This window comes from Cavia porcellus, unplaced genomic scaffold (genome assembly GCF_034190915.1).
Source record: "Cavia porcellus strain 051 isolate PalLab524CR breed Dunkin Hartley unplaced genomic scaffold, mCavPor4.1 scaffold_1, whole genome shotgun sequence".
In the NCBI taxonomy this organism is placed as follows: Eukaryota; Metazoa; Chordata; class Mammalia; order Rodentia; family Caviidae; genus Cavia; species Cavia porcellus.
This window is the reverse complement of record NW_026947484.1, coordinates 49,243,410-49,301,237: the sequence shown is the minus strand read 5'-3', so window position 1 is coordinate 49,301,237 and position 57,828 is coordinate 49,243,410. Positions and strand designations below refer to the sequence as shown.

At 46.9% G+C, this 57,828-nt stretch overlaps 1 protein-coding gene across 1 annotated transcript; it reads left to right on the top strand.

The window, feature by feature from the left end:
* The first annotated feature begins 9,440 nt into the window (after nt 1–9,440).
* Nucleotides 9,441–53,497, top strand: Gch1 (GTP cyclohydrolase 1). Its single transcript, XM_003471837.3, has 6 exons — nt 9,441–9,865; nt 39,106–39,215; nt 43,472–43,527; nt 49,837–49,868; nt 50,629–50,713; nt 51,434–53,497. Exons 1-6 carry the CDS (start codon nt 9,580–9,582, stop codon nt 51,558–51,560), a joined length of 696 nt encoding a protein of 231 aa, XP_003471885.1. The 5' UTR covers nt 9,441–9,579; the 3' UTR covers nt 51,561–53,497.
* The last annotated feature ends 4,331 nt before the right edge of the window (nt 53,498–57,828 follow it).

Below are 57,828 nucleotides of genomic sequence, written 5' to 3'. Positions count from 1 at the left end.
AGGGCTGGGGATTTAGCTCAGCGGCCTAAGCACCTGCCTTGCATGCTGGTGGTCGTGAGTTCAATCGCCAGTACCAATAAAAAGAAAAAAGAAAAAAAAAGTGTTTAAAAAAAAAAAAAAAAGAAATATTATAGGCAGTCAGACAGGGCTGGGCCCTCAAAGGAGCCAGAGCAGAAGTTCAGATACCTGGTAGCCTTGGAAGAGACAGTCACCTCCTGCTGTAGGCCAAATCTCAAGACAAAAGGCAAAGCAAACACACCCATGCCCTAAGGATCCACAGTCCAGATAGTTCTCTATTACCCTAAGGAAGTCTGGAGGCAGCGTCCCACCCTGGACAGGAAGTCAGTGCTGCTAAGAGGCCCACTTATTATGTGACTCCTCCCCCATTGGCTCCTAATTTAATCAGTTTTACTTGAGCAATAAGTCTTATTGGTTGACCACAGTTCTGTCCCGCCTTAAGCCCACCTTGCAAATGCCCATTTTTCCCCATCTGTGACCCATTTAACCTCATGATTTTACTCTATGTAAGTCCCTAAAAACAGAGTCCTTGGGAACCCCCTGGGGACCCCTAATGTATCTCTCTCTCTGTCAGACAGAAGCTTTCTTTCTCTCAATAAATATATTTCACTCTTAACCTCCGTTGCTCCTAAAATTCAATTTTAGAAAACACAAACTCAAACCTGATATATAGTAGGTCAGGAGTTTCATTCCCCTGTATCATTTGAAGTTTCCACCAAGATCACTGGATGGAAGAGTTTGCTTTTGTTTCATTGACTCTGGGCTAGTATGCATTTAGATAACAAATTTTTATGCTTCAAATTTTGCTTTGTCTTTTCCAGTTGCTTATAATTACTTGTGATAATTGCTTGCTATTTGCCCATTGTTTTTAATTGCTTTATCTCATATAGTTTTATTAAAATAATGTAAATCTAAGTTAAAACATGAGAACATTATAAGGTCATGATATTTTTTAATGATATATTTTTATTATTTTGGTTTTTGTACATGTTAAATTTAAATTAGTTGCTAAAGTTACTGGTACTCCTTCCTTGACTGTATTGAAACCATAGCACTAGCGAAAAAATATTAGAACACCACTGACAGGCTTTAATATAAACTTTTGTAAAATGGTTCTTAAATAAAATCTAGCTCAGTCTTAAAAAAATACATGCCTACAGTAAAACCGGGATTCCTTCCACTGTTTAAGCAGCACTAGGCTGGTCTTCAAGACTTGGAGGACAGGTTTCACTGAGACTCTGGCTCTGACCCTCCTCTATACTCTAGAGGAAATGTCAGGCCTGTTCTGCCTCAGTTTCCTTTCTTTGACTTCACCTCTACTCATTTACCGCTTTGTACTTTCCTTATAGAAGCATGTGAAGTCAGACGATTAAAGCCTTTTCCTTCTTACTTAAGCCCATGGAAAAAGGTTTGCTCAAACCAAAGACAGAGAAGGCATCTTAGATAAGGGACACATACCCTGTCTCTGGGTCAGATGAGACATCAGAATTGTGCCTGTCCAGGAAAACATGCATGAGAGCCATGTCCCAGCTCAGTGTTCTGGGCCACATCTCTTTTAGAGATGGAACCTGAGACAAGTGGGGAAAACTGGCTTCCACATAGAAACCAAAGAAGCTATCCCCCAAAGCAGCACACATAGGGACCTAAACACCTTTAGAATAAGGAGGCTCTCCAACCTTTCAAGTTGTGGACTTTAAAACCTTCATTGTAAACTCATAGAGCAGTAGGTCATGATCTTGCTCAGGCTTTTAGCTGTTCCTTATAGAACTTTGACAAACAGTGGTTACTCTGCCAGCTAATTAATCGCTCTTATAGCAGCTGCCACCCTCAGAAGCAGAGGACAGGTTCCCCAGCATCTGTTGGTGAATCCCCATTGAAGCCAGTAGCCAATGGAGTCAATGGAATATTGACCAGATGACAGCTGGATTCCTTTCTAGAGACTGATCTATGGTTATCGGAGCCAACAGAAACTGAGAACTGAGGGTTCCTGGCCAGGGCAACTCTCTGGTTGACACCCAAAGGTTCCTCAGTGGACATTTGCTCACGATCACTGAAAATCTCCAATTTTCTATCATTTTTATTTCTCTGCTAGTAGACTAAGAACTCTCCGCTAAACTTTTCAGTAGATCTTCAGATCCCTTAGACTATCCCTCCCTTCAGAGATTAAACTGAGATAGTTTACAACAATTGCTTACATTCCTCAGCAGCTACTAGGAAAATGATTTCCCTATGTTAATTAAAAGTAAATAGGCTTTTCTGTGTGACTAAGAGACTGATGTGCCTTTTACTAACTTAAAATGTAATCGCTAATTTATAAATTTAACCTGTGAACTCCAAAGATACAGAAATTTAAATAAAGTATAACCTTGTCCTGTTACTAGGAAAGCTTACCTAGATAATCAAATGGGAGACAAGCATCTGGAGACTCCTTTGCCCAGTGCACGGGACAAAGATCCTCCCTTCTTCCCCATCTTTAGTGGTGAGTTACTCTCATTCCTGCCACAATAACGTATAAATGTGATATGGAAACAAAGTTCACAAGTTATCAAGGAAGGTAAGATTCATGCTAACATTTTTTTGTTTTTTTTCATTTTTTATCGGTACCGGGGATCAAACTCACAACCACATACTTGCAAGGCAGGCGCTTATGCCACTGAGCTAAATCCCCAGCCCCAAGGGAAGGTAAGATTGCTCACCAGGCCAAGTGTGGTAGGCTGGACAGATTTATCCTCTATGCTCTCCAGGTGGCATCCTCTTGCCCTGGAACACAGTCAACCTAAGAGACGCCTTGAGGACATTTATCAAATAAAAATAGTAAGGGACGCCTTAGGTATCTCCTTTTTGCATAGTTGGACAGCTCTATATCGTCTCTTGCACTACAGTGAAAGCTCCTGAGTTCAATTCCTGGTAGAAAAGGTTTCCTAGCCTTACACATTACTTTTTACATTACAGACATGGGCAGCTCAATGCCAAAGCCCCTTACGCCCTTGGAATTCAACCCTTTTGTGTTGAAAATTGCCATTTGCTATTTCTCTGCACATGTGTGTGGCCTGTCTACCCCCTAGAGCCAAAATGGGATGAAGAGGGAAGTATTAATTATGATGCCATTTACAATGAGAGGCATACTGTAAAAAGGAGAAAACATGGTCAGAACTGCCTTATGCTTAGACGTGCTTTACTCGAGGACAAAACAACCTTAATCAAGTCTACACCCGTTACTGAACCTGAGGTTCCTCCTACTTGCCCTTCCAGTCTTAAGGAGAGGCTTCCAGACCACCATCACCCAGGCCTCTACTGGGCTGTTTGTGCCCATTCTTGGCTGAGTTCAGGCACGCTCCTCAAGGGCAGCATGCTTTACAGGAAGCACATGGACAGTCTGGGACTTCCGGAGTTCATGGACCTTTTCCTCTCAGGGACTTAAACAGATTAAGTCAGACCTTAAAACATTTTCAGATGACCCTGATATGTATATTGAGGTCCTTAGAAGACCTACTCAGAGCTAGGAGCTAAATTAAAAAGATATAGCCTTACTCTTAAATCAGACATTGACTTCTAGTGAGAGACAATCAGGATGACAAACTGCCATTGCATTTGGAGATAAATACCATACTGTTAATTTTAAAAGGCCAAAACATAGACAGCCAGGAAAACTGCCAGTTCCCACCCAAGACCCCAAGTGGCTGCCAACAATAATACAGGAGATTAAAACGAGACATTTTCAAGTGTGTATTCTTAAGGTCTAAAAAAGACAAAACCCAAGCCTTCTAGTTGTTTTAAATTGTCAGCTATTTTTCAGGAGAAAGGTTAAAAACCCCTCTGGCTTCTTAGATTACCCATCAGAGGCACTAACAAAACATGTCCATAAATCCTGAGTCAATAGAGGGGCAAATTTTATTAAAGACATGTTTATTATCCAGTCAACTTCGGACTTTAGAAAAGAGCTACAAAAGACAGCTTTCGCTCCAGATAGCTCACTGGATTCTTTAGTAGAAGCTGCTTCCTTAGTATTTTATAATCAGGACTGGGAGAAAACCCAAGAGGGAAAACAGAGACCAAAAAGTGGCTGCCTTTCTGTGGCCTTAAAAACACAGACCTTAAGTCTGATTCTTGGGGCTCCAGGAAGAGCTCATGGAAGACTACGGTGACCTCCTGAGTGCTGCCACAAGCCAGGCCACTTTAAGAGGGCCTGCCTGAAGAGGGCCCCCGAGCCAGGCCCTGACTGCAAAGGTGACCACTGGAGGTCAGACTGCCTCTGAGCCCAAGTCCTCAGGGTTCAGACCCATCCCATCAGCTGGGCCAGCAGCCTAAAGGGCCTGGGGGCCCTCACCTCCTCCCCTGGCTGTCATCTCTGAGGAGGAGCCAGGGTCATCATGACAAGAGGTAAAAACCAGCCACTTGCTGGACATAGACACGTGTCTCTTTGTCCTTCTCAACTCTGGTCTCCCTTCCAGGCACTGTATCACAGTCATGAAAATATATATGCTTAAACAATAATCCAGATAATTTTCTCTCCACTCATTCTTTTGGTTATAAAAACCCAACTCCAATCCTGGAGAGATGTTATCCTAAGTGCTATAATATTGTTGCCAACTAATCAAAATGATGCTGAGACTGATTTTTTTCAAATATAGTCCGTATTGTTGTTCATAAAGACTTAAGGGAGTTTTTCATTTGTCAAAATAATGTATTAATCTGGTTCACATAAAGTTATCAAATTTAGAGATAATTACAACTGAAGCTAGGAAGATTTATGACAAAATGTCAGACTCCATCAATAAAAGGACCTAAATGCCAATGAGTTACAATTACTATAACTTAGGGACAGTTTCTAAACTTACCTGTTGTATTTTTTGATTGTATACATTCTTTGATTAAAGTTTATTGTTGCCTAAAAGGTGCCAAACCCAAGGCATCATACAGATGAAATCAATAATACATTAGATTCTTTTTAGATTCTTTTTAATGGAATCCATCAGACCTTGTTCAGAGAGAGTTATATGATATATATTGAGGCCTTAACTATACTCAGTGAGCTTTAAATGACATTGCAGCTGATCTGTCTCCTAAATAAAAAATAAAAATAAAAAATAAAATTAATGAGACAGGACGTCCTCCAAAATTGGATGGCATTAGACATTCTAACAGCAGCAAGGGGGGTACCTATGTGATTATAAAAACTAAATACTGTGTGTACATTTCTGATTGTTCTGCTAATATCTCAATAGCTATTCAAGATATTAGATAACGAGGGTCTGGGGATTTAGCTCAGCGGCATACAAAAAGGAAAAAGACAAAAGAAAAGGATATTAGACAACAAATTAATAACATATCTGACTCTAAAATTCCCTGGACCTTATCTTTTTCTTCATTGTGGAAAGCCATTACTGGCTCCTCTTGGTGAAAATCTTTGTTAACTATCCTCATAATTATCTTGTTGGTTCTATTATTTGGCCCATGCATACTTAATTGTTTCTTTGGCTTTGTCTCCTCTAGACTTAAAGCTGTACGCACACGCAAGATAAAAATGCCTGGTGTCTGCAGAATTATCTCTGACTGCTGTTCAACCACTATGACCCACTTCAGTCTAAAGAAGCAGCCTAAAGAAGCCAATCATCACCCATTTTCCTTCAAGTTCGGATTACTTCTTCAGAGGGGAGAATGTTACAGGCAGCTGAATTAGTTAAAAATACTATAGGCAGTCAGACAGGGCTGGGCCCTCTATGGAGCCGGAGCAGAAGTTCAGATACCTTGCGGCCTTGGAAGAGACAATCATCTCCTGCTGTGGGCCAGATCTCAAGACAAAAGGCAAAGCAAATACACCCATGCCCTAAGGATCCACAGTCCAAATAGTTCTCTATCACCCTGAGTAAGTCAGGAGTCAGCATCCCACCCCCAAAAGGAAGTCACTGCTGTTAAGCCTGCCTGCTTACTACATGACTTGCTCCCCCATTGGCTCCTAATTTAATCAATTTTACCTGAGCTATAAGTCTTATTGGTTGACCACACTTCTGTCCTGCTTTGCAAATTCTCATTTTTCCCCATCTTTGACCCATTTAACCTCATGATTTTTATAGAAGTCCTTGAAAAAGACAGTCCCTGGCAACCCACTCGGAACCCCTCTGTCTTTCAGACAGAAGCTTTCTTTCTCTCAATAAATATATTCTACTCTTAACCTCCGTTGTTCCTAAAATGCAATTTTAGTAAACACAAAGAAGTTACACCAGGTATATAAGTAGGTCAGGAATTTCATTCCCTTATTTCTTTTTTTTTTTTTTACCTTTTTCATCGGTACCGGGGATCAAACTCATGACCGCCTGCTTACAAGGCAGGTGCTTATGCCACTGAGCTAAACCCCCAGCCCCTATTCCCATATTTCAAAAGCAAACAAATGGTGGCCCGAGGCCTAGGGAAAGGTGATGGAGGTAAGGAAACTCCATAGTCAGAACACAGGAAACCTTAGTGCTCTCAGGGTAGAAGTTTTGGCCACCATCAAAGGTCACCCATTAGACAGTATGCAGGCCCAACGGGAGGGTCCATGTTCCAGCCACTTGGAGCTGCCTTCCTGACCCTGAAAAACAATGCAGGCAGCCGTGGGCATCATGACCTGTGTTTCAGGATTGTCATCTATGGCAAAGCCCATGGCGGTGTGCTACTTAGCTACCAGGCCTCTAAAATTGGTGATGAATGCAATCAAATACAAGCAAGTGAAGCTAGAGGGTTCACTGAGTTTTTCCTTGGTCTCCATTTCATAGCTCAGTGCGGGGTGAATCCAGAGACTCCTGTCCTAGGAATGGGCAACAAGTGTTGATTTCTTCAGGGCAATGTTCAAAGAAAATGTTAATTTTCAAAACTTCTTTGGAAGTCATTTTCAGGGGATATGATATTTGTTAATGTTTACAAATGTTTTAAAAGAAGGCTGCGGATTGGTAAAAGCACAGTTCTTAGGGAAAACGTCTCCATCTAATTCCTCCACATAGGAGGCGGCTCCCTTTGTATCTGTGTTTTCACTTGCAAAATGCAAGGCTGATCTTTGAATGTTGTCTCTAACTAGGTTTCAAGAAGCTTGAGAGCCTGAGGGTGATCCTGACCAGGAGGCTAGCTGTAGACAGTGGGCAGGACTGGGGGGGGGGGGCAGTTATTGCAGAATCTTGCCAGTGGGGAAAAACTTAAAATAAATATCCGGAAAGTGTCAAAGAAGCTTTCTGAGGAATGTTCCTATTTCTTTGTGTGTGTGTGCTGGGGATTAAACTCACGACCTTGTGCTTGCCAGGCAGGCACTTGTACCTCTGAGCTAAACCCTCAGCCCTTCTTTAAAAAATCTTGACACAAACATTTCTTCTATTTTTTTTTTTTTTTTTATTTATTGTGCTGGGAATCAAACCAAGGGGCTAGTATACGCTAATCAAAGCTTCATATTTAAAAAAAATTGGGGTTTTTTTTTCTCTTTTTTTTTTCCTTTCCTTTTCCTTTTCCTTTCTTTCTTTCTTTCTTTCTTTCTTTCTTTCTTTCTTTCTTTCTTTCTCTTCTCTTCTCTTCTCTTCTCTTCTCTTCTCTTTCTCCTCCTCCTTCCTCCTCCCCCTCCTCCTTCCCTTCCTCCTCCTCCTCCCCCTCCTCCTCCGCCTTCCTGGCAAGGTCTTGCTGTGTAGTTCAGGCTGTTCTTGAACTTTCTATGTAGCCTAGGCTGGCTTCCATTCTCAGAGCTCCTCCTGCCTCAGCTTCCTGAGTGCTGAGATTACAGGTGTGCACCACCACACTTGGCTAAATTTTTTCTTTTTTTTTTTTTAGACTGAAGGTGACTCTGAAGCATATTTCTTCACGTAGAGCAGGGCTATGGCTGGAGCAGACCTACCTACTAATTACAAGAGAGCTACTTTATTAATATGGAATAATTCCTGGGGCTTCTATCCTGGTTTGTCTGATCCTCACCCTATTAGTTGTTTATTTAGCAAACACTCATCATTCAAAATTCTCTGAATATCTTAATCTGATAGTTTGAAGTTCATCTTTGCATGATGACATAATCCCTCAAGAGAGCAAAAAGGTCCAGGTCTTTAATCTCAAAAGAAAACAATAAGGGGCTGGGGATTTAGCTCAGCAGCATAAGCGCCTGCCTTGCAAGCAGGCAGTCGTGAGTTCGATCCCTAGTACCAATGAAAACGAAAAAGACAAAAACAAACAAACAAACAAACAATAAAAGCAGATGTCATTGGTTAAGAGTCCAGTGGATCATAGCATTTCACAGTGTGTACCAGTATCAGGGGAAAGGAGCTTTGTGTGTCACTGTAAACTGATTAAACTCTAAATTTCCATAATTAAACCTCTCCCAAATACAAATGGGTCTAAATGAAAGTCTTTTTTATTTTCTATTTTTTACTTGAGAATCAGTTTCTCTAAGGTCAAAGTTCTGGCCACCACACAAGTTAGAAGACCAAAAAGGCTGTCATTTTGCTCATGGTTGGAAGGCAGCATTACAGAGCCAAGGAGGTGGTAGAGAAAGAACTTTATTGACAATACGGTTCTGGCCCGAAAGTGTCTCCCTCCCCCCAGACAGGGTTTTACTCTGCAGTTTGGGCTGGAGGCGAACTCACAGAGATCTCTCTGCCTCAGCCTCATAGGCCCTTGCCACCACACCGGGCAGGGTCTCCTCTTATGGAACTCTGAGCTAGGGGTGGTTTTGATAAAGGAGAATTTTTTTTGTAAAGGGTGTTGGTGAGTGGCCAGCTGGAGATTTGCATCCAAATGACACATTTTCGTGGCCACATTCTTCAGATCTGGAGAACAAAGATTATTTCCTCGGGCTGCTGTCACTAATCAAGAGCAAGCATCTTTGTTTTCTCCAGCGACCCTCTCACTGTTTCCTCGCAGCTCCGGCAAATCACACAGGACACAGGGTGACCTGTCCCCAGGCCATCAAACTCCTGGTGTGTGGAAGACTTCACCCAGTGATTGTGCAAGCCAGGGTGTCAAAAGTTAAACAGGGACTGGCAGGCGACCGGTGCCATCACAGAACCCGTCCTGCGGGACCCACAGAGGACGGCTGTCCTCTTGGGAACAGCAGGGACTTTCCTTTAGACACACTGTTCGCTGTCGGTTTTAGACGACAGTCCTCTAGTCTTCACCAGAAAGCACGCGGGGGAGCTGTCTCTTCTCGGGCGCACCTCGGTCTCCTTCCCGGCGAGGTCACCAGTTCGCTCATCTTTCCTGGGAGGAGGGGTCCAGCCTGAGTGAGGAGCTGCACCGGGCTGCTCGGTGCCCGGACGCCTGCGGCTTGCAGACTCGGGTCTGGCGCTGCACCTGGGCTCTCAGAGCTTCGGGAAGGCGAGGGGGCGGAGCTAACACATGACGTCAAGCGGTTGTGGCCAATGGGAGCGCCCGGAGGCGCCGCCGCCGAGCCTTCGGCTTATAAAAGGGCGGCACTGCCAATCTCTCCAGCCACTGTCACCCTGGCTTCCTAGCGCGCCACCTGCGGGCGGCTCCTTTCTTCAGGTGCCTCGGACCACAGGTCGCTGCCCGCGACCGTGCGGCGCCCCTGGGTCTCTCCCGAGAAGAACTCGCGGGTCCATGGAGCAGGGCCCGGGCCCGGCCCCGGCCGAGAAGCCGCAGGGGGCGCGGTGCAGTAACGGGTTCCCCGAGGCGCGGGGCGCGCCGGCCGCCGACGGCTGGAAGGGCGAGCGGCCGCGCAGCCTGGAGGACGAGGCGCTGAGCCTGCCGGCGCTGGCCGCCGCCTACGCGTCCATCCTGCGCGCGCTGGGCGAGGACCCGCAGCGCCAGGGGCTGCTCAAGACGCCCTGGCGCGCGGCCACGGCCATGCAGTTCTTCACCAAGGGCTACCAGGAGACCATCTCAGGTTGGTGCGAGGACTCACGCGGGGACGCGCGGGGCACTCGGGGACACGCGGGAGGTGGCTGCGGGGACTTCCCGGAGTTGCCCCACGATGGGCGGAGGTGGCCGTGCGCTGCTGTCACCTTCCCACCCCGCCCTCGGCGCTGGCCCGCGGCCCGGAACTGGGGGGGCAGTGACCTCTGCACCCTGCCCCGCCCCCCTCTGCACCCGGGCGGATCGCTGTCCCTGGACGCCCCAGCCTGGGGGACCCTAACCTTCAGGAGAACTGGGAGAGATGTCCCGACCTCGTGTGCTCTCGGCACCCCGGGGATCCCACACCTGCACCCGGCTCCCTTGCCTGGGGACTGGGGTCTTCCGAGAGGGTAGTTCTTTTTTTATCCTAAACTTAAAAGGAAAACTTTTAAGTTTTCCTCCAGCTCGGGACTTCTCCGAAATTTGGCAGACTTAAGGGCGCGGGCTTCCCCAGAGCTGGAGGTGTGCGGTTGCTTGGGATCGGTTACGGCTAGGAGCCTCCTCCTCCTTCTGACTCTAAAGAAAGCCAGCGCCGTTTGCTGCTGCTCCACGGCGCGCTCCCCAGGTCCGAGGGGCGGTGGCGGCGGGGGGTGCAGAGGCCCGGTGAAGGCGGTGGAAGGACTGAGTCTTGCTGCCCGCGTGTGGGGCGATCAAGGTTGCCCTTCTTATTCTTGGTATTGGAGATCACAGCCAGGGCCTGGCCCTGGACCTCTGACCTTCATCTCCAGCCCAGCTCCTTATTTTTAAAAACGTGGCTTCTCCGGCTGGGATTGCAGTCACTGCCTCAAGTCCCCACCTTCTGGGCGTCTTGGCGCCCCGGATTTCTTTGGCTGGAGAAGCCTTCTGCCTTCCCCGCGTGCCCTAGACAAACAGTGCCGCCCCTCAGACAAGCCTCCCTGTCATTTCCCTGAAAGCAGCGAGCAGCTCGGGAAACTCCTGCTGGGAGGAACTGAGTTATTTCTGCCCACTTCCGCACCCCAAAGGAAGGGTGGGAAGAGGAAATGACACTCTGAAAACCAAGAAATAGAGTTCATTTTTTAAAACTTCTTGACAGCACAAGTTTGTAGTCTCAAAAACAGAATTTCAGAATGCAAAACTAGAAAATAATCACTCCATTTCGTTTGTTTGTTTGACACAGGGTCTCCCTATGTAGTTCAAGCTGATCTTGAACTTGAGGCGACCCCTCCTGCCTCAGCCTCCTGAGTGCTGGGTTTGCAGGTGTGCACCACCACACCAGAGCAGTCGCTCGGTTTTCTGCATTCACTTATTAGGAGGGTTGGCTGGTTTAATGATGTTCCCGGATGTAACAGAGAGGGATCTTACTGGCCTTACACATTCTGCTTCTTGTGGGTATCCAAGGTGGATGCCTCTTCATTGAGAGTGATCTCTAACCTAGCAGTGACTCCAGGAAAGAGGGAATTCTTGCCTCGGGCAGGTTACAAAATAAACTTAAGTGGTCACAGGTTTGCTGGAGAAAAATCACCAATGTCTCTTAGGCCTGGAAGTTTAGCTACGAGGTCTAAGCTTCATTCCCTGCTAGAAAAGCCTTCTGAGCAGCCACAAGTATTATTTTAAAGTTCATGGCCCTAGAGACAGAAAGCAGATTCGTGTATGTCAGCTAGGAAAGAGGGGAGCCCAGGGAGGGACTGCTGAGTGGATGCGGGGTTTTCTTTTAGGGTGATGAAAGTGTTGGTAACAGTTGCCTGGCACTGTGTCAATGATTTGGACTTCCGATAGCCAAGATAAGGAGCTTTATATTTTACCACTGTAAAAAGTACGGGGACCGTTGAAGATTAGAAGCAGCTCAGAATCGGGCTTTGTGCTGGGCTCAGTGCGTTACGTGGATGCTCCTGCTTACTCCTCATCTTCATGGTGGGGAAACTGAGGCAGTGGTTTGCAGTGCACACAGGTGGTAGCTGGGCGGCCTGCCTGCTGCTCTTAGTTGCTTGTTCATGTGCAGCACCTCCACGGAGGATGCCTTTAAAAAATACACCATTAAAAAAGACAAGGAACAGAATGGCTAAGACCAGTTTGTCACGTGTAATGAGATGGAGCAGTAAGTCTGTTTTGTTGGTTTGCCATCCTGGAGATTAAACTCGGACAAACTATCACTGAGCTACATTTCCCCAGCCTGTTTTATCTTGCTTATTTATTTATTTGGTTTTTTGATACAGGGATTCTATGTAGCTCAGACTGGCCTGAAATTTGTAGTCATCTCCATTCCTCCTCCTATCTTTTGTTTTGCTCTTTACTTAATATTAGGATCTCCAGTTGTATCCATTTCCCTACAAATGACTCATGTTTATCCTTCTTTGGGGCAGAGTAGTACTCCACTGTGTGTAAATGCTGCATTTTCTTTATCCATGCATCTGTGGATAGATACCTGGGCCACTTTGAAGAGTTAGCTGTTGTGAATTGTGCTGCTATAAACACGTGCATGTGTGGATCTCTCAATACGATGTCTTTAATTCTTTGGGGAAGATACCTAGAAGGGGAATAACTGGGTCAAATGGAATTTCTAGTTTTAGTTTTTTGCTTTTTTTTTGTCTTTTTCGTTTTTATTGGTACCAGGGATCAAACTCATGACCACACACTTGCAAGGAAGGCGCGTATGCCGCTGAGCTAAATCCCCAGCCCCCTAGTTTTAGTTTTTTGAGGAGACTTCAGGGCTGATTTCCATAGTGATTTTACTCCCAGCAACAATGTAGAAGTATCTTTCCCTACAGCCTGGCTAGCATTTGTTACTAATTTTTTTGACGATGGCCATTCTTCCTGGAGTCAGATGAAATCTTAGGGTTGTTTTAATTTTTTTTTTTTTTTGAGACAAGGTCTTGCTATGTTGCGCAGGGTGGCCTTAAACATGTAGTGATCCTCCTGCCTCAGCCTCCCAAGTGCTAAGATTATTGGTATATACCACCAGCTTAATTTGTATTTTTCGAATAGCCAGCAGCATGGAGCATTTTTTCATGTACTTCTTGATCATTTTTACTTCTGAGAAGTGTTTATTCATTTCAGTTGCCATTTTTTGATTGGGCCTTTTATTTTTGGGGGAAGGGGTCTAAGCTTTTTAGGTCTTTATATATTCTTGGTAATAGTCTTCTGTCTGAGGCATTTTCTTACTTTTTAAATTTTATTTTATGCAGTGTGGGGGAGTAAGCCACAGGCCTTTGCACTGAAGTACGTCCCCAGCCCCTTTTTACTTTCTGTTTCATTTCATTTTGTGACAAGTCTTGCTCAATCACTAAGTTGCCCATGCTGGGCTCGAACTTGTAACCCTCTTGCCTTCTTTTCCTAGGGTGCATTGCCACACCTGGCTTATGTGTTGAGAGAGGGTCTTGTTAAGTGGCCCAGGCCGCCCTTGAACTTGGCGATCTTCCTGCCTCAGGCTTCCCAGTAGCTGAGTTCCCAGGGCTGTGGAGCTGTGGCTGGCTAGGATGAGTGTGCCAGGGAACTGCTCTGCAGGTTTTACAGGTACAGTGTACATGTGTGCATGTGCGCGCGCGTGTGTGTGTGTGTGTGTGTGTGTGTGTGTGCGCGTGCACACATTTCTCACCATGGATAGTGGAAAGTTTGCAGGCCTACATGTAAGGGCTCACTCATACGCAAGGATTCACTGTTGAGGGTCCTTCTTTTAAGAGCTCTAACTAGTGGGACAATAGCAGAGGGTACGGCTCGGGTGGCCCCGATCGTGAAGGAATGAGCCTGATATGGTGGCACCTGTGTCATGAGCTCGCCTGGGTGGAGGAGAGAGGGGAGCCTACGGGGGCCTCTTTAGTATTGTAGTAGAGAAAGCATCCTGTCCCCCCCCATTCCTTTTTGGGTAATAGATGGGAACCTATTCTGAAACTTACTTTTCTAAGCCAGTGACCAAGCTCCAGGACTGCCTGCCTTTTGGTTGCTGTGTATTAATCTGGTCACTGGTGTTGGCTTCGGTGGTTGGAAAGCTGTGCTCAAGGTTGGGGTGGTTTTGCTGCTCCCCTTGTGTGGACGGGTGCCACCTGGTGCTCTGAGCTGTTCTTCCCCCTGTGACCTTGGCCTGCCATCCTGTCCCCTGGTGCTGCACCTTACCCTGGAAGCACCACAGTCACAGTGGTCAGGTGTCGTCAGCTGGCCATCCTCCCATTGCTGTTCACAGCTAGCCATAGACAGTGGGCCAGGCGGAAGGTTGCAGCCTTACGCTGGCGCGCTTTCCTCCCTGTTCGGGCTCCTCCTGGGTGCCCTTGGCCATTCTCTGCTTAATTGGGTGTCTAGCGCTGCGGGAGGGCCTTGGTCCTAGTGTGACTGACCCTCCTCATTTCCTGTTCTCTCCCAGGTGTGTGGGGAACAGTCTTGCAGATAGTGTCACTCGCTGCAGGCTGAAGGGTGTAGCATGTCCCATCCATCGATGGTCCTTTAGTGAATTTAGGGGAGCACGCAAGTTTGGGTACTTGTGTTGCATTTCTAGTAGACTAGGTTTCAGCTGGTCTTATCCACGAGGCCAAGACAGTTTTCATAATCCTGGTGACAATGTCTCCAATTTCAGAAGTGCTGTGTACTCCACCTGGTGGGAGGCGACCACACCTGGGGTGACTCAGAAAGCCACACACCCTGGACTTAGCCCCTCTCAGGACAAGATTGTATCTGTTTTCTGCGGTGAATTAGAAACACTGTCAAAAATGGATCTCAGCTGCTTTATACTGAAATGTGCTAGTAGTTACAAAAGGTTTCTCTTTTTGAATCACAAATCGATTTGTTAACTCAGGCTGCGTGGGGACTAAAAGCCTGTCAAATCATTTACTGTCACCTGTCACCGTGTTTTAGGTGAAAGGTGAGTGTGTGTCCCAAGCGCTAAGATAGTTTGTAGAGGAAAGTGTCATCTGAGTAAGAGGTGCTATTAGGGTGTGTGTACCTCACTTAAATCCTGACTCATTAATAATTGCCTTAATTTTGCTAAGACTTTTTCTTGAAAGTTGTCAAAAAGAACAGGGAAAAATAAAGCCATGATTTACGATTGGAATTTGGAAGTGGTCTAAGTGGATTAAAATTTGAGAAGTGAATGAGGATGAGAGAGAAAAGCCAGTCCTCTAGTTCCTTTAAAGATATATTATCTGCGGGCTGGGGATAGAACTCAGGGGTACAGCACCTGCCTGGCAGGTGTGAAGTCGTGTGTTTGATTACCAGTACCAAACAAAACAAAACAAATATCTTTGAGGAGTAATGGCACATGCCTGTTATCCCAGCACTTGGGAGGCTGAAGCAGGAGGATTTTCATGAGTTTGAGGCCAGCCTGGACTTAATAGTGAGGTCAAGGTCCACTTGGACTATGTCTTGAGATCCTATCTTAAAAAACTCCAGTTATCCATAAGCGTCTTTTGTGCTTCGTAAGATGCAGCCACACAGACTTTTTTTTTTCCCTCGGTTGGCTTCTCAGGCTACCGGAACAAAGTGCCACAGCAGATGGTCTAAACTACAGAAATTCCTGGCCGGAAGTCCTAGAGGATCAAAGTCTGAAATCAGGGTGTCAGCAGACTCACCATACCTGTGAACCCAGCAGCTGGGGAACCTTCCTCGCTTCTCCTTGGTGTGTAGTGGTGGCCACCTTCTTTTTCTTTGGTTTGCAACTTTTTCAGCTTCTGCCCGGGTCTGGATTCCCCTCTTAGGAGGGCAGGAGTCACAGGGGATATAGGAGCAGCTCTGCATCCAGATACCTCCTCTCAGCCAGCGTCTTTTGCAGCTACAGCACCATTTCCCATAAGGTCATGCTCTAAGGTCCCAGGGATTTGCAACTTCAACCCATTCCTGAGGTCAGGAGCTGCCACCATCCCACCCTAGCCGAACTTATGAGCCCGTTATCTGTAAGACCAAGTGGGAATTTTACTGTGGTTTCACCTAAAGTCACTGAGGATGGCACAGCACCAAGGAGGGGACACAGCGAGAGCAAGGCAGGCTACAGTTCCTGCCCTCGAGAATCCTGCAGCTTCTGCGAGAACACAGCCCTGAGCTGGAGCCCAGGCCGGTGACAGCGCGGAACAGGCCTGTTCTGGGCTAGGAGAAGGAGCGCAGAGGGGAGGCGGAGCCAGCAGCCTGGTGTCTCAGGCCTGTCCAGGCCTTCACCTGTGCTGCCCGGCGCTCACTGGAACTGGAGGGCACAGTGTCACTCCCCTGGGCACATGGAAAGTAGCAGAGCCGGGAATCACTGCAACCTCTGACACTGCCTCTAATTTAATCTTAATGTTTTGCTAATGAATTTGAAAATCCACTTTGCATTTTTCTATTTTTTTCCTCCATGCCTGTGCTGCCCCTCCGAGACTCCAGGGCTGCCTGCTCCAGTTTGCAGTGTTCAGTTAATGAGATTGCAGTACTAAAAGTAGCCAGGAGAGGCCGCTGTCCAATCCCGCCATCCTGGACGTGACCGGGATTACTGAATAGGAGCGGTTCCTAAATCCAGCTCCTGCAAGTGAATGTGTTCCCTGCAGTCCTAAATTCCCAGCCGAGTCTATGGTAATTAGATGGGGGGATTGGAAATGAGTCAAAGGTCTGAGCTGAGGCAAATCATTTCTTAGTTTCAAGGCTGGGGAACCCACTTGCTAGGGTTTCGTGTTATTGTAGTCTTATTGGCAGTATTTTTAGGCTTATTTAGAGATGAGGGGATTGTCCCTTTTCATCTTTTGATCCCTTGCAAATTGCGTGGCACACTGATGAACACTTGCATTGATTTTTTTGTGTGTGTGTGCTGGGAATCAGATTCGGGACCTTGGGCTTGCTAGGCAGGTGCTGTGCCGCTGAGCTAGATCCCGGCTTAAGCTGAATTCTTAAGGATAGACGACATGTTAACTCTTTGCCTTGTTAGGGTTGCAGCTTTTAAGCTCAGTTTATAGAATCGATCCAAATGCACACATGATCATAACGAGCCATGTGTAGCCCATGTAGTATCAACATGCACACAGATCTGTCTTGATTTTTCCCTCGAGTTTTCACAAGCTCCTTGACTTCACAATCCTCTGCCTGAATTATCTCAAGCAAATCCTAGACATGTCATTTCATTGATAAACATTTCACTATACCTCTAAAATAGGACTTCAAAAAGCCTTATGTGATCAGGTGTGAAAATGACAGTAATTCCCTACTGTCAGGTATCTAGCAAATGTTTATACTTCTCTGATTGTCACACAAGCATCTCTTTATAAGTTGATTTATTTGAATCAGGACTTGAACAGAATTCACATCTTGTATGGGACAAGCCTCTTTAAGGTTCCTTTAGCTGGGTACAGTTTGCACTGGCTCCATGGTTCTGGGCTATGGTGTGGGGGAAGGGCATGGTGGCACAGAGCTGCTCACTTTATCTCCTAGGTGACCAGGAAGTGGAGAGGGGAGAGGAGGGCTGGAGAGGTCAAAAGAAACTCTTCGCCCCCAGTGACCTCTTTCTTTCATCTGGGCTCCACCTCCCAGTTCTCCATCAGCTCCGGGAAGTGCCACCAGATGGGGACTGAGGCTTCAACACATTGAGATTCAAACTGTTGCATCTCACTCTTTGCCCCTAAAGACTTAACATCTATCTTGTGATGCAAAATACATTCTCCATCTCAAAGTTTCCATTGCCTTAGAAATTTCAGCCTTGCTCAGAAGTCTTAAGTTCAAAATCTGCCCTGAGATGCAAGGCAAACTATTAGCTATGAACCCTTTAAAAAAATCCAAAACAAAACAAATCAAAACAAAAAACCCCTGAAGGTTTCGCACACTTCCAGTCTGCATTGGTAGGGCAGGCACATGGTAAGCAGTCTTTGTTGGAGTCTGTACCTAGATCCCCAGTCCTCCAAATGGGTGCATGGCGAAGGCCCAAAGGAATGAGACAAGTGGCATGATCTTTAGGACTCCAGGAGGACTAAAGTCCTCTGCAGAGTTCATAACTCTGCTAGCCGGCTGACCAACTGACCCTGGAAAAAGCAGGAAACATGAACAGGATCTTGGGAGGGGTTCAAGGATCCCTCAGAGAAACTGAAAATGCTAATTAAGGAAAACTATCCCGAAAGTCTCCAAGTGGCCTCAACTGTGGCCTATCTTGTCTCCTGAGGCATCTCCTCATTCTCAGTTCAGCCACACCTGGGCCATGCGACAATCCTGCAGTGTATCAACTTAGCAGCTCCAACAATTCTCATTCCAAAATGCAGGGTAGGAATACCAGGGAACAGTCAGACCAAAGTAAGACTGAAACCTGAAAGGGGAATTTTAAATCCTATAGCTCTATATATGACAACCAGGATGCATGGTGCATGGTGCATGGTGCAAGTTCTAGAGGGTTTGGAAGCTGCCAAGGCAGAGTTTGCACATTTCTGACTTTATGGGTTCTCTACTGAAGCTTTGGCTTCCCACCTTAAAGCATCACCCTCTTGGGGGCTGCCTGCAGGATTCCACTTCTGCCACATACTGCCTGATCTCCCAGACTGCCTCTGAAGTCTGGGAGGAGGTGCCCATGACCTCACAACTCTTACATTGTGCATGCCTGCAAACCTAGCACCACATGGATGATGCTAAGGTTTGCTACCAGCACAAAAAGTAACCAGGCCCACTTGGGCCACCTTGCAGTGGGCAGGTCACCTGAGTGCCTGGATGGCTGGTGGATGAAGGGAATTCCAGAGAAATAGTTTCCTAGCTAGCTGTGTGTGAGCAGAGCCTTCTGACACTCTGTCCTCAAAGTACCTTTACACTTTCACATTCTTAAAGCCTTTGATGACTGGGTCTGACCAATTCCTGAGATGTGCTCAAGACATCCTTTATATTCTGGGGGTGGGGGTGGTGGAGAACTTGGTTTCTTGTTAATGGTGCTAATCTTTTCAGCAGCCATATCTTCCTTGGCTTTGATTTGACTTGGGTTTCTTTTCTGGCAAAACAAGTTTTTCAAATCTTTCTGCTCTGTGTCACTATAATTCTGACTAAAAGCCAGCAATATCCATGCCACATACTCTGAAGGCTGCGCTGCTTTGAAATCTCTTTCTCCAAATTCTCTAGCCTTTCACTGTTAGCATGGAGGCCCCGGGGTGGCTAATGTGTGAATTATGTCCTGTTGTGAGCATGTTAATCCCAGCCTCACAGTGTCTTGGGGCATGCACAAAATGCATACTTGTTCTTTGGATGTAATCAGTGGAGTCTCATCCTCACAGCAGTCCTCAGTCCTTTTCCAGCTTCCTGAGCAGTGTTTGCTGTCTGTGTTCCAATCAGCACTCTGGTCTTCCCAGATCTCTCCCAGAATCACCATTCTAGTGCCTCCCTAGCAGGCGTCTCCACGCCTTTCCAAACTCCTGCAAACCAGTTCCAAACACTTCTAAACCATGTGTTGGATATCATCTTGGAAACTTCCTGGCTCCAATTTTCTGCGTTAGTTTTTCTTCATCGTGACAAAATGACTGAGATGAACAACTTGGCAAGGGGAATACTTCATTTGACTGCTTCAGGGGTATCAGCCCATGGCCAGATGAATCTATTTTTTCTTAGGCCTGTGGTGAGGAGGACAGGATGGAATGAAACTACTTCACTCACAGTAGCCATGAAGCAGGGGAAGGGGGAAGGGAGGGGGAGGGGAGGAGGAAGAAAGGGAGGGGAAGAGCGGGGAGAGGGAAGGGGAGGGAGGGAGGGAGGAAGAGAGAGAGAGAGAGAGAGAGAGAGAGAGAGAGAGAGAGAGAGAGAGAGATGGGGACAGAATAAACCCTTCCCAGCACACCCTAGTGATCTACTTCCTCTAGGCAGGCCTAACCTCCAGAAGGCTCCATGAGCTGTGTGGTCCAATCCTTTAATGGGGGAGCGGTGGGGCCAGGGAGACATTATGGGCTTTCCTGTTACTGGGACCTAACACTCAGCACCCACAATTTGAAAGTGAGGCTTAAGTCGGCTTACCATTTCAGGAGGCTCAGTTCATATGGGTTGGTTCCAAGCCAGAAGGATGTGGTGGGACAAGGCTTAGTTCATGGCAGGCAGGAAGCAGAGCACAGAAGCAGCCCCACAAAGGGCAGGACCTCGATGACCCATCTGGACACACTCAGAAGTGTGCCCCTCAAGCCCCTGGGTGACTCCCAAGCCGATACAATTGACAGGATGGCGCTTAACCCCCCCCCCCTCCAAGGGTGATTTAGCCACAGCTGTATGTGTCCTACTTGGAAATCCGGCCTCTGACAATTTATTTTACACATGTCCTTGTATATGTGAAATGATTTATATACTAGAGTTCACTTCCTATAGCTCTGAACAGACGTGACCTATATGTCCTGTGTCTTAGAGTAGCTGAATGTGGCAGAACAGTTATATTTTGTAGGAAAGAGGGAAAATCAGAGAATGCACCATTACATATTAATCAGGGATACAAACTATGTGGATGGAGACGGGCAGAAAAAGGCTTTTCACTGTACATTTACCCCTTTGACAACTCTGAGATTAAAGTCACTGAACCCCAGGGAGCTGAAAATCCACGTATAACTTTCTTTTTAAACTTTTTTTGTTTTTCTTGGTCTTTTGAGACACAGTCTTGCTATTAGTTCAGGCTGGCCTTGAACTCAATGATCCTGCTTCAGCCTCCTGAGTATAACTGGGATTACAGGCATGTGCTACCACACCCCGCCATGTGTAACTTTTTTTTCCCTACGATTTTACTAATTGCCTGCTGTTGACTGGAAGCCTTACCAATAACGTGAATGGTTGAGTAGCACATGTGTTGTGTGTTGTATCATTTATACATGGTGAAAATATTTTTAAAAAACTCCAAGATCTCACTGTTTACTGTGAGATGCAATTTACCAGACAGAGAAACTGCGCATGAAAAGAGAATAGAAGATACCCCAGCACCTGAGCTCACTGCACGGGCAGTGGGAGGTGGCTGTGAAATTCCGGTAGTATAGGAAATACTGCGGGAAACCTTTACACCCTGACATCAGAGAACACTGGACGTCTGTGCTGTCCTGTGTCTCGTGGTGATGTGTCCGTCAGCCTGGATCTGCGATGTGACCTCATAAGTTTCTACTGGAGCTGAAAAATTCCCATTGCTTAGTGACCTGGCAGCCCTGAGCCATCGTGGTGCAGTGCACTACTTGCACACGCACGTGTGTATGTGTGTTGCTGGTGTAAGCAAACCTTTGTTACCAGTAGTATAAAAGTATAGCACAGACAGTTATGGATGGTATGTTAATACTTATGATAATAAGCCAGTGTGTTACTGATTTATGTACTTAGTATAATAAGATTTTTAGTATTTAATTTATATTTTTTTTTGGTACCAGGATTGAACTCATGACCTTGTGCTTGCCAGGCAGGTGCTTCTGCTGCTGAGCTAAATCCCCAGCCCTGTATTACTTAAGAGTATACTCCTACTTATTAAAAATATTTATCATAAAATATACTGGGTTGAGCCAACAGCAGACTTATCCATCTTGTGTTTTCTCTCTGTCTTTTTTTTTTTTTTTTTGGTACCGGGGATTGAAATCAAAACCCTGTGCTTGCCAAACAAGTGCTTGTGCTACTGAGCTAAATCCTTGGCTCCCACTGTGTCTCTTGACTGCACCATTTTTTTTCTGTATTTGGATTTCATATTGCATTTTTGTTCATTGCAGTCCTGAAGCAATGGGCTGCACGGGTCCCATCTAATGTAGGTGTGTAGTAAGGTTAGCAGGTTTTACCATCTAGGTTCTTGAGAGCTGCGCTCTGCTGATCATGCAAAGACAACTGCTGAATCACTCATTTCTCAGGACATATCTGCATTGTTGAGCAATCCATGGCCATGTTTACAAGTTAGGTCTTGTTCGAATGTGAAAGACCTTGAGTTCACATGTGACCTTGTTCCCTTCTTAGCCAAACAATTATGAGCATATGTCCTAGTTTAATTGTCAGCTTGTCTTTTTAGTAATTAGTGGTAGGTTATAGCCACTGTTATGAGCTTGTAGCTTGATGGCCCCCCAAAGCCTCATGTGCTCACAGGTGGGACTCTTCAGAGGTGGCTGGATCTAGAGTGTGTGAATATGAATTAAGGGTGTGATAGCTAAATCAGCCACTGATTGGTTTAGCGTAGTTCTGGGTGTGGGTAATAGGAAGGCCCAGCATGGATGTGAGTGGCACCACCCAATAGGCTCGTAGCCTGGATGGGATAAAAGGGAAAGGAAAGCTCAATACTTCCTGCCTCCTGCATGTCATACCAGGACCTGTTTCTCCTCTGTCGTGCTGTTCTGCTGTGCCTTAGAGCCAGCTGACTGGATTGAAACCCTTACAAACTGTGAGGTGAAATAAACCTTCCCTTCTTTAACTTGTGGGTGCTGGGTACAGGGGTCCCTTGGTTTGCCAACTTAATTGTTTCCATGATTCTGGTCCCAAACTGAACTGAATGAGAACCGAATCAAATTTCCCTATAAGGTCAACCTTGAACCTATCTACAGAATTTGATTTGGTTCTTGTCCGATTTGGTTTGTAGCCAGAATCATGAATCAAAGTACCACTGAATTTTGTCCTAGCAATGAAGAAAGACCCGGCTATTTTGCCCAGGCTCTTATAAGAATTAGGAAAGTGTGAAAGAAACACCTCATACAATGTATTCCCTTTTATAGAGGGGGGGAAGTTTACCAGGAATTGAACTCATGACTTTGCATTTGCTAGGCAGGCACTTAATGTTGTTGAGCCGTATCCCTGGCCCCATTTCCTCCTTTCTGGTGAGGAAAAACTGTGAGACTGAGTCCACAGGCAAGTGTTTGAAGGATGTTAGACACTTTGGTTTTTTGTTTTGTTTTGTTTTGTTTTGTTTGATTTTTGATTCTTGAGACATGGTTTCACTATGCAGTTCAGACTGGCATTGAACTCAGACTGGTCATTGTAGCCCAGACTGGTCTTGAACTTGTGACAGTCCTGTCTTAGCCTCCAGAGTGCTGGGATTACAGGCATGTGCCACCACATTTGGCTTTAATTGATTAATTAATTAATTTTTGGTACTGGGGATCAAACTCACAACCTCATGCTTGCCAGGCAGGCGCTTATGCCACTGAGCTAAATCCCAGGCCCTAAGTGAGACACTTTGAAGCGCTGCATCACCTCAGAAGTTCAGCTATCCCTGAGACTCATTCTTTGAAGAAGTCATGGTTGCCCGGAGGGAACTGACACTGGTGTTAGGGTCCTGGCTGGGGTTTCACCCAACAGCCAGCACAGAACACTAGACACCTCAGCAAAACCCAGGTAATCGCAGCCCCCACCTGACTTGGCACCCTGCCGGGGACCCTGAAACGTAGGCCATGGGCCAGCCATTGGCTCTGTACCCCATCTGAACCTCTGACCTCCAGGACCCATGACCATAATAAACTGTATCCCAGCTGGATTCTAGGGTGTTCTGTTATGCAGCAAAAGCAGCCAGAACACATTCTGAGACAAGGATGTTGAACATTTGCATTCATATGGAGGAAAAAGGAGAGATGTACATGGGCTCAAGGTGAGTGATTTAAATTTGTGAGTTACCAAAGACAGGTGAAGTTAGAAAAGTGCCTGAGCTCCTCAGAGGAATGGGAGGAGGCCATGAACAGTGTAAGAAGAGGGAGAAAAGAACTCAGCAGTGGGAAGGAGACCCCAGAGGCAGGTAGAGGAGCGCGGAGGTGGGAAGTTGGGGTGAGCAGCGGAGAAAGCGCCTCTCTGAGATGTGTCCAGACACTGGAATTAGCAGTTGGGGAAGAGAAGGAAGGCAGTGGGTCCCCACAACCCAGGAAGGGTCCGAACAGAAGCCCATGGGGAGAGCCATGAGAGAGACATCAGTAAAGAGGAGGGAGGCAGCAGGTGAGCTTCCTCCCTGAGCTCTGGTCCACTGCATGGGATGGCTGATTCAAGCCTGCAGACCCACAGTGACTACTGGTGACCCCAGAGTTCTCCACTGAGAAGCACATGGGTAGAGTGAGGCAGTGGACACAGTTAACCTCAGTGGCTGGTGAGTTACCCCCAGGAGAGGCCAATTCACCTGTAGCCATCCTGGAGAGGGGCCAGCTGAGCTCAGGACTCAGAACAGCAGCAGCAGCAGCAGCTGGCTCCACCTAGTGGCTCACAGTAACAGCATCAGGAAGCCAAGTTCAAGCTGGCAGGAGGCACAGGGACTGCTGCAGGCTGACCAGGTGAAGTTCCAGCCTGGCAGCCAGAAACCTCCTGAACATCTGTGGAACTAAAGGTGCAGGCTTCTTGGGGTTATCTATTATCCCGATATAAAGCTACGGCTGCTAGCTGGGATTTGTGAGCTCAGATGTGGACCTGTCTGTGCACATTGTCTACCACGGACAGCAGAGATACATCTTGAAGTGGACTCACTTAGTTTCTTTTTTCTTTTTGCCTTTCTTTCTTTGCTTTTTTTGTTTGCTCTTGTTTTTTGTGAGTGCATACATGGTTTCTAGTTTTCTTTCATTGTTGATCTGTTCTGTTTTTGTCTTTATTTCCTTCTCTTTTCTTTCCCTCCTGTGTTCTTGATCGGTTCCCCAGAGTTGGTGTGATCTGCACTTACACTCCAGCTTTGCTTCTAACTTCACCTTCTTTTTCTATTTCTCTATTTTCCCCCTAACTACTTGTAAATTCCCCCTCTCTAGGGTAAAATAGCCATATTGAGGGTTTGTTTACTGCACACAATTTTCAGGTTCATTTTAGATCTGGTTCTATAGCCATAAATCTAGTTCATAAGGTTAAAGGTGGCAAATTAATCATTGCTTCAGTTTGTTGTTTTCTAGGCTGTTTTTGAGGCAGTTGTTGTGGGTTGTTCTAGTTTAGCCAAGGTGACATAACTGTTCTAGTCACTTGTTCTTCCTGCGGTGCCAAGACTGAGATTGCCTAAGGATCATAAACAATACTGTATGCCAGTGCCAAAAAACCAGGGGGCCTGGGCCAAGTAGGCAGCAGCTACTCATCCCCAATAAAATGAAGCAGCAGAATCTTACAACAGACTCAGAACCCAAAAGCAGCTGCACCTGGAAGACACCTCTGAAAAATAGTCATTTCCTACGGGTTTTAAATACCGGCAGTAGAACTACTAGCCATAGGCAGTTTACAAGCATTGATATAAGAATTAAACTCAAAAACTGAAAGTGAGAAGACACTTAAACAGGATGTAAGCTCAGACTTCCAGCCTGCTAAAGGCAAACCTAGGGGCGATGAAGTGGAACAATCCACTGAGTCCAGTACCACCTGGACATTGAAGTGGTACCAGTGGAAATAACAAAGAAGATGAACAAGGCTCTAGGAAAAAAAAATCTAATCAGAGATGGTGGCCATAATGATGGACTTGCTTGGTGACTGTAGAGTAGATACATATTTAAAAAAATAGAGGAGCTTAGGAAACACCCAACATAGGAATGAAATGGAATCCATGAAACAGATTCAAACAGAATCCAGGAGATAAAAATTCCATTGAAAGTATATGCAATAGAATGAGCCAAAGTGAGGACAGAATTTCAGATACAGAAGACAGGACTGTGGTTAGCAAGCATGGAAAAAATATTTCTTAAAAATAGCAAGAACCAAATGAAATGAATCCAGCAGTTGCTGCATGATGCCAAGAAAAGTAACATAAGACTGACTGGAGTCAATCCAAAAAGAGGAACCAGTGTAGATGATGTAAAAATCATGTTCACAGAAGTAATAGCAGAAAACTTCCCAAGCATGGAAAAAAATTTGGCATACAGATAAATGAAGCATATAGAACTCCAATTAGCCATGATAAAAGAAAATTACACCAAGGCATACAATAGTCCAGATCATGGAAATTCAACACAAGAATGGAATATTAAGAGCTATTAAAAGAAACAAGTCACCTATAAAGGAAAGCCCATTAGAATTACAGCAGACTTCTCAACACAAATGGTCAAGTCAAGGGGAGCTTGAAATATTTCAAGCCCAAAAAAGAAAACAACCTCCATCCTAGAGTGATGTACCCTGAAAAACTAAGTTTCAAAAATGATGGGCAAATAAGACATTTCCATGACAAAGAACACCTGAGGAAATTTATGACCACCAAATCAATGCTCTAAAATGTTCTGAAGGACATTGTAGAAAGAGGTAACAAGGATTACGTCTCCACAAACCCCAACGGAATGAATCCATCAGGCAAGGCAAGCAATTAAATGGGGAAAAATGGGAGCCAACAACAGGAAAATACCACGACAAGGATAAGTCAGTACATATGAGTTATAACCATCAATATTAATGGTCTCAGTTCATCAATCAAAAGAAACAGACTGGAAGAATAGATCGAACGACAGGATCCAACAATATGCTGACTGCAAGAAACACATTTAATCCAAAAAAGAAATTCACAGACTGAAAGTTGAAGAATGGAAAACAATACTCTTCCATCCAACAGGACTTGCGAGGGTGCCAAGGTGACAGGGGACAGTTTCAAAAGGAGTATAGGGAAGGACCAAGGGGCTAAGACATGGTGGCCTTGAGCTTCGGGTTAGGATTCCAAATCCTGTTCCTACCACCTGTGCCCCATTCAGATGCCACATGCGCACATGGGGGCTGTTAATGCCCACCCACTCCACAGGCCACGGTGAGGATGAAACGGGCTCATCTACACAAAGGGCTGAGAAAAATGCCTGGTTCAGCCAGTGCTTATTTCACCTCACATAATGACTTCAAAGTTCACTCTTATTGAAGGAGCTGGGCGTTGTTTGAGCCAGTAATTCATTCAGTGGGATTTTATATGTTCTTCACTATGTAGGTATTGGGCCTTGTTTCCTTATGCTAAGAAGTCTGTAGGGCTAATGTGTGTGTTTATCAAACACCGTCTGTGCCAGCTATCCAAGAGGCGGAAGGATGGTTGGCTTGGGCTGGCCCTCAGAAAACCTGTGGTCAGGAAATCATTGTATTCCTTGTTTGTTTGTATTTGGGGTTTTTTTTTTTTTGTTGTTGTTGTTCATTTTGTCTTGTTTTTTGAGACAATGTCTTGCTATGCCATTCAGGCTGGCCTTGAATGTACTATGTAGCCCCAGGCTGGCCTCAAACTTGCAGCGGTCCTCCTGCCTCAGCTTCCCCAGTGCTGAGATTACAGGAATACACCATTATAAACTGTTAGTTTGTAACAGAATTAGTCCATGCAGGTTTAGAGAAGAGTATGGTCTAAGTGTTTTGGACTAAAAAGAATACAGTAACATTCACAGCTGTCTGTACTATACAGTTAACATGTTTAAAAGCAACTGAGTTTGTTTGTTTGTAGTGCTGGGTATTGAATCCAGTACCTTGCGCATGCCAGATAAGCCATGTCCAAACCCCTTCCTGGTCTTGCTCATGTTTTCCAGGGTCTTAAGGGTTCATGCTGCCCATCATTAACCTTGCTGGTGGACATGACCTGAGCACGTAGCTGCTTGGTCTGGTCTTTATAACGTGCTCTTCAATTTTACCTGCCTGTCTTCCTTCTCGGTAACCTCTTGGTAACTATGCTCACACAGCCTGGCCCTGGACTCATCAGCCTGTCTTCAGCATCTGGGGATCACTGCTTCCAGCATGGCCCTGCTCCAGCCTGTTGATGCCACAGTGATTTTTCTAAAATCCAACAGGCTTCCTCCTTGCTCTGAGCATTCACTGATCCTCTGTTGTCTCTCTCCTCATGGTGGCTGTAAGATTTGCTGCATTTCAGCCCTCTGGCTACATTACATGTTTTCTTATCTCCTCAAATAAGGAAGTTTAATATTTTAGTTCAGTGTATGGACAATTCTAAAACTCCATTGCGTCTCAGTCCCTCACTGGGTGTGGGGCCCGCAGCTTAGTCCTTTGCAATATTTGGCCCTTCTTATCTGTTCTCCTCTCTATTGATTTTCTTTCTGTGTTTGATGGCTGACTCTGGAAGGCTGCCTGGCAGGCTCTGATAATCAATGACTTACTTATCTAGGATTCTGTGGTTATGCACCCAGTTTAGATGAAGAAATTGGTTCTTGCTGATGTTGGGTTCAGTTCCTTTGAGGTCTGCTTGGTCCAAATAGCGTAGCTTTCCCAAGAGCACCTGCTGCGGTCGTGCAATGTGGCGTGTTTTGTGGAACATGGATTCCTTTTTATTTGTTCTCAGTAGAACCAGGCAGAGCACAGCTCAACTTAAGCCACCGGAAAACATTCCACACAAGCAATCTCTCTCTAAAAAAAAGATGGGGTGGGATTTTCCTTAGCAATTGGAAGGGCTCTCCCTGCTGGAGTTCAGGAGGGACACAGGCATTGACTTGGCAGGATCTCAACTGTCCCCTTCCTGTTTTAAGGGCTGTGTGACCGCAAGGGCAGAGTGGGCCCCTCTGCCCCTCTGCAGCCAAAGGCCCCCGCCTCAGGACCTTTAGGGTTTGCTGACCCCATGGCAGATTTTCTTTCCTGTTGAAATGTCTCTTCCCTTCCACCCTCCTCCACCCTACGAAACTGACATTTTTGGAGAGCAGGGGCCCTTGTCATTGAAGCCATTTGGAAACAAAACAAAGAAGTAACTTTTTTTTGTTTTTTAATCGGTACCGGGGATTGAACTCACGACCGCCTGCTTGCAAGGCAGGTACTTATGCCGCTGAGCTAAATCCCCAGCCCAGAAGTGACTTAATTTTTAATTGTTGGAAATTCAGTTCACCAGAATCCAGTCCTAACATTTTTGGGGTATTTCTGAATCTTGTAGGGCATTGAAGATATTCCTCCCAGCGGGATGGAAGCACAGCTAGTCTGAGGGTGCCGTGGCAGATCTGCCAACACGCCTGTGGTCCTCGACAGCGCGTTCTTGTCCCTGTGTTCCTGGGGGCAGCACGAGGACTGCTGGGCGTCACCTCCTGCAGCTGGCGGGGACCCAGCACGTGCCTGCAGGTCCTCGCGGTATTGGAGGTGCCGTTCTCCTTAGAAACAGTCACGTCACGCATGTGCACACGGTTGCTGTGGTAACAGGACTCCTAGTGACGCAGACCTTTCCAAAACGCTCCTCATCTGTGCGCGCTTCCGGGCCTGCGCCCCGATGACCCGGAGCCCTGGGACTGACGCAGCCTTTATTTACGGGCGAGCCAGCCCTCACCGAGGAGGGTCAGGGTCACTCTTGGCAGAGCAGAGCCAGGGGCTCCAGGAAAAAGTGGTTCTGCAATTAGCTGGCAGAACAGTCATGCCCAGGAAACTAATGTTTAGCATCATGGCCTGACCTGTTTTTATTCTTAATTTTTTTCTTATGTAAAATTTCCAAAACAAAAATAAAATTGTATAATGGACCCTTGTATACCTATGACCTCTATTCAAAATTAGCCTTCTGCCCTACTCACATTATCTGTTCTTTTACTGATAATACATCAGAGCCATGATTTAGAGGTCAAATGTCACCCTGAGAAGAATTTCCCTTCTTAGCCACTTACTCCATCCTTTGGGGAAAAAATAACTATTTTTTAATTTCATCTGATTTGTCGTCTATATTCTTACTTTTCCAGCTGTCTCAAATATCTTCTATTAGTGATTTAAAAAAATAAACCAAGGCCCATTTGAGGTTCATACAATTTTTCTTTTCTTTTCTTTTTTTTGGTACTGGGAATCAGACTCACAATCTTGTACTTGTCAGACAGGCACTGTGCCCCTGAGCTACCCCTGGCCCACAATATTCCTTTTATTATTATTATTTTGGTTTTTAAAGAGAGGGTCAGTGTTACTGTGTAATTCAGGCTGGTGTTTAACTCATTACGTTACCTAAGCTGGCCTCAAACTTGCAGTGATCCTCTTGCCTCAGCCTTCTGGCAAGCTGGGATTATAGGCATGCATCCCTGTGCCTGGCATCTTTGATTATTTTTGTATTGATTATCCTGAAACATGCCCCGCCTTTTTTTTTTTTTTTTTTGGTACTAGGTATTGAACCCAGACTCTTCACACTGAACTACAAACCCTGGCGCTTTTAACATTTTAAAAATTTTAATACAGGAAAACTGCTAAATCACCTAGGTTGCACTTGAACTTGAGGTCCTCCTGCCTGAGCCACCCAGAGTGCTGGTATTGCGGGTGTGTGTCATTCCATCCCACTTGTCTAATTGCTTTTCTTATTTTCATTTTTTCTGTTCTCAGGAGATGGGGTTCAGGGGTATGGACTTACATGGCATGGGCAGGTGTCTTTAGTGGGAAGACTGTGTGGCTGGCACAGCTTCACAGCTGCAGGCACCAATCGTCTTGCTTGCTGACTGACCGAGTCTGATTTCTGCCACTGAATGTTGAACCAGGGCTGTCTGCATGCAGGGTGCGCATTGCCCAGCTGTGCTCTGCCCAGCCTTGAGATGATTCTTTGGGGGTTTGCTAGGACAAACTTCTACGGCCATTCATTTCTTCTTTAAAGCCTTTTTTTATTAGTTTGAAGATTTAATGGAATTCTCCTTTCCCCTGAAACTGTTCCAGTTTGATTTCAAAAAGTAAAGGTCAAAGTGGTATTAAATTACCACATTTCCCTCACAGAAACTAAATAAAGAGTTGATAAAACTGGACTTTGCCTGTGCTGCACACCAGGCCTGTGCCCTGCTGGTCTCTGGCGATTGGTTGCTCTCTGATATGCCCCCATGGGTGACAGGGAGCCAGATATTATTCTCTCCTTCAATGCTCATAACTGATTTTTCCTTCCTGCTTTCCTTCCTTCCTTTCTCTCATTTGGTCATTCTTCCCTTTATCTAGAGACAGGGTCATGCTATGTAACAGCCCAGGCTGTCCTTGAACTCATGGTGATCCTCCTGCCTCAGCGTCATGATTACAGGCACGCATCACCACATCTGGTGTTCTTTTCTTTCTACAAGTTGGGTTTGCACCGTTTCCTTTGCTCTCATTGGTCTTGGCCGTGTCACGTGACGGCAGACTTTGAATGGCAGTACCACCGACTTGTGGCCGTCTTGTTTCTGGGTCCCCTCTTTGTCTGCATTTCTGGTCAGCTGGGTTCAGACTATGGTGGCTCAGGCTGAGAACTCAGGTATGGAGTCAGAAGACAGAGGTCCGAATCCAGCCGTTGCTGGTGACCTGGTGGGCTTTTCTTCAGGTGCTCAAGGTTTCCAGACACCAGGGTCAGGTTTCTCATCTACACCATGGGCCCATGTGTGGCGAGGCTTGACAGAAGGTATGAATGAAACGCAAATTGCTCTAAAATAGGAACTGTTTCAGCCTCACATAGGCACAGTGAGCAGAGTACCTTCCCCCTCTGCCTTCCATTATATACTTCTCCTCCTCCTCCCTTCTTGGGGAACCATCTCCCTCCCCTTCTGCCCAGCCTTAGGATCTGGGCTGAATCTCCCCTCATTTATTTTGAAGCCATGGGGCCTCACTGGGATGTCCACATGGATACTGTACCCCTGTGCTCCAGCAGTCCTCCTGCCTTAGCTTCATGAAATCTTGTTTTGGAGTAGGCTCTTGCTATGTTTCCTGGCTCAAGTGATCCTCCTGCTTCAGCCTCCTGAGGACCTGGGACTATAGATATAAGTGATTTAGCCCAGCAGCCTCCCCACATCTTAATCTTTAATGCAGTCATATTTCTTTCCCTGTCGGCCCTCAAGCTTTCCTTCATGTGAACCATTGCTTTTGCAGGTTAGTTAGTCACACTCTGAATATTTTGATAGCGAGGGCTCTTCTTTCCCCCGATCGTGGTTAGACAGTTTGTGTCTAGCACAGGAACGAGACCTGGCCGCATGATCCCTGTAACTGACATCGAGTGAGTCAGCTGGCATCCAGCTGGCCACTCTGTCTGGTGCGGTCCTCCCTTGCCCTTGGATGACCCGAGTCTCTTGCTTGATCGATTGGTGGGGACTGAGCTCCAGCCCAAGCCCCTCACTTGGCTCCTCTGAAGGACACAGTCCTGGGGTCACAGCCAAGCCCCTGGCTGAGGTTTTCTCGAGGTGACTTGGGGGATTGCATTCCCCCAAGCTCCCTGGCACTTGTCGTATTTGGGAACTGCTATCCTTAACCCCTTATCGTTTGTCACCAGTGGTGGTGGCTTCCCCAACCTGCCGGTCCTATCTTGGTTGCGGAGGGTTTCATGGCATTGTAGGGAATCTCTGGGGGAAGTGGATGCAGGATGATACAGGATGAGCCGTCTGTGCCTTCTGGAGCCAATGGCGGCTTATCTGATCCCGCTGTGCACCAGGCCTTGTTGTTTTGTAAATTCTGGTTTTAGTTTGATGGCTGGATTGCGAAAGATGGACAGAATTATACAATTCAAAGACTAACTTTGGAGCCTGCTGGGGATGGCACATACAGTACTTGTAATCATGGCCTTCAGGAGGCTGAGGCAGGAAGATTGTTGAGGTCAGCCTGGGCTATATAGTGAGACCCTGTCTCCAAAACAAAACTAAAGAAAGCAAAACAAAATAGCAAGCAAACAAAAACTCAGTGTGGCAAATGTGTGCTTTTATTTTTTAAAAATGACTCCTTAACTGTACTTTTTATTCTCTTACCCTCCAACAGTTTATTTCAGGTCTCTCTGAAATATTCAGAGTAATAAACTGAGGCCAGAGTGACATTACGATTGCTCGATAACCTCAGGTTTCTGCCATGAGAGCTGGAATAGTTTAACTTGGGTGCCTTCCCTTCCTTTGGTACAGAAAACCCCTGGTCCCCAGTGCCCCACAAGCAGGCCTCAGAACAGCTGTCGTGGTTGGTGCTGATTTCTGGTACCCCAGAGCTGTGCAGGACAGGGACACAGGGTCCGTCCAGGTGGCTCCTCCAAGCCTGATCTCTGTCCCACAAGGCCACTGCAGCCCAGGACATGTCCTCTGCACAGCTCCTGCCCAACAGCCTGGCTCCCCGGACCTCTCCTTTGCTTGCTGCCCTGTGCATCCCGCATCTTGAGTCACTTATGTCAGGCAGTTGTGTAGCTGTGGGGAGATGGGGTGGGCTTTCCCTTACCCTGCCAGGATTTCTAGGTCTTCCAAACAACCTACAAGGGCCGGAGTAGTTGTAGACAGAGCAGGGTGTAATCAGCTAAGGTTTGTGAGGCTAAGATGAATGCAGTCGTGATCCCATGCCAGCAGAAGGAGGGCTGGTGACTGGGGGGGGGACAGAAGAGCTCACTGAGTACCAGCTGTGAGGCTGGGGTGGGGGTGGGGTCTCAGGGCAGCCCTGAGCGCGTAGCTCATAAGCTTGGGCTGTCTTGTAATCATGCAAGGCAAATGCAGGTATCTGCCAAAGGTGACAGGAATGAAAATTGTGCCTGTCTCCAGACTTTCCCTTTCTGTGCAGTAGCTAGCGTCCTGCCTCCCTAGTGACCACCGTTCCACAGCCTGGACAGCATGGGGCTCGGTGTCACATGCCAGCTCTGTATGGTTGAGTGCGGAGCCATGTCCCCAGAGTCCTCAGGCCAGGTGTGCCTAGTTGATGGAGAAGCGCCTTGCTTCCTGTGTGTGTGTTCTCCTGTATCCTGTGTGTGTCCACCACTGCATGCAGCACTGTCCCTCCACTGCTAGCGAGGTGACTCACGTTCCCCCTCCCTCCAGGCCTGGCTTGGCCGGTTTGGCGTGAGTTCAGGGATTTATGAGCACAGCTCAGATTCGCTCACTTTTACCGCTGGGTCTTATTTCTGTGTGACTCAGCCCGAATCGTGTAACCATTCTTCCCTTTTACACTTGTTTCGATTTCTGCTAGAACCAGTAGGCTGCAGGTTCCCTTGGCCACAAGAGTTTCTTTGAGGATCCTTTTTTTAATCTTTTATTTTTATTTTTTTGAGGTGCTGGGGAGCGAACCCAGGGCCTTGTGCATGCTGCCACTGAGCTATGTCCCCACCCTTCTTATTTTATTTTGGGACAGGGTCTCACTTACTTGTAACAAAATGGCCTTGAACTTGTGATCCTCCTGCCTCAGCCTGCTGACTAACTGCGATTACAGTCCTACGCGGTCGTGCTAGGCTGAGTCCTTTCATTATAGGTCTATTTTAAGGAAGAGAATCACAGGGTGGAGAGAGATGGACATATTAATTGGATACACAGGGAAGGTCGGTGTTTAGCTCCGGCTTTGTGCATGGTGTTACAGGCCATAGTGGAGATTCCACAGCCATAAGATGCAACACTTCGGCTTGGCAGCTTCTGACCCAGTAGGGCTGGGTGCCACAGTACCATGGTACTGAGAGGCACGTATCTTCCTTTGTGTTTTGTGCAATAGCAGTCCCTGTTATTTCTTTCCTATTCATTAGGGTGAAAGCCAGTCTATAATTTAAGTCATCTGTCATCTTCTGCACGCATCAGGTGTCAAATTCTGGCCTCCTTAAAAATATATAAGTCCAGGCTGATCTTGAACTCACTGTGTAGCCCAGGCGGGCCTCAAACTTGAGGCAATCCTCCTGCCTCAGTCTCCTGAATGCTGAGTTTACGCACATGTGCCACCATACCTGCCTAACATTAATTCCTGTACCTTTAGTGAAAATAAAAATGAAAGAGAAAAATCCCTCAAAATGTCCATTGGAGGAAATTTCCTTTGGGGAGATTTTCCCTGGAGTTCTCTTATCCGTTCCTAACCCCTTGGTGGCTTCCTAGCTGTGCCCTTTGCTGTCATTGCCCCGTCGTTCATGGCACGAGCAAGGGGCCCTGTGACGGGGGTGCAGACGATCCTGGGACCCGTGAGGGCTGCGCTGTGGCTGCTGTGACCAGCACCGCAGCAGCCAACAGAACGCCGGCAATCCACGTTTCCAGGGTTACCTTCTTGCTGCTGATAACAGGCAGGAAATTAAAACAATCTGTGATAGGGTTTGGTTCTTATGATCCACAGATGGTCGCTTGCAGATCCTTTGGAGCAAAACAGAAGTAAATACGGCCAGGAAACTTCATTATTGAAGAAAAATGATTCGGCTAGGTCAAGTTTACAGCCTGTATTCATTTCAGTGAGACAAACCACAGATCGTGTCTTAGTGTCCCACGACTCACAGGGCACTAAGCCCTGTGACGGCGAATGTTCTTTTTTTTTCTTTTCAGTTTAATTTTGAGTATGTAAACATTACGTATTCAAAGTCAAATGCTAAATTATATTCACGGATGTCTTATTTCCATCAGTCTCTTCTCTGTTAGTCCTTTATAGAGTGTCATTTGTATTAGCTTTTGATTGATCCTTCCAGTGTTTCTGCAGATAAAAATTTTTTCTGCTGCTTTTCTTCACAAAAGAATCACATTTGGTACTACAATTTTAAAGACATTTTTAAAGGTTGGCTCTTTCAGGGTCTGACGAGCATTCGGTGGCATTCATGAGCCCTACCTGCACCACGTGAGATTTGGTAGATGTGAGCCATCGTGCAGCTGGCACGTAGTGGAGACGGATGCCTTTTCTGTCACCTAACAAAGTTTCTTGGGTCAGGGATTTAGCTCAGTAGCACAAGCGCTTGTCTGGTAAGTGCAAGGTGATGAGTTCAATCGCTGGTGCCAAAAAAAACACATTTCTTGCCTCTCCTTCCTCTTTCACTGTTCTCTGGCCCCTGATAAACCACCTGCACACTGTCATTATAGTGTTCTCTTCCCTAGAACCTCACACTAGGTGCAGTCGCTAGGGAATTTCATCCTGCACCCATAACAGACCACACACGAGCCAAGACGGTGACGGTGTTACCAGGAGACACAGTGCTAGGGGACCCGCTGGCGTCTCTGCAGCCTGTCTTTCCACGCCTGCTGTGGTTTCCCTCACTGAGAATGGCGCGTGGGACCTGCAGTTGGGTTCTCATGTGTGATTCACGCTGTTTTAATCACGGAGAAGCAAGCACCACATTGTGCCGCCTTCCGCTGAGGGACACTGTCCATTTTGTATTTTTATTTTGAGAGCCTGTCCAGAGGTTCTATCAGGGGAGCACAGCTTTTGTCCTCTCTGATCAAATGTGCAGCTTCGGGAGAGAGGCTTGGGGGTGCCCACCAGCGAGCCAGAGCAGCCGAATCAACCCCAGCCAACGGTGGGGTGATGGATGTCACAGCCGCACCACCCTCACATTCTGTGTTTTTATTTTGAAATAATTTTAAACCTGAAACATAACTACAAGAGCACCGCAGCTGTCCGATGCAGTACCTTTCCGAGGGTCCTCCTAACACCTCCTATAGACGTGGTTACAATCATTGAGGTTTAGCAGTTAATACTGGTGCCGTAGCATGAGCTGCCGTATTCGTTTAGATTGGATTCTTCCATTGCATTTAGTTTTATTTACTGTATCGTCTTCAGTCTGATGGTTCCTCAGTATTTCCAAGTCTTTTATCCTCTTGATCCTTTTATGGTTTGTTTTGTTTTGGCTTGGTTGCACTGGGTGTGAGCCTAGAGACTTCACATTAAGTGATATCTCAGCCCTTTTTAAATTTTGAGACAGGTTCTTGCTACATTTCCCTGGCTAGGCTTGACTTTGTGATCCTCCTGCTTCAGCCTCCCACAGCGCTGGGATTACAGGTGTGTGCCACCACATCCGGCTTCTTGGTGCTTTTGAAACAGTACTTATTGAGGTCTTTTGTAGAACTTCCCTCCCACGGTGCCCTGTGAGGCTGGCATTTCACTCCTCTGCTCATTCCACAGCCAGGATGGTCGAGGCACAGAAGGTCTTGCCTGGGGTCCCAGAGCTGGTAAATGACAGTATTTCTGCTTGAGAGATGGCACATGGCATGTGGCTGTCACCAGAGCTTAGAACGGATTCTATTTTTTCCTTTCTTGCCGTGGAAAATGACGTCTGACGGCACTCTTGTTCTTCAGGAAATTTCTATTTGTTGTTACTTCCAGGACTGTTTCTCATGTGATTGAAGACTTTTAGTCCCTTTGATAGGAAGTGACATTACATTAACATCTTGGAGGAATCTAGGAACTCGTGGCCAAAGGAGGACCTGTGTTTGGACCTCTTGAAAAGATGATGGAAGTTTGGGGCAGAATATTCAGAACAGAAAATCCTTTTGGAGAAGGAGTGGCAGGGAGCTTTTCCCTCCCTGGGTTTTACCAGTGAGCCCACAGGGATCAGTTCCATCGCCTGCGTTGGGTTCACACTGCACACACCCACTTTCCCTGGTCGCAGTCACGTGTGTCTGGGACCGGCCTGGGACCGGCCTGACTCAGGTGGTGGCTGCTCTTCATGGTGGCTCAGGGTCCAAAAGCCCTGATTCTGGGGCACTGAGGTGCTGTAGGTCAGGGCTGTTGGGTGGATGTCTGCGTGTCACACAGTGACTCATGCAGCCTGCTTCCCAAATCATCTCTTCTTTTCTGTCCACTCACACTGTAGGTTCCGGGTGTCCATCAAACTTGTGATCAACAGCAAGGTGTCTTGAGGTATTCGGTCTGTCTTAGTTACTTTTCACTTGTCACTGAGACAAAATACCTGACACCCAAAGTTGGGAAAGAAAAGGTTTATTTCTTACAGTTCTTGAGGGTTTCAGTATGTACTCAGCTGACTCCAAGGCAGTGTGGCATGGCTTGGCTGCTGTTCATGGCCGCTGCAAATAGCAAAGCACTAACCAGAAAGAGAGAGAGACACGCCTTCTTCCTACCATTACATCATATCCTGGCTCCACCCCTAGGTGAGTGTAGCACTCACACCACCCATCTGAATGCTAGACAATGAACCAATCACAAATGCTAGATTTGGTTGCGTTCATAATTCATGAAGCTGGGGGACCAGTGTCATAAACCATGACACAGTCTGCTAAGGTGTGTGGGCAGAAGCACAGGGCCTTTTCTGTGTATAATTTATTTATTTTATGAAAGCACATGACTGTCCTTGTTTGTAGTTTCTTTTCTCTTTTGACAGTAGAACTGAAGAATCTTCTTTGTCACTAGACATTCACCTGTATCACTGTTTAGGTACCATTCTTGGGTTAACATGGTGATGATTTGGCACCATGTTTGAATTATCATGGTGAGGATTGGGTACCATGACTAAGTTACTGTGATGAGGATTGGGTACCGTGGCTAAGTATCATGGCAAGGATGGGAGTACTGTGGCAGGGTTGTCATGGTGAGAATTGGGTACTGTGGCTGGGTTTCCATGGTGAGGATTGGATACTGCTGGGTTTACCATGGTGAACATGGGCTCTTGTCCTTCATTCCTACCAGGACCAGGACAGGGCAACAAATAGCTCAGAACTTTCTTGGGCATCATTGCATTAAGTTCTGATTTGCAGATGAGATATTGAAGCTCGACTTACGCAGTTTGTAACAATGAGGTCTTTTGATTTTAGACATCTCTGTAGCTTGCCATGGGTTCACAGATTACCCAGGACACTGGTGTCCCCCAAAGCCTCCCCAGAGAGGTGCCTACATACAGACACTGGGGTTATTTCCTTAGACAGGTGACTTTTTAGATAGAATAAGTCTGATGCCACCTACAATAATTGGAAAACTTTGTGAGCCTACAAAATTATTTGGGGAATTGATAATGGAGTTTAAGTTTTTTGTTTGCTTGGGGTTTTGTTTTTCTGGTTTTTTTTTTTTTTTTTTTTTTTTTTTTTGGTACCAGGGATCCATCTCTCTACCTTGCACTTGCCAAGTAGGTGCTTGTGCTGCTGAGCTAAATTCCTGGTCCCTCCTTTTTTAAATTTTGAGACAGGGTCTCCCTATGCAGTTCTGGCTGGTCTTGAGCTCACTTTGTAACCCAGGCTGGCCTTGAAGTCACAGTGATCCTCCTGCCTCAGCCTCCTGAGTTCTGGGATTATAGGCATTCACCACCATGCCTGGATAATAGAGGTTAAGTTTACAGCTATATGGTTTTGGCCTCAGAATTCAGAGGGATAAATATCACTCTTCCAATATATGACTTTGCACATATATATTATAGGGCAAATATTAAGTATAAGAAAACATAAAAAGTCAGGTAGACGCCTGTAATCCCAACACTTGGGAGGCTGAGGCAGGAAGATTACTATGAGTTTGAGGCCAGCCTGGGCCACATAGTGAGACCCTATCTCTGAAAAGAAAAGAATACAAAAGAGCCCAACCAAACAGAAAAGGAAAATTTAAAGAGAGTGAGAGTGGCCCGTTTCTACCACCGGAAACAGCCACTTTTATGTTGTTATTCCTGTTTTCACCCTCTTCACCCCTCTCCCTCACACTGTGCATATATTTATAATCCGCATCTCCTGTATCGCATTATATCAGGGATTTTTAAAATATCATTTAAGGATAAAACTTTGTTAATTTGTTTTTTTTAACTTTGTTAATTTGAAAGGGAAAATTAACTAGTTTTAGTTTGTATTTCCTTCTCTTTTCTTTGCAAGATTAATATTCCATTTAATGTTTACTGTCTTTTCATATTTAATCATCAAGGGTTTTGAATGGTGTATTTGTGTATTTTTCTGTAAAGCTGGAAAGGTCACTAAAGCAGGCCTCTGGTTTCAGATGTCCTGAATGATGCTATATTCGATGAAGACCATGACGAGATGGTGATTGTGAAGGACATTGATATGTATTCCATGTGCGAACACCACCTTGTCCCATTTGTTGGAAAGGTAAGTTTTTCCTTGTCATTTCCTACCAATTTAAAAGTAGGATAATTGTATTTAAAATCACCAGTTGCCAATTCCTAATATCCTAGATTGTTACAATTATGCATAAATATTTAATTTTCATCCACCTGGCTGATCTAAAACTTAATTCTACAAAAACAAAAGCAAAATAGCAACTTGTGCCTAGGGCAAGCTGTCCATACTAAATACCATGTTGATAGGTTAAGGTAATGAGGTGAAGGTAGCAATTTTTTTTTAGGTGGCTATTTCAGGTTCTAAAGTCCTTTGCTGTTTATTTTGGCTGAATAATGTTTGACCTAAGATGTATTTGTATTTGGCTTGACATGAGCAGTAATGACTGCAGAATTGCTTGGGGCAGAGGTTATGGTATTAGTGGATTTGATATGCATCTAAGCCATTCTAGACTAGAAAAAATGAATCCAATGCAATTAGGGTTTTTAGTTTTTTATAGTTCAGCATACTGTCTTAACGACTTTCTTGTTGCTTATACAAAGTACCAACACCCACAAGTTAAAGGAGGAGAGGTTTATTTTAGCTCACAGATTGTAAAAGTTTCAGCCCATAGTTGGCTGGTTCCAAGGAAGGGGTCATGGCAGAAGGGCATACTAGAGTAGAAACAGTCCATGGCAGACAGGCAGGAGACAGCAAGTGATCCTTTCTTTCCCTTTTTATTCCATCTAGGCTGCAGGCCTATTGGTTCCTGCCACTCACACCCCGTGTGGATCTTCTGTCTTTATTAAATCTGTCGGGCCACATCCAGAACCATGCTAATCCAGTTAGTGGACTAATCTAGTTATCATACCCTTTATCCACATTATAAACCCTAGATCCAGCCACCTTCATAAAGCCTCATCTGTGTGTGAGAGCATGAGGCATTGAGGGGCTATCTAGACACAAGCCATAACACATACATTTGAGAACATGGAGTTTAGGACAAAGAGTTGTCTTGTTCCCCAACTCCCACAATACTTTTGTTTTATTTTGAATTTTTATTACTATCAAATAGAAGTCTCTTAGGAAATAGTATCGTGGAAGCCTATATACCCATCACTTAAATTTACTTAAGTATTAACATTACATCATTTTTTGTTGAAGTTCTTTGATGTTTTTTGTTTTGCTTTCTGCAGTACTAGGCATTAAATCAGGATCTTCTACATGCTAGGAGAGCAATCCCCCATGAGGCTACATTCCAAGCTCTTTCATAAATTTATTTTTCACCTGGGATGAGGCTCTCTCTAAGTTGCCTGGCTTGTCCTTAAACTTGATCTTCCTGCCTGAGCCTCTGGAGTCTGTGCCACCATACCCAGTTTATTTTATTTTACACTTTTTCATGGAAGTAAAACATGAAAAATGCAGAAATAGCAGGGGTACTTCTTACCACCACTGACCAAGAGCCAGAACACGCCACCCCACCCTGTGGCCCGCAGGTAACCAGCACATCAATTTCCAACACTAGACAGTAGTTTTGTTTTTCAACCACGCAGAAATGGAAAGAACATGCAGTTGGGCCTCTTTTGTATCTGACGTCTTTTGTCTGTGTTGTAAGGTTCATTGCCGTTACTGTCTTCATTATTATGTGCTACTGCACTGTGTAAATAGTATACCACTGCCGGTCTGTCCTGGTCCCAGTGGACATTTGGACCGCCATGTTTCTTCTTTGGGTGGGTGGGAGCTACCAACAACAGTGCTGCCCTGAGCTTTCTCTGGGTGCCCTGGGCATACACCTCTGCTAGGACAGCAGGCCCATGGTGTCCACCCTTCTCAGTGCTGACCCTCGGCTCTCTGAGGCCCCTGTGCTGGTGTACACTCCCAGCAGCTCACGGGAGCCCTAACTGTCTCGAGTTCTTGCTGACACCTGCACTTCCCGTCTCAGGATTAGTATTCGGTTGTGTGTGGAGTGGCATCTTTTTTTAAAGAAAAACTTTAGCGCTGGAAATCTCAGTCACCCGCTGCAGTAGAAAGGCTGGTAGAGTAAGTTCCTGTTCCCTTCCACCAGCTTCTCCAATTACCAGCACAGGGCTGGTTAGACGACACACAGGTCCCCACTCGCCATGTGAAACTGAATCCTGCCATTATACTCTGTTCCCCTAGTCTGTTTCTCTAAATGATGAATTTTAAAAAAAACCAACCCAATTTGAGATGCCCTCTCATAAGTCAGCAGTGAACACGTCAACCTGTTAAAGGATATGAGGTATGTTACAGCCAGCCTGCCTTGGAATCACTGTCACCCCTGAAATTGTTGTGTGTACTGCCAGTTAATGTCCATCTCTAAACTATTTGCTTTCTTACAGCAATACTACAAAGAAAATTAGCAGTGAGCCCTTAGTAGCGCTGACAACGAACCTGTATTAAATGTTTGGTCTCCCAGGTTCTAGCTGTGGTTTGCTGAAACAAGAACCCGGCTTAGAGTCATTTGTGTTTCCGCCCCATCTGGCTATGTCTCTTAAGTCTCTTGGCTTTAAAAGAACCAGTTCTCCCACTGAAGGGCCCTGGCCGGGCTTCTGTCGGGGTCCTGCTGCCACTTAGGGCTCAGCTCCACTGGACCTCCTGCTTTGCCGTGAGGAGATGAGAGTAAAGCTGGGGATTCCAGATCAGATTAACGCTGCTGGACTGGCGGAGGAGTCTGCGGCTGGTTTCTGTTGTGGTTGAGAAAGTCGGGCTTCTGTCCCAGCGGTTGCGGGAGCTGCAGGGGCCTGGCTGGACCACGCCTGCTTGTCCCCGGCTCAGCCATGCCTGTGGCATCTGGAGTGGCAGTGCCCTCTGAGTTTGTGTCTTTGCAAACTCTGGGTTTTAGGGGTATTATTCAGTGATGATTTTTCTAAAACAGAAATTTACATGAATCGGGATCTTGAGAAAGACAAAAAGAGCACCGACTGTAAATGCACTGTCGCTCGGCACACAGGCATGAAAGTTTCCATGTGGGTGCCTGTCCTTTGGGAGGGCTCCACTCCGAGGGTTTTCTCTGCAACACCTGAGTTTGGGCGTTGCTTCCCTGGCTCTTCCTGCCTGCCAGGAAGGTGATGAGGTGGAATTAAAGTCTCAGAGCTTGGCCCTAGGACGTGAAAGATTACCGAAGACTCTCACTCAGGTCAGGTATGGCAGTGCACAAGGAACGTCGGGCATTTAGGTCAGCAGTCACCATGTGAACTGTACTCAGGGCCTCTTATAAGCTAGGCAAGCACACTACTACTTACCTTCTCTCTCTATCATCTATCTATCTATCTTTGTCACTTGAGACAGGATCTCCCTAAGTGGTCTAGGCTGGCCTCAACCTTGAGCTCCTCCTGCCTCAGCCTCCCCAGTATAGCTATGATGACAGACTCTGCAGTTCTATATCTGGCTAACTGATTGCCTGCAGTGGTCACTTTACCAGCCTTTGAACAGAGCTAACATTTTCTCACACTGACCCCTGGCCTAGAAAGTGGCTGGCATTTCCTGATAGATTCACCCTCTGCACTGACGGGTGCGGCCTCTCCTGTCCTCAGCTGCTTTCCTGATCAGGGCAGTGGAGCCGGCTGTGAGCCAGGCGTCAGGGCCTCAGAGGATGTGGGTTACCCACGCAGCAGGGCTCACGGGGCCCTGAGGCACCATGGTGGGCTGGTGGCATCACATGTTTACAGTTCCTGCCAGGCTGGGAGTCGCTGCTGCTTGCGTTCGATGTCACTGCAGGATTGTGTGACCTCTTTTTTTTTTTTTTTTTTTTTTTTTTGTCTTTTTCCTTTTTATCGGTACTGGGGATCGAACTCACGACTGCCTGCTTGCAAGGCAGGTGCTTATGCTGCTGAACTAAATCTCCAGCCCTGATCATGCAACCTTTTTTGAGAATGCTTCTCCTCCATGGAGGAAGAAATGCAGAACCTAGTGTCCTTACAGAAAGTTGCCGCCATACTTTACATTTGTCATTTGGGATTTTTTGGAGGCTGGCCTTGAACGCATGGCGATTCTCCTGCCTCAGTCTCCTGAGCATGGTATTACAGGTGTGGGCCACTGCACCTAGCATCAATGTGTCATTTGATAACAGACTCAGTGCTGTAGGTATAGTGGTCTTGTGCTGTCTTTATGTAATTTTAAAAATACATCATCAGCCCACCTTCTGAGTCATGTTTTGAAGATATGCCATGAGTTTAGGGTGGGTTTATGTATAAGTATGCAGTGCCCTTCCTGCGTTCCTGTACTCTGAGGTCACAGAGCCACGCTCTGCCTGCCCCTGGCTCACGAGTTCTCTCTCCTCTCCTAAGGTCCACATTGGCTATCTCCCCAACAAGCAAGTCCTCGGCCTCAGCAAGCTTGCGCGGTGAGTACGATGCGGAGAACAGGACAGCGGTTGCGGGACCTGCCCCTTCCGTGGCCACAGCCTTCTCTGTCCCCAGGCTGCCTTTAGCTTGGACCTCAGATCCTGCCTGAAAATTTATAGTTGCGGTTAGCCATGGGGGTGCGCACTTGTAATCCCAGCTCATGGGAGGCTGAGGCAGGAGGATCACTGAGTCAGGGCCAGGCTGGGCTGCACTGTGGGACCTTGTCTTTAATACTCCCCTTCAACCCCCCCAAATTATACACCTGCCAAGGCCAGCAGAATTGCAGTGCTGAAGTGTGAATGCTCTTCTCATCTCCCATCCTCCCAGGTACCTATTCGAAGTTTCTGCTCACAGCTTCCTCTGCTGAGCCTTCCTGGACTGGAGGAAATGTGGGGTGATCTTCTATCCAGCCTAGGTTTCAGGGGGCTTAGTTAATAGTCACGGCGTGAGAGGAGACACAGGCAGCCATGTCCCTGTTCTTCAAACTGGCCTTGAACTCATTGTGTAGCCCAGGCTGACCTTGAACTCATGGAGATCCTCCTGCCTCAGCCCCCCAAGTGCAAGGATTACAGGTGTGCACCACCATACCCAGCTCTGTTTTTAGACTTTGACTTAAACTCCACGGGGGACGTGGCTCCATAGCACCTGGCTTTGCATCCCCGGGAACCCTGGAGCCTGTCCTCAGTTCTAGGCCCTTCACCCCTATAGACCACACCTCCCACCCCATTCCCGGGCAGGGCACCTGCCCTGATCCTCTCTTCTCTACCGCAGCTTCTCTGTGCTTCTTTATCCTGCCAGCCTTTAGGTTTGCTTTGCTGTCGCTTTTGTCTGGGCTGCAGGAAGCAGTGTTGGCACACGGGCGTGGCCGCCTGTGCTTCCCTGGAAGCTGACTGAGGGTCTGTGTTCAGGTATCTTGGAGAGGCCCCAGCCACCAAGATTTTGTCGCCCCTAATTATCCTTTCCTGTGTTGTCTGTGTGGATAGCGAGTCCTGGGTGACAGCGGAAATGCTGGGAGAGGGGCATGTGTATAGAGAGAAAGTTTAAGAGCAGATCGAAGTGGGTGTCACAAACAGACAACCGCAGCATTTTAAAACTGAATTTGATGGGATGTTCATGCCTGTAATCCCCATGTGTGGGAGGCTGAGGCAGGAGGATCCCCATGAGTTCAAGGTCAGCCTGGACAACATAGCGAAGCCCTGTGTAAACTCGCCGTGGGCCAGTTTGTTTGACTCCAGCCTGAGCTACACAGTGAGTTCCTGTCCCAAAAAAAAAAAAAAAAAAAAAAAAAAAAGTCAAACTAGGTTTGAACAACTCAATGCAGGTTACAGTGACCCTGTCCCAGCTGGTCCAAGTGAATTTCTGGCCCAGCTTTTACCCTAGGGTCCTCTTGAGGGCCTGTGCCTGCCCCTGACAGACACTGGGGTTCCCCGTGGTCCTTCCCTGGGGGCCCCATCCTTCCTGGTCCTGTGTTAGGATCCACAGGAACCACACCATCTATCTGGCCACTCCCTGCTTGGCCTTCATCTCTTTTAGAAATTGCGGGCGAGCATGTGGAGGAAATGCAGATTCTTGCTGTCATTTTAATAGTAGCTCTCTCTCGGGGAACTTGCTCCCAAATACTAAGTAAAATCAATTTCCGGAGCTGAGAGTTGGTTACGGATCCTGGGTTGTGATGTGCAATCTGCGCACTGCAGGCTGGCTGGGCACAGGGCCTCCGCCGGGGCCTTCCTGACTGTAGGACGCCGGCTGGAGGCTGCAGAACCTGCGTCCAAAGGCATGGTTCCTCCCCTTGGGAGCCTCGGCCTCCAGGATGTAGGTAGGAAGGCGGGGGTGCCCCTGTCCTTTCCATGAAAGGGACAGGTCTCACTCAGATCCTCAGCTTCCACACGAAGGAGCGGGTGGTTCACGTGGGGATTTCTGTGCGTGAATCAGATTACAGCCCCGGAGGAAAGCAAATTAGTGCACTGACCGACATTAGGCATTTTGTGGGAAATCTGAATCCAGGGTCTGTTAAACAGGGAAGAGGACGGGACTTCACACAGCTGCCCGTGGGCCTGGGCAGGGCGAAGGGGACCAGGCCGGCTGTGCCTCGCGCCTGAGCCCTGCTCCCCGGCCACCTGGCGACGTAGTGACCTTCCAGGGCCCAAGGCTGGGAGAAGGCGAGAGCAAACCTGCAGAAGAAACCCTCAGGTGGCTAAAGGCCACGGAGTTCGCTTTGTGGCCTTGGCACGCTTGCCGGAATGGGGCAAAATTGTGGGTTTGTAGACTGGGAAGGCCTTCCCGGGGTGCGGCTGGCACTTGGTAGAATAGGTTCAGGGAGGTGCGAGTGGCTGGGCTGGCTTCAGGCTTCATGGATGGAGGTGAGGACTCAGGTGAGGAGGACTGGGACATGGTAGAAGGGGTCACAGGGCGTTAGACTTCAGGGGAGCCACCTCCCATTTAAGTTCTGCTGTTACAGGAATATTACACTGCCAGGAACGTGGCATGTGGCTGTAGTCCCGGCTACTTGGAAGACTGAGGCAGGAGCGTGACTTGAACCTAAGAGTTGAAGGCAAGGCTGGACCACAGAAGGGGGCCCTATCACAAAAACAAAAACAGAAACAATAAACCCCACCAAAAATATACTATTACCACCAGTTAAGCTTAAATGTAAGAGGATAAATAAGGCAAAAGCTTTTTCTTCCTACTTAAATTCTTCAGAATTAATAGTGCAGATACTTCATTTATTAACCTTTTGGAAATTTTCTATGTAAAAACAAATATGTATGTATAATTTTTTAAAGCTAACGTAACACCCCCAACAAAGATTGTACCCATATATAACACTCCCCCAAGATTATACCCTATATGCTATAATACAACTTGCTTTGTTAAAAAAAATTATAAAAATAATTTGCAGTTCCTTGAGGTTCAAGAACATCCAAGAGCCGGGCATGGTGGTGCACATCTGTAATCCCAAGACTCTGGAGGCTTGAGGCAGGAGGATTGCTGAGTTTGAGGCTGGCCTGAGCTACGTAGTGAGTGCAGGACCAGCCTGCACTACATAGTGAAACCCTATCTGCACAAACCAAAACCAAAACCACAGCAATTATAAAAAACCAAGGACTGATTAAGTGTTATATAATATGCCTTTAATTGATTTTACTTAGCCAGGCTTTGATATAGACCGGTAAAGTTTACAGTTTGAGACTTTCGTCAAAAGGAAAAGATTTGCTTTGGTAAATGTTTTTATGTACTATCTTTGTACACTTTAAATCTACCTGTAAGATAAATTATGGGAATAGAATTTTCAATGCTAAGGGTGGCTGAACTTTGGATCTTACCAAATTGCAGTCTAGGCAGGTCACACTGACTTCTGCTATGAGAATACAAAAATGCTGTCTTTCCCCACACTTTCACTGACACTGGGTTTTGTAACACTGGTTTTTTTTTTTTGTCTTTTTCCTTTTTATCGTCACCGGGGATCGAACTCATGACTGCCTGTTTGTAAGGCAGGCGCTTATGCCGCTGAGCTAAATCTCCAGCCCAACACTTTTTTTTTTTGAAACAAGATCTCCTATGTAATTCAGGCTGGCCTTGAGCTCAGTTTGTAATCCAGGCTGGTTTTGAACTTGCAAGAATCCTCCTGCCTCAGCCTCCTGAGGGCTGGGATTTCAGGCAGGCGCTACCACATCCCACATGATTTCTGTTCTTTTGAGGTTTTCCAAATTATTTGAAACAGTTTGGATTTAACCATAAAAGCCATGGAAAAGCAGAGCATGGTGGCATATACCTGTAATCCCAGCAGTCGGGAGGCTGAGGCAGGAGGATTGCTCTGAGTTTGAGGTCAGCCTGCACTACATAGGGAGACTGTGTCAAAAACAAAACAAAAAGGATAGAAATCACGAGTCCTAGAGTTGAAAATCTTGTAGGAGAGATCTCTGGAAAGATAGATTGAGAGGATGTGTGGTAATATCTAGGAATGGGAGGAGATGGAACTAAAAATAGGCCTTAAACACTTAATTTTATGGAGGTGGGGAGGAAAGGGAACACATTGTGCACTAGGAAACCTAGGTGTGCAAGAAACAATCAGAAGAGTGGCACAGGGAAGACAGGAAAGGGAAGGACCTAGGCTGGTCTGTGTTAAATTGCTCTCGTGTACTGGCGCATGTTGTTAGCACAGGGTGGTGACATCACCACGGGAGGTGCTGTGGGGGGGGGGAACGCGTCCTCCTCCCCTGCCTGCGTCTCTAGATCCCCCTCCCACTGGCAGGGGCTCTGTCCTCTGTTTTGTATTATTCTCTTATTTTTCTCTTTAACGTATGTATGCTTTGCGATTCTCACATGAGAGAAACCGTGCAGTACTCCTAAGCTTGTGCTCTGTCAGATGCAGACTGTCAGACAACTTATATTGAAAAGTAAGAGTTCGTGAAGTTTGGAGTAAGAAACATTCCGAGTTAGCCAGACTGGGAAGAGAACCAAATACACCCTGCTGAAGAAAGAAAAAAGGTGCCAAAGGACATCAAAGCTTAATGGGCTCATTAAACAGCAGGCGGGGCCCAGGTTAAAGTGGGGTGAATGGAAAGAAAGGGTTGGGGAACCCAGATGGGGCAGGGGAGAGAGCTGGGTTCCAGGGTCTGCTGCAGCCTGAGCTGGGCTGCGAAGCCCTGGGGGAGATGCAGTGTCAGAGAGGTGGAGCCTGGAAGAATCCATCACACCTGCAAAATGCCCAGTTGTTCTGGAAGCCTAGCAAATTCCCTGACAAAGACAAAAGTCAACCAGTCCCTGCAGCCACAGTTCAGTGGGAAAGCAGGTGCCCAGGAAAGCTGCAGGTACCCCGGCCATGGCTTTGGCATGAAAGACCAGAATTCTGTCCCCAGCAAACACCTCTTGACCAGTTATTGCTTAAGAATGAGGGCAAAATACACATCTTTATTTTTAATTCGGAAAAGCTGTATAATCCTGCGCTTAGTCCATAGCTGAGAAGAACAACCAGGAGTGAGAAGCCAGAAGCTCTGTGGGGATGGGGAACATGCTCACCACGCGATCAAGAGGCCCACAAGGAAATTGCTCGGGTCCGGGCAAGCAGCTGGCTCTGCCGGAAGCAGGCAGCCTCTGTTGTGCTGATAAAATATCAGAAGCTTTCCTGTTGTACACTGTGGAGCAAAGCACAGATGCCCATGTTGTCTACTACTGTTGTCTAATATTGCACCTGAAATTCTAGTCAAGAAAAAAACAATAAGCTGGGCAGGGTGGCGCACATCCCGGCGCTCAGCAGGCTGAGGCAGGAGGATTGCTGTGAGTTCAAGACCAGCCTGAGTGCCACAGTGAGTTCAAGTCCAGCATGAACTACCCTGTGTCAAAAGAAAGAAAGGCAGATAATATGAGAAGGAAATACTTAACTTTTTAAATCAATAGCTCCGCCTGTTTATATAACAAATTAATTACCAGGAAGCTGTCAAGAGTCATGAATACAGAAATTTGACTTAGCGAGAAATATAACCTCTGCCTCTGAGCCAGAGAAGTGGCAGTCCTAGGTTCCTGTTAATTCCTTGAATGGTGTGTGACTCTAGAGCCCCGCCTTCAGGGAGTGCCCCTGAGCACTAGGTCTCGGGTTTTTTGGGGTGTCACTGGGTGGGGCGGGCATGAAAAGCCTCACTGGGGAGCTGACCCTTAAACTGAGGCAGCATCACTGCTCAGAGGTCCAGTTTGAGACTAAAGACCCTTGCCACCCTGCGATTGGAAACACTGTTGCGTGCTTTGCATTTCTGGTGGAGAAGGATACAGGGAGAGTTCCCCACCTGGCAGACTCCGGGCAAAACCAGGAGGCCTGCATCTGGGGAAGATGACTCATACAGACTGCTTCTGTAAACCCATTTTATAAAGCAATGTCTGAAGAAAGCTAATCTGTTCTAATCCAATTACCCCGATAGGGTTAGTTGGGGTAGTCATTGACCTGCTATTTAATTAACAAACAGTCCTTTTATTTTTTAACTTGAACTTTGAGCTCTAAAAACACAATATGATTAATTAGAGTGCTTGAGACTTAGCTTACACGTGATGACTTGAGAATTTTAAGATGTTGCCACCCAGCCCTAATGGTGTTTGTGCTAAGTGAGCATTGCACTCGGAGGTGTGTCCGTTTTCTCTCTCTCTTCAGGGGTTTTGCACAGTGATTGAGCCGTCTTAGACCCTGTCTCCCTGGGGGACTTGTGTCTTCTCTCCGTACATCACCCCCAGCCTGCGCCCACTGTTATTTTGTGCCTTACGAAGAAGTCTCAGCCATTTGTACTTCAGCATACAAGTAACTACAGTAATTTCTTTTTCAGGATTGTAGAAATCTATAGCAGAAGACTACAAGGTAACAACTTTTACGGCCTTTATTTCCATTCCTTAAAATATTTTTTCTTACAGAAAAAGTCTTTTTGTAATATTATATGCATAATAACCACGATATAAAAACTAAAATCCGATAGGATGATGAGTCTATTTCAAACTTACAAAGAAAAAAATCACTGTTGTAGTTACACATTCCTTCCCATTTCCATGCATCTGCCCACCTTTTCAAAGGGGTGTGGATTCCACTCCTCCCTGTCTAGATTCAACCAATCGCTGCTCTGATAGGTGTGGGCAGGGTTTATCAGGGTTTTTTTTTTTTTTTTTGATACAGGGGATTGAACTGGACCTCACCTCAGGCTTGCCAGGCAGGTGCTTTACTCCACTGAGCTAAATCTCCAGCTGGTGAACAGTCTGCTACAGACCCAAAGACAAGTTTTTTGTTAGCACAAGGAGCTGTATTATTTGTTAAATCATTGGCTTGCAACAAATCAATAAGTAGCCCCTTTGTTAATCCTGTTGCAAGCTGTTGATTAATTCACCCCTTCTCCTTCTGTGGATCCCATGGTGTGAATCCCTCTGGGATGTGGATGGGTTTTCCTGCTTCCCTGAACATCTGGGGTGCAGTTAAAGCAGGGATGGAATGGGGTTGCTTGTGGCTTGGCCAGCAGACAGGGCAAACTGGCAAAAGCTAGCGTGTGGCACCTCTTCAGTGTCACACACACACACACACTCGTGCTGCCAGCCGTTGTGGTCTGTTAACCCACGCCCCTGTCCCCCCGCAGTTCAGGAGCGCCTCACCAAGCAGATCGCCGTGGCCATCACCGAAGCCTTGCAGCCAGCGGGAGTCGGGGTGGTGGTGGAAGCCACGTAAGTGGGAATCGGCCTCAGATGGGGTCACTGTGGGGTGCAGGTGATGCCACGCACCAGCCACTGCTCACCCGTTCTCCGGGCCACTGCTTTTGCTCACGGTGTCCTGATGTGGGGGAACCAGCCTTGGAGAGAGGCTTTTCTCCTGAGGGAAGTGCATGCAGGTGGAGGGAATCTGAGGTGGTGATTGGGAAATCCTGGTTGCAGGGTTTGAGCGACCGGGGCAGCCAGTGACATTTCATGTCCTGTGTTTTGGTTTTTTTGGTCTTTTTTTTGGTTGGTCCAAGTGATTTTGTTAATCTTTGCTCCACATTTGAAAAATAGAGAAAAAAAAAAAAACCTAGGAATTGGTACAAAGAGAAGCAGAGCTGAAGGCACTTCTTTTTTAAAGAGAAAAAGAAGTGTTTTATTACTGTTTAATTTATTTTTGAACTCACCAGCTGTGGTGGCGCACACCTGTAACCCCAGCACCTGGGAGGCTGAGGCAGAAGGATCACCGTGAGTTCAAAGCCAGTCGGGCTACATAGTGAGCTCACCGCCGGCTTGAACTACGTAGTGAGACCCAGAGTCAAAAAGACAGAGTATTAGGTAATATGCCTGAAAGAGGAGTATTTTGACACATTTGACAACTGAACCAAGCGGGTTCATCGTTTGCCCTGTTCTATTTTAAAACCAGCCCTGACTGTCTTTTCCTTCCACGGCCTCTGTTGTCTCCCGTAGACACATGTGCATGGTCATGCGAGGAGTGCAGAAAATGAACAGCAAAACCGTGACCAGCACGATGCTGGGCGTGTTCCGGGAGGACCCCAAGACCCGGGAGGAGTTCCTGACCCTCATCAAAAGCTGAGTTTGGGCGGCGCTTTTGGTGCGGTGTGCGAATCCTGCCACGAGCGGCGCTGTGTCTTCGTTGTCCTGTGCATTCCATTTCCGGATGTTACAGATGTGAAATGTCAACTCTTGTATTTAAACGTTATTTATAGAAGGTCAAATAAAAATAATTCCCGACGGGGTGAGCCCTCTGCTTTCTCCTTGCCACTTTCTAGTGGCAGCATCGAAGTGAACTGCTGATAGTGTAGGTCGTGTGTACAGATCACTGCCAGTCTGAGGCCCGAGGGTGCAGGGGGCAGGAGGGTCCACGCGCTGTGCAGGACCCTGTCCTGACCCCATCTGTCAGCACAGGAGCAGCAGAAGCCTGGCCAGAGCACTGCTTTCTCTGCCTCCGACAGAAAAGCTAGGGGTCCAGAAGTGCTGAAATAACCAGTGTGGGGGGCTGCAGAGCCACTGGCCCCCAACCCCCAGGCTGACAGACCACACCTCCGTCGTGTTTGGTGACCCTTCCACGGCTCTGTGTTTCGTGGACTTACAAACTGTCCCTTTTGAACGGCGGCCGTCCAGGAAAGACAGTGGAGTATCTCTTGGTTTATTTCGCTGTGATTCAAAAAGCACACTTCTACCTTGGCTTCTTTTTTAATTCAAGTGCAGGGAATTCGTTCCTGGAGTCGTTTACGAATTTGTTCTCATGTCACATACAAGGACTTAGATGCTGAACTCTCTGTGCCTTGGTGAGGAGATGACAGCCCTTAGAGCGGGGACCCTTTTGCCTTTTTCCCCAGAGCCATTACTGTAGGAGGCGCAGCCCAGGAGGGGCAGGCGGCAGCACCTTCCCGTGAGAACCGTACCTTTCACGTAGATGCCTGGACACAGTCTTTTTGGATCTGATTGAGTATTTTGTCTGAGCTTTTTGCAGGCCTCTGCACCGTGAGCCCAGGCTGCATGCAGATGATGGCAAGTGCTCTCCGGGCTCTGCTCCTGTCCTCTCTGGGCCCCTACGGCTCGTGCTCTGTGTCCCTCTGTTCAGGGGAACCAGTATCTTAGTCCAGGAAGCTGATGCCTTATTTATTATTACGTTTCTAAAAATTGCCTCACTGGGGCCATGCGGGCCACAGTAAAACCCCCTGACTCCCCTACCCAACATAAGCATTGTTACACCCTGAGAAAGCCTGTTTTTTGTTGTTGGTATTGGGGAATCGAACTCACGACCTCGCACTTGCCAGGCAGGTGCTCGTGCCGCTGAGCTAAGTCCTCAGCCCCTCTGAGAAGGCCTCTGATCCCTCCTATTCCACCAACAGAGAGCTCGTCAAAGCTTCCCAGCTGCCAGCAGAACTCACTATCACACTGGCCATTCTGCATCTGCCACTGGTACGATGGCAGAGATGGGTTTTTTCTTTCTTTCTGATTTTAAAACTTCTATTACAAGATCTCTTCCCTAGCCTTTCTGTAGAGGTGGAGTTTCTGAAGTACATTGGTGGCTGTGTTTGAGTTCATTTTTAAGTCTAACCTGGTCTAGACAGCTGGCTCAAAATTGAGATACTTCTAGGTACACTTCCAAGCTCTCAGCTCATGTTTGGTATTTTAAAGTAAAAAACAAGCGTGACTTGGAAGACCAAAGATGTCTTGAGTTATAAATTCACCTTTTCAAAATCATTTGTATCCCTTTCAAATGACCCTTGTCCTGACAATTCTTGATGTGTTCTTACAAAAGTCTGGTATGTCTGCAGGTTGTTGTCTCGTTAGTAAATGCAAAACAGACATGGCTTTGTCTGTTTTACTCTAGTCTGTAGTCCTTCAAATTACCTCTTCATGTCCTTGGCACTGAGTCCCTTTGGGGGGATTTTTAGGAATTTGATGGATTTAATTATACCATTAATGATATCGTGTGTTCACATTTTATGTATGTGTACGTAAAGTTGGTTCTACGTAAGTTATTAAAGCATTACAACTTTGTTCTTGTGAAAGTTTCTTTTTCCTCCACGCGTCTGAAGAGCGTCTATCGATTCAGCCAGCTGTGTTGATTCTGTTTTAGCAGAGCTGCCCGTGCTAAGAACCTCACTCGCCCCTCATCTGTTAGAATGCACATCGCCAAGGTGGCCGGAAGCAGCTCTGGGCCCCAGCTTTCTCTCTGATGGGGGCCTGGGGTATTAGCCGACTGCAGCCTCTTTCCGGTAATGGGAAAGGGGTGTCCCTCACATCTCACTGCTGTCCTAGACTGAGGTTGGGGCAGCCTCCTGGGATGTGCCTGCCACCTCCTGTGGGGGTGAAGAGGAGGAAGGGGGTCCCACCCTTCCTGGGAAGAGCCCGCCAGGGCAGAGCCTCCATTTCCCCTGAGAGGGTTTTACTGCCTTCCTTTTACCTGGAGCCCACTGACACCATCCCTCTCACAGCCGGTTTTGTCTCTATCCCCTCTGTCCCCTCTGTTGTCTTCAGGCCCAGGTTCTGGGCTCCTGCAAGACCCTTAGACAGAGTGACCCCTCACCACCCAGGCCAGTGTCCTTTCGCTTAAAACACTGTGAAGCCACATTGCACAGCTGTCTGGGCCGCTGCTCCCATGTTCCCTCCCTACGAGCCTGAGCCTCTTGTTTGATCAACATAGAGCTCTTCAAAGCTACCAAATCCTGGCCAGATGTGCTAGTGCACACCTGTAATCCCAGAACTCAGGAGGCTGAGGCAGGAGGATTGCTGTGAGTTTGAGACCAGCCTGGGCTACAAAGGGAGCTGAAGGCAGCCTGTACTGCATAGAGAGACCCTGTCTCAAAAAGACCAAAAAAAACCCCAAAAAACAAAAAATAACAACAAAAAACTACCCCCTCCTGTATTTTTCATTTTGCTCTTTATTATTTGGGTTTCTCTTGTAAGAGAAACCACCTTGTGTTTAGGCTCCTGTGTCTGATTAATTTCACTTAACTTGATCTCATGGTGCATCCATTCCCTATGAATGACTCAAGTTTATTCTTCAAGGAAGAGTAGTACTCCACTGGGTGTAAACACCACAATTTCTTCACCCACTCTTCTGGTGAGGGACATGGAGGCTGCTTCCAAAACTTAGCTGTCATGAGTTGTATTGCCAACCTGAATCTCCTGAGAATCTTAAGAATTCCTTTCTGCCCTCCATTGTCTCCTTACAATTTACATTCCTACCTTGATACCTGACTGCTTTGAAACTCATCGAATTTCATACTCAGCGAATTTCAGTGAGAGCATTTCATCCTGGTACTTGTCTTTGATGCTTGACGTGCAAGCGAGGACTTGTCACCATTGATTGGCTCTGACATGCGACCCTTGCCAGCCCGAACAGTGCATCCACTTCGCCAGTTCGGCGCCTGTAGCACCTGCCAGAACTAAGGTCCAGCAGTGTGTGGGATTCTGCTTTTGGGGAGCTTGGAGGCAGCTGCTCTGGCTTTAAACTGTTAACTGCTTGGCTGCTTGGGCTTCCACCTGGAGGATTGCTTGGCTGCTGGGATTTTGGTTAAGCGGGGAGGGATGTGACAGATCTGGAAACCACGGCTCCCCCAAGTGTCACCAGTGCTTTGGAGCCTGTTCCTGGGCACGCCTGAGACTGAGGTGGCCGGAGCAGCACCCGTGTTTCTCCAGGCCTGGCCTGAGACCCTGGGGGAGGACACCGCCCCTGACTGCTGGGGTGGGAGGAAGGGACACTGCTCCTCCCTCCCACGGCTCTCCTGCCCTGAACCTGCATCTGCGCCTGCCCTGCACTGTCCCCACCTCTGTGGCTTCTGCACCCGCTGTTTGTTTAGAGCAGTGTCCACAAGCTGACCTTTTGAGAAATCCCTCAGCCCTGGCTCTCCATGTGGGATCTCACTGTGCTGCCTGGAGGATCCTCAGGCGAGGTGTCGGGCTCCCTGGGGCTGCTGATCTTCTGACTGTGGGATGTGGGTTTCTTCCTCCTTTTCCTGGCTTTTTTCACATTTCAAAGTGTGCCGAACAAACAGCTGAATGAGAGCCCTCTTTTTTAAATTTTTTTAGATAGGGCCTTGCTGTGTAGCTCATCCTGGCCTTAAACTTTACTCTGTAGCCCAGGTTGGCCTTGGACTCATGGCAATCTTCCTGTTCAGCCTCCCGAGTCTTTACCCAGGGCTTGTGTGACTACCTCCAGCTTAGCAGTTGTCAAAAATCACTCTTGGTACAGGGAGAGGTGAGTGACTTCTGTGGCACTGCTTAAATATTTCAGCAGAATCCCCACATGCACTCAATACCTAAAATAATTACAAATAACAGTGTGTTGTACTCTGCATGTATAAACCAGACATTTTATGAATCCTCAAAAAAAAATTAAAATCAGCGTGGAAGCTTGAGGCTGAGGAATGGACAATTTGTGTGGTTTGATGAACTAATGGTCCACTTGGAGCACCCAGGTGAACTGAGAGAGTGTGGTGCTGGGTGTGGGGGACCCACCCGAGGCTTGTGGCCTGCAGCATAAAAGGAGAAACCGGAGGGGAAGGTGGTGCCGTGGATTCTCCAGGGGAAGCTTGTCACACTGGTTTCCTTATATGAACTCAGCTGTTCCCGTCATTGGAGAAGCCTGGCTCCTTGCTGTCACTGAGGATGGTTGTGGTACTTTTCAGGGCAGCCCTGGTCCTTTGAGCATCACTTCCTGCTCAGTGCAGACGCCTCAGCTGCGGGCACAGATCCTTCATCTCAGGGCTTTCCAGCTTCCACCACTGGCCTTGGCACAGATCCATGAAACAGACCCACATGAGCATTGTCTTGGGCTCTAGACCTCCAGCTGGCTTCATGCAGGACATTGCCATGGGGTCCAGGCCCTCAGGTGGATTCTTTGGGTCTCTAATGCGTGGACAGGTCTCCTGTGCTTTTTTGCATTTGATTCTTTGGGTGAATATTATTAAATAATCCTATAAGCTATGTGTCCTATATTAAATCCTTTTCCTTGTAAACCCTGATTACAACAATTTTATTTTTCTCAGTTGGGCATGGTGGCACATTCCCCTTAGCACTCAGCAGGCTGAGGCAGGAGGATCATTGCAAGCTCGCCTGGGCTACAAAGTGAGCTCAAGGCCAGCCTGAACTGTATAGTGAGACCCTGTCTCAAAGAAACAAAACAACAACAGAAACAATTTATGTTTCTTACCTTTTGATGTGTTGGAGGATGGATGATTTCAGTGTGTGTGTGTGTCTGTGTGTACCCAACACCCAATATGGAAGGCATGTTACAAGAACAATCATTTCTGTTTTCTAAGTGTGTCGGGTCACGGATACTGAGGACTCATATCGTCCCCACTAGGTGTGGGGCCAGGGTCCTGATCTCCCTGCTGAGCGATGGAGCCAGCCCACGAGGCTGCCCCAGGTTCTCTGTGGGTGCTGCCACTCTGTGCCTCACATTTTTCCAGCTGTGCAGAGTCAGCTGCGTCCCGTGAGCCCAAGGTGCTGCTCTGGTGACCAGACTGGGGTGTGCTATGACCTTGTGGCTCCATTGGGTAACAGTTACTTTTTTTTGTCTTTTTCCTTTTTATCGGTACCAGGGATCGAACTCACGACTGCCTGCTTGCAAGGCAGGCGCTTATGCCGCTGAGCTAAATCCCCAGCCCCGGGTCATACTTACTTGATGCTCAAGATTTTTAAAATTAAGAGACTGCACATGCTTAGCACAGAACTGGAACAGGGCAAAAGACTCCACAGACCAGTTTACTTCTGCTTCTATGCCTGCGTGAGCCCGGTGCCTGCTCTCTTCTGAGACACTGGATGAAATTCTTTCATTTTCATTGTGCAATGAAAACCCTGAGTCAGCGATGTTCCTGAGGGGAGACTCTCATTCCATCCTGGGGAGCGGGTTCTGTGACTGTCAGAATGTTAAGAACCACTAGGCTGCCTGAGGCCGTGTGGCACACCCGGAATCCCAGCACTCAGGAGGCTGAGACAGGAGGATCCCTGTGAATCAGGCCAACCTGGCTACATAGTGAGTTCAAAGGTGGCCTGAACCTCATAGTGAGACTCTGTCTCAAAACAGCAAAAACAGAAAACCACTAGGTTTATGTCAATTTGTTTCAGTGTTTAGATGCTTTCTCTGAAAAAAATTTTTTTCTCAAAAAATTTTTGTTAACACATGCACACACACACGAAGTGTCCACTTTGCAGATCTGTGACCACCTCAGCCAAAGAAAAGTGGATGTGGTGAGCTGATCGCCAGAAGCAAAACCTCCTGGGAAGTTTCTTTTGGTTTGTTTGATTACGTGATGTGTGTACTTTAAGGCTGAAAGTGAGAGGTCTCCCTCTCTGTCCCCACCACCTGGTCTCTTTCCCTGGTG

What these genes read in the sequence shown, in the direction of transcription:
- Gch1 (XM_003471837.3), top strand. Translation starts at nt 9,580, where the DNA reads ATGGAGCAGGGCCCGGGCCCGGCCCCGGCCGAGAAGCCGCAGGGGGCG. An exon ending in CTACCAGGAGACCATCTCAG is followed by an intron (nt 9,866 to 39,105) that starts GTTGGTGCGAGG and finishes CTCTGGTTTCAG; the next exon opens with ATGTCCTGAATGATGCTATA. An exon ending in TTGTCCCATTTGTTGGAAAG is followed by an intron (nt 39,216 to 43,471) that starts GTAAGTTTTTCC and finishes TCCTCTCCTAAG; the next exon opens with GTCCACATTGGCTATCTCCC.